The sequence below is a fragment of the Callorhinus ursinus genome, unplaced genomic scaffold (assembly GCF_003265705.2).
Source record: "Callorhinus ursinus isolate GAN/ISIS: 27379988/994484 unplaced genomic scaffold, GSC_fseal_2.0 scaffold9, whole genome shotgun sequence".
Lineage (NCBI taxonomy): Eukaryota > Metazoa > Chordata > Mammalia > Carnivora > Otariidae > Callorhinus > Callorhinus ursinus.
In genome coordinates this window covers 21,015,403-21,082,922 of record NW_027397071.1, presented here as the reverse complement: position 1 = coordinate 21,082,922, position 67,520 = coordinate 21,015,403, and the positions used below count along the sequence as shown (strand labels likewise).

The 67,520-nt window shown below is 37.7% G+C and overlaps 1 long non-coding RNA gene across 1 annotated transcript; it reads right to left on the bottom strand.

The window, feature by feature from the left end:
* Positions 1–11,807: 11,807 nt before the first annotated feature.
* LOC141373350 (uncharacterized) lies at positions 11,808–46,812 on the bottom strand. The gene is made up of 3 exons (XR_012379241.1): positions 46,754–46,812; positions 28,079–28,251; positions 11,808–11,930 (listed from the first exon to the last, which is right to left on the bottom strand). It is a non-coding gene; the product is annotated as an uncharacterized lncRNA (long non-coding RNA).
* Between the last annotated feature and the right edge of the window lie 20,708 nt (positions 46,813–67,520).

The following is a 67,520-nucleotide window of genomic DNA, read 5'->3' as shown; positions in this document are numbered from 1 at the left end:
GTTGATGTAAAAGTTGGGTATTCATCCTTTCTAATGGCTGAGTGATATTCCATTGTATATATGGACCACATCTTCTTTATCCATTCATCTGTTGAAGGGCATCTCGGCTCTTTCCACAGTTTGGCTATTGTGGACATTGCTGCTATGAACATTGGGGTGCATACGGCCCTTCTTTTCACTACCTCTGTGTCTTTGGGGTAGATACCCAGTAGTGCAATTGCTGGGTCATAGGGTAGCTCTATTTTTAAATTTTTGAGGAACCTCCACACTGTTTTCCAAAGTGGCTGTACCAACTTGCATTCCCACCAACAGTGTCAGAGGGTTCCCCTTTCTCCACAACCTCTCCAACATTTGTTGTTTCTTTCCCTGTCCATTTTTGCCATTCTAACTGGTGTAAGGTGGTATCTCAATGTGGTTTTGATTTGAATTTCCCTGATGGCTAATGATGATGAACATTTTTTCATGTGTCTGTTAGCCATTTGTATGTCTTCTTCAGAGAAGTGTGTTTTCATATCATCTGCCCACTTTTTGACTTGATTATTTGCTTTTTGGGTGTTGAGTTTGAGAAGTTCTTTATAGATCTTGGATACAAGCCCTTTATCTGTAGTGTCATTTGCAAATATCTTCTCCCGTTCTGTGGGTTGCCTCTTTGTTTTGTTGACTGTTTCCTTTGCTGTGCAGAAGCTTTTTATCTTGATAAAGTCCCAAAAGTTCATTTTGCTTTTGTTTCACTAGCTTTTGGAGATGTATCTTAAAAGAAGTTGCTGTGGGCAATGTCAAAGAGGTTACTGCCTATGTTCTCCTCTAGGATTTTGATGGATTCCTGTCTCACATTGAGGTCTTTCATCCACTTTGAGTTTATCTTTGTGAATGGTGTTAGAGAATGGTCAAGTTTCATTCTTTTGCATGTGGCTGTCCAATTTTCCCAGCACCATTTATTGAAGGGACTGTCTTTTTTCCATTGCATGTTTTTTCCTGCTTTGTCAAAGATTATTTGACCATAGAGTTGAGGGTCCATATCTGGGTTCTCTATTTTGTTCCATTGGTCTATATGTCTGTTTTTGTGCCTGTACCATGCTGTCTTGGTGATCACAGCTTTGTAATATAGCTTGAAATCAGGCAATGTGATGCCCCCAACTTTTTCTTTTTCAACATTTCCTTGGCGATTTGGGGTCTTTTCTGATTCCATACAAATTTTAGAATTGTTTGTTCCAGCACTTTGAAAAATGTCACTGGAATTTTGATTGGGATGGTATTGAAGGTATAGATTGCTCTGGGTAGCATAGACATTTTAACAATGTTTATTCTTCCGATCCATGAGCATGGAATATTTTTCCATCTTTCTGTGTCTTCTTCAATTTCTTTCATGAATGTTCTGTAGTTGCTAGAGTATAGATCCTTTACCTCTTTGGTTAGGTTTATTCCGAGGTATCTTATGGTTTTTGGTGCTATTGTAAATGGAATCGTTTCTCTCATTTCTCTTCCTACAGTTGCGTTGTTGGTGTATAAGAAAGCAACTGATTTCTGTGCATTGATTTTGTATCCTGCCACATTACTGAATTGCTCTATGAGTTCTAGTAATTTGGGGGTGGAGTCTTTTGGGTTTTCCACATAAAGTATCATGTCATCTGTGAAAAGAGAGAGTTTGACTTCTTCTTTGCCAATTTGAATACCTTTTATTTCTTTTTGTTGTCTGATTGCTATTGCTAGGACTTCTAGTACTATGTGGAACAATAGTGGTGAGAGTGGGCATCCTTGACATGTTCCTGATCTTAAGGGAAAGCCTCTCAGCTTTTCCCCATTGAGGATGATATTCACTGTGGGTTTTTCATAGATGGATTTTATGAACTTGAGGAATGTTCCCTCTCTCCCTATACTGTGAAGAGTTTTAATCAGGAAAGGATGTTGTATTTTGTCAAATGCTTTTTCTGCATCAATTGAGAGGACCATATGGCTCTTCTCACTCCTCTTATTAATGTGTTCTATCACATTGATTTGCGAATGTTGAACCACCGTTGCATCCCGGGGATAAATCCCACTTGGTCGTGGTGGATGATCCTTTTAATGTATTGTTGGATCCTATTAGCTAGGATTTTGGAATCCATATTCATCAGGAATATGGGTCTGAAATTCTCCTTTTTGATGGGGTCTTTGCCTGGTTTGTGGATCAAGGTAATGTTGGCCTCTTAGAATGAGTTTGGAAGTTTTCCTTCTGTTTCTATTTTTTGAAACAGCTTCAGTAGAATAGGTATTATTTCTTCTTTGAATGCTTGGTAGAATTCCCCAGGGAATCCATCAGGCCCTGGACTATTGTTTTTTGGGAGGTTTTTGATCACTGCTTCAATCTCGTTACTGGTTATTGGCCTATTCAGGTTGTCAATTTCTTCCTGTTTCAGTCTTGGCAGCTTATAGGTTTCCAGGAAGGCCTCCATTTCATCCAGATTGCTCAGTTTATTGGCATATAGTTGTGATAATAATTTCTAATAATTGTTTCTATTTCCTTGGTGTTAGTCGTGATCTCTCCCCTCTCTATCATAATTTTATTATTTTGGGTCCTTTCTCTTTTCTTTTGGATAAGTCTGGCCAGTAGTTTATCGATCTTATTAATTTTTTCAAAGAACAAACTTCTAGTTTCATTGATCTGATCTACTGTGTTTCTGGTTTCTAATTCATTGATTTCTGCTCAATTTTAATTATTTCTCTTCTAACGCATGGCTTAGACATCGTTTGTTGCTTTTTCTCTAGTTCTTTAAGGTATAGAGTTAGTTGGTGAATTCGGGATTTTTCTATTGTTTTGAGTGAGGCTTGGATGGCTATGTATTTCCCCCTTAGGACCACCTTTGCAGTATCCCATAGGTTTTGGACCAATGTGTTCTCATTCTCATTGATTTCATGAATTGTCTAAGTTCTTCTTTGATTTGTTGGTTGACCCAAACACTCTTGAGCAAAGTGGTCTTTAGCTTCCAAGTGTTTGCATTTCTGCCAAATTTTTTCTTGTGATGGAGTTCCAGTTTTAAAGCACTGTGGTCTGAGAATATGCAGGGAATAATCTCAATCTTTTGGTATCAGTTGAGACCTGATTTGTGACCCAGTATGTGGTCTATTCTGCAGAAAGTTCCATGTGCGCTTGAGAAGAATGAGTATTCTGTTGTTTTAGGGTAGAATGTTCTGTAAATATCTATGAGGTCCATCTGGTCCAGTGTATCATTCAAAGCTCTTGTTTCCTTGTTGATTTTCTGCTTAGATGATCTGTCCATTGCTGAGAGTGGAGTATTGAGGTCTCCTACAATTAACGTATTTTTATCAATATGACTCTTTATTTTGGTTAAAAGTTGGCTTATGTAGATGGCTGCTCCCATGTTGGGGACATAGATATTTACAATTGTTAGATCTTCTTGTTGGATAGACCCTTTAAGAATGATACAGTGTACTTCTGTGTCTCTAATTACAGACTTTAGTTTAAAATCTAATTTGTTTGATATAAGAATTGGTACCCCAGCCTTCTTTTGAGGTCCACTGGCATGGAAGATGGATCTCCATCCCTTCACTTTCAGTCTGGATGTATCTTTAGGTTCAAAATGAGTCTCTTGCAGGCAGCATATGGATGGGTCCTGTCTTTTTATCCAATCTGCAACCCTGTGCCATTTTATGGGAGCATTTAAGCCATTCATGTTGAGAGTGATTATTGAAAGATATGAATTAATTGTCATCATGTTGCCTATGAAGATGTTGTTTTTATAGACTGTCCCTGTAAATTTCTGTTGTATATGACTCTTGGGGTCTTTCTCCTTTAATAGAACCACCCTTAATATTTCTTGCAGGGCCGGCTTAGTGGTCACATATTCTTTCAGTTTCTGCTGGTCATGGAAGCTCTGCATCTCTCCGTCCATTCTAAATGAAAGCCTTGCTGGATAAAGTATTCTTGGCTGCATGTTCTTCTCATTTAGTACCCTGAATGTGTCTTGCCAGGCCCTTCTGGCTTGCCAGGTCTCTGTGGATAGGTCTGACGTAATTCTGATGTTCCTCCCTCTGTACGTAAGGAATCTCTTCCCTCTAACTGCCCTTAAGATGGTTTCCTTGGTTCTAAGATTTGCAAGTTTTACTATCACATGCCACGGTGTTGGCCTGTTTTCCTTGATCTTGGGAGGGGTCCTCTCTGCCTCTAGGACACGAATGTTTGTTTCATTCCCCAGATTAGGGAAGTTCTCAGCTATGATTTGCTCAAATACATCTTCTAGTCCTCTCTCTCTCTCTCCACCCCCTCCGGGATTCCAATTATTCTGACATTGGAATGCTTCATGGTATCACTTATTTCTCTGATTCTATTTTCATGGATTCTGAGTTTTTCCTGGCCTCCTCTTTTCCCTTTTTATCTATTATATTGTCTTCCAGGTCACTTATTCATTCTTCTGCCTCACTTACCCTAGCTTTTAGATTATCTAGATTGGATTGGATCTCATTGATAACATTTTTAAGTTTTGCCAATTCAGCTTTCTTTTCTGCCCTTAGAGACTCTATGTTGCCATTAATTGATTTCTCCATTCTAGCCATTGTCTTCACAATTGCTAGCCTGAATTCCATCTCCGACATCTTGGTTATATCTGCATCCATTTGTAAATCTGCAGCATAAGTCATAATCTCTGAGTCTTTTCTATTTTGGGGGCTCCTCCTCCTAATCATTCTGTTGATGGGAGTTTGAGGGAATGTATAGAGTCCAAATTATTGACCAGAACCCACGCAAGATGCACCTGTTTTCTTGGGACCTTAGGGTTGCTGGCCTCTTGTTTTCCCAGTCTGTCTTCTCGGGGAGGGGCCTGCCGCGCGGTTACTCAGGCAACCCTGTTTGGGCAGAGTTGCCCTGCCCCCCTGTGGCGGGGGATGGGCTCAGCGGGAATCAGTTTTGGGGGCTTTTGTTCTCTGGCAGCTTTCCGCGTCTCTTCCACGAGTCAGAGCAGAAGAGACCGTTTCCAACCCTCTGCCTCAGAGCAGAGAGACCGCAGTCTGTTCTTCAGTGAGCTCTCCAGGCCACACTGTCTCCGTTTCTGTCTGTGCTGCTATAAACTGCAGCAGCCTGGGTTGTGCGCCCCTCCGCAGCGCCCCCAGTCCTGCCTCCAGGTCCGGGCACGTCTCTGTCCTTTGTGCTTCTAAAACTGCCAGCCGCTCCCAGTTCGCTCGCCGCTCCGGGTTTCCACCCCAGGGGCTGCCCTAAAGTCCTTTCCCTGCCGCTGCCGGTCTGCGAGTCTGTGCCTGGTCCCCAGTGCAGGAGACTGTCGCTCACCGGTGGTGTAGGATCCCCACGGCCAGGCACCCTCCCACTGCCTTTTATCCTCCGATATCTGCCTGTGGAATCACGGCTCGCCCGCTTCGTACCTCGAAACCAACTTCCTGTGATATTCTTTTTGTAGAGATCCAGATCTTCTTACATCTCAGGCTGGTTTTGTGGGTGCTCAGAGTGGTCTGGTAAATATCCAGCTCAATTCTGGGGACCAGTTGAAATAGGGTCCCCTACTCCTCCGCCATCTTTCCTAGTCCCCCTCGAATACTTCTTTAGAGAGAGAGAGAAGGGAAATCCTCTCTTTGGTAAAAAGAGATATTTTGAAGCATAGAAGAATACTTAGAAGGTATTCTAATTCATGTTCCTAGTGGCATCTGGAAGATACTGTCTTAATAAAATGAGAGAAGCCTTACTTGAAAAGGAAGGAATACCAAACACATACAGGAAAGCATACTGGAATTTGAATATATATTACAACAAACCTAGTGTATTCGATGTCAGACTGTTAAGTATCCAGAAAACACAAAAATTCCAGAATTACAGCTTAACTACTAAACTAGAAAGCTGACAGGAATGGAAGGATTAGGAAAAATTAATTGGATGTATCATATATAACAAGAGAGAAATTGAAAATATGGTAGAATTTTGTGGAGCATAAAAGCCCATGGAACTTACCTCTAGAAATATTCTCCATCAGTGGAAAAGTGGATGGAATACTAAATCATGGGAGAAGGAAATCCTAGCACATTATTTGGTCTTCAGTAATAACTGTTATGTAGCCATAATAATACAAGTGCTATTTATTGGTTTTTAACTTTTAGAAGCCATTTATAAACAAATTGTGTAAGATTTCGATAAGCTCTCAAAACATGTTACAGCTTCCAGCTTCAATATAGAAATTTGCAACACACCTGCCATGTTACTCCTGCTATAATAAATTGAGAAAATAGAAAAACCAAAAATTATCTGTTTTTTAACACTTTGGAGAACTGTGGACATAAAGAAGCCTAAAGGAACTACATCCTAAGGAAAATATATTTCTAAGTAAACAGGAATCATCTGCCACTTTCCTCTTTGGATGGTCTGCCAAGTCTGGGTATAGGCAAGCTAAAAATCAGGCCTGCCAAAGGCAGAGGCCCCTTCCTGAGGTAAGGAGAAGGAAGAGATTTAATAACATTGTGTCCTGGCTGACATATTAGATCTACAGAATCCCCAAACATGTGGTTAATTCTCTCTGCCTGCAGATTTCTTCCCCACAGGACTTTTGTTGAGTGTTTGGCTGTGGCATCATGGAAGACAAGAGTTTTGGCTGGAAAGCAAAAAGAGCTCTCACAGTTCTTAGATCTTGCAAGAGGGAAGAGATTGCAATGTATACAGAAAGATCTCACCCTGAAAATATTTGAAATAAGAGGTAAATTAAAACTAACTAAAGCTGTAACCTAGCCCCAAAGTACTTCAACTACTATTTGGATTGAAGTGATCATTTTCTTACACCAGTTGCCTAGTCTCTAAGTTCCCACCTGAGCAACAACATTTTCTTCAGTTTATAAGGTTTTAAAAAATATTATGTTGGTATACAATAAACAAATAAGAGCTATGTAAAGAAACAAGATAAAGTAAGTGTTAGTCAACAGAAAAAAACGATCATAAAAATAGACTTATATGCTGGAATTAGTAGACAGAAATACTAAAGTAGCTATCACAAATATGTTAGAAGAACACATGAACAGTGGACAAAGAGATGGAGAATTTGAACACAGAAACTGAATCTACAAAAGGGAACAAAATGGACATTTTAGAACAGGAAGATATAAAACCCGAAATTAAAAGTTAATTGGATGGTTAAACTGGGAAAATGGAGTAGGTGTGCTTTTACATATTCTTCTCACTAAGTACAATTTAAAATCCTGGACATTTATGTAGAAGGAAACAAGGAACCGTAGAAAAAACAGGGCAGAACAGCTGAGACCTCAGGACTCAAGAATAAAATACTAGTGAGTTTTTTAGGTTTTCTTTTTGTCACCAATGTCCTAGACTTAGGGCTGAAGAAGCCAACAGCCTGGAAACACCAATACTTATGTATGGACAAAAAAGCCGCAACAAAGCATGTTTTTTCTAGCCAAAGAACCAGCCTACCAAGACAGTCACCACCCTCCTCCAGTCAAAGAGCACAGAAAACACAGGGGCCCAACCCCACCCAACAAAGCTGAATGGGGGGGTGAGGCTACAATGAGGCACCCTCTGGGGGGTGGTATCAGAGCAGGGGTAAAACAGGGAGACTGGATTTTCACCTGGATCTGGCAAGAATGACGTTTCCCCCCCACCACAACCTGGGTGGTGTCAAAGGAGGCCTGTGGTTGGATCAGGATGTTCACCACAGGTAATGAGGCAACAGAGGGAGCTCAACTTTCCGCGCCTGCTTAGCACTAACAAGGAACCTCCCATCCCCAAGAGTGTCAGCCAAGGTTCAGTACAGAACGTGGACTTCAGGTCCTCTGGGGAGCAATGAGGCAGCGCCACCCCCACCTCCAACACCCACTTGGATGTTAGAGAAATCTAGGTAAAAACAGAAGGTTTTGATAAGGTCTAGAATCTCAGAACATAGTGTAAAATTGTACAGATGCCAGTCAAAAATCACTCATACCAAACACCAAACAGCTCTCAAACTGAATGAAAAAGACAAACAATGGATGCCAGCAGTGAAATAACAGGATGTTAGAATTATCTGGCAAATATTTTAAAGGAGTCATCATCAAAAAAACAAAAAAAACCCCACAAAACTTCAGTGAGCTTTTATAAACACATTTGAAACAAGTAAAAAAATTCAAAGCCTCAACAAAGAAATCCAGCAAGAAAACAGAAGATATAAAGAAGAACCAAATGGAAGATTTGAAACTGACAAATACAATAATTGAAATAAAAAGCTCAAAGGATGGGCTCAATAGTAGGTTGAAGGCGAGAGAGGGGAAAAAAGGTAGAACAATAGAATTTACCCAACTAAACAAGAGAAAAAAAATAAACTGGAAAAAAAACAACAACACAGATTCAAGGATCTGTGGGACTATAACAAAAGATCTAAACTTTGTGTCATTGGAGTACTGGGAAGAGAAGAGAAGGAGCATGAGGTTGAAAAAGTACCTGACAAAATAATGGCTGAAAACTTTGTGCTTTTGGCAAGAGACACAGACGTAAAGAATCAAAAAGCTGAGAGAACCACCAACAGGATGAATTCAAAGATACCAATGATAAGACACATCATCAGATTTTGAGAACTAAAGACAAAGAAAACATTTTGAAAGAAGCCAGAGAAAAATGACACCTTACCTATAGGGTAAAAGGAATTTGAATAATAGAGTTTTCCTCTCAGAAAAAAAAGAAGCCAGAAGAAGGTGGCATAATATTTTTCAACTGCTGAAAGAAAAGCCTATCAGCCCAGAATCTTTAGACCCACCAAACATATTCTTTAGGAATGAAAGAAAAATAAAAAATTCTCAGATGGAGGAAAACTAAGAGAATCTGTCACCAGTAGATCTATCCTAAAAGTATGGTTAAAAGAAGTTCTCAAAAGAGAAGGGAAGCAGTGAGAGAGGAACATTGCAATGTCAGGAAGAAGAAATAGCACTATAAGCAAAATATGAGTGAATACTTTAGGTTTCCTTCTCTTCTTACATTTTCTAAATTATGCTTGATGGTTAAAGCAAACAATCATAACACTGTCTGATGTGACTCTGAATGTAGAGGAAGTGTTTCAGACAACTCCATTATGAACAGAAAAGGATAAAGGAATGTAAGTTTGGATAAAGGATAAAGGGAGGTAAGTTTGCTATACTTCACTCAAACTGGTGCAGTGAAAGCACCTGTAGACTGTGATACGCTATGTAATGTAATATAGAACAAACACTAAGAAAGTTTAAAAAAGAGGTACACTCAAAAAACACTATTGGTAAAGAGGAATTCTAAAAAATATACAAGTAATCCATAGGAAGGCAGGAATTACAGACTAACATGTCTTCACTTGGGAATTTTATCAACATTTAAAAAAGAAATATTCTCACCCTTGCAAAATTCTTTGCAATAGAGGCCAACATAAACCTAATACCAACCCCAACAAAGAAATTACAAGAGGGTTGCCTGGGTGGCTCAGCCGTTAAGTGTCTGCCTTCAGCTCAGGTCATGATCCCAGGGTCCTGGGATCGAGCCCCATATCGGCCTCCCTGCTGAGCGGGAAGCCTGCTTCTCTCTCTCTCCCACTCCCCCAGCTTGTGTTCTCTCTCTCGGGGTCTCTCTGTCAAATAAATAAAATCTTAAAAAAAAAAGAAATTACAAGAAAAGTATAGAACGATATCCTTCATGAACATAGTCACAAAAATCCCAAATATATTAGCCACTCAATTTCAGTTCTACAAAAAATGGATAAATCAATCTGACCAAGAGAGATTTCTTTATGAATGTAACATAAGCTAAGCATTTTAAAATATGAATAAGTATAATTCACCAAAGATAAAAGAAAAAATATAAATGTCTCAACTGATGCAGGAAAAAGTAACATTCAAACCCACTTAAATAAAGGAGATAGTTTTTTCAATTTCAGCTTTAAAATATTTACTAAAAATCCTACAACCAATAGTATATTTAATGATAAAATATTTTTTAAAGATTTTTATTTATTTATTTATTGAGAGAGAGAGAGAGAATGGTAGAGAGAGCATGAGAGGGAAGAAGGTCAGAGGGAGAAGCAGACTCCCTGCCGAGCAGGGAGCCCGATGCGGGACTCGATCCTGGGACTCCAGGATCATGACCTAAGCCGAAGGCAGTCGCTTAACCAACTGAGCCACCCAGGCACCCTTAATGATAAAATATTGAGAGTACTCTGCCTAAGGTCATAAACACAACAGATGTTTCTGCTATCACCACTGCTACTCACTATTAGACTGGAGATCCTAGTCAAGTGTGTTAAGGCAAGAAAAAGAAGTAAAAGACACAAACATCAGAAAGGAATAAGTAGAAATGTTTTTATTTGTAGGTGATATGATATATACATAGAAAATCCAAGGAAATCTACAAATAAGGAGAATTTAGCAAGTTCACAAGTACAAGATCAATTTACAAAAATCATCTGTCCCTCTTTATGCTAGCAGTAAACAATTAGAAAATAAAATAAATAAATTCTACACTAGTATAAAAATTATTCAATTCCTGGGGCACCTGGATGGCACATCTGACTCTTGGTTTCAGCTCAGGTCGTTATCTATGGGTCCTGAGATGGAGCCTTGTGTTGGGCTCTGCGCTCAGCATGGAGTCAGCTTCAGATTCTTTCTCCCTCTCCCTCTAACCCTCCTACTCATGCTCTCTCTCTCAAATTAAATAAATCTTAAAAAAAAAAAATCAATTCCTAGGAATAAGTGTATCAAAAAGTATATATCTTTATCCTGAGTCCTAAAAAATATTATTGAGAAAACTAATCTACAGAGTCAAAGCAACCCAGTGTGCTTTACCTGTGGAAATTGAAAAGCTACTTCTAAAATTTACATGCAAAAGAACTAGAAAAAACAAAACCCAGAATGAGAGTATTACTAACTTGGACAACGTAAAGGTCAAAATATTTTTGATAGACATAATAAAAATGAAGTGTATAAGAAGAGGAAGAAGAAAATTCTACTTTTGGAATCATACCAAGTGCGTGTAAACACTGACCAAGACTGAACAGATAAACTTTTTTAATTATGTTGTTTGAGGGTAAAGATATGACCAGTGGAGATACTAATAATAATGACAAAAACTATATAGGTTGGTCATAAATTAGGGAAGGAGGAAGTAGTATATATGAACTATTTTCTCATCTGTTATAAGGGTAAATCAACAGACATGTCTACAACTAGAAAAAAAAGGCAGGGAGGGGAATAAGAAAGAAAATCTCAAATAATAAAAGTTAAGAAGGATTGTTCTAGGTACCAGGACTAAAAGTGAGGAGAGGTGAGATGGGAGATTGCTGTTTTTTGTTATACCATTTAAATCCTTTGTCTATCTTCCTATGATAAAACTTTCATAAAAATACAAATTGATAAATTAAAAAGCAAATTACTTAACTTCAAAATACGATATTCTAGTGGAGAGTATGCATTAAGATGAACTCTATCATGAAATGAAAGTAGGTAATGGCCAATTATGTCCTCTTGGGGTGTAGAGAGCAAGGGACTTTGATACTGAGGTACTAACTGGTTCTATAGATTTTTTACATGATTTTTCCTTTTTTTTCAGAAGAATGGCTATTTTGTTTAATAAACATTATATTGTTTATTGTTTTATTACCAAAAGCACAATAGAAAATTACAGGAAAAAAAGTAAAAATTTTCTTCTAATTCTTTTTCTATTTCAGGCATGATCCTAGGCAACGACTTTATGAGCTATTGCTATAAGTTGGATGGATGAGTGGTCAGGTAGACAAATAAAGAGAAAAATATTTCAAAACAGCATCAAACATCACAACTATTTTATTTATTTATTTATTTATTTATTTATTTATTTATTTATTTGACAGAAAGAGACACAGCAAGAGAGGGAACACAAGCAGGGGGAGTGGGAGAGGGAGAAGCAGGCTTCCCGTGGAGCAGGGAGTCTGATGCGGGGCTCGATTCCAGGACCCTGGGATCATGACCTGAGACAAAGGCAGATGCTTAACCACTGAGCCACCCAGGTGCCCCAAACAGTACTACTATTTTAAACAAAATAATTACATTGTTATGTACTTGATTATAACAAAGAAAACTTTCATAAGAAATAAAAGAAAGGATTGCTGAACTTCAAAAATAATTTCTTTGCTTCAAAAGACAGTATTTCATAATAGAGTTCTTTAATACTAATACTGCTCCCAGCTTCTCTCCACCTCTCAAATTTTTATTAGTCATATTTTATAATACTTAATACCTATTAAAATTGCATATTATGTTTTTATTATTAAGTTTATGTTTACTTTTATAATCATAATTATTATAGACAATAATATTGATTTTATTCAAATGATTCCTGTTCCAATTCTTTTATGGTGGCTTCTGCATTCTGAGGTGTTAATTTTAACTCTTGAGGTCTGAGTAGCTGTCATAAGAAGTGTTCATCAGCTCTCTATGGAGAATACAGGAGTTCTGATTTTGTTTTTCATTGTAGAAGAAATATAGAAGCATGTTTGAGAATATTTTTGGTTGCCATTTCACTTATATATTGTCTGGGTCTAATATTTTGGGCCACACACTCTCTCAGAACCTTGTAGAAATGGCTCCCTTTTTTCCTGATATTGAATGTCAGACTTTGAAGAAGTCTGAAGTCAGCCTAAACTCTTTTCTGCTTGAATTTAATGTGCCATTTTAAACCAGAATTACCGAAGACTGCCTCCTTTTAGGATTTCAATGACAATCAGAATTTGTCTCATGGATGGTTCTTTGTATAAGGCTTGTCTTTGCAAAGCAGGTCATTTCTGCTGTATTTCCATCAGAGTTTCTCTCCACCCTCCACACGTCCATTTACTTTATTCTCTTTCATCAAAACTAGACCACTCATATGTACAAACTTTTTGGAAGATTGTCCTTTATACTACTAATCACAAAAAAGGCAGGGGCAGAAGTATACTGATCCTTCCTGTAGAAATAAATGTTAGCAAAGAATTGTGCAAAGAGAGCACAATAGTACATTACTTTTAGCAAACACCACACATTTAGAAATAAATACATAAATCAGTGGCTGCTTTCATCTATAGCAGCCTCTTAAAAGCACAACCTGTGAGGCATTGTGTCCAGGATACACGGGGGCTTGTCCAATTTTGAGATATACTGTTGCCCTCTGACTATCATCTAGCAGTCAGGGAAATTTCAATAGTGAATTAAGGCTAATCTGTTCAGATTTCTTAAGGAGAAAAAATACAAGTCTTTCACAATGTACCGAATGGTTTATTTAACCATTTGTTTAAACCATTGAAATTAATGGGGCTGGTCTTTTGTTTAAGAAAACTTCTTTAATGTTTATGATTTAACATCCTATCCTACATTGACCAGGCATTTGCTGACATAAATTTAGTGCAAAATTGCCAGTTATTTTAATTTATGAATTGCTAGTACTAGCAGAATGTGTAGCACAGCTGTTACTCAATATTAGAAGGACATTTTTAACATAATTTTTCTACATGATTAAAGACTATTGTAGAAGCAGAAGCTTAAAGCTCTGTTCCACAAGCGATTTTGTATCCTCATTGTTACACTATGATATTTGAAAAAGGGGATCTGAAGGTGTAAGATGTGTATTGGTCGCTAATGTCCTTTTTTAAAAGCAATATTGCATTCTGAAACGCTAGGAATATTGTTTACCTTTTTCTTTTTGGAAGATCTGTTGCAGATTCAGTGCAACAACAAAAACATATTACACACTCTGTTCCAGAACTAGACTGTACACTGGTATCACAAATAACTGTCACCTTGGAACTCATTTGTACGGAAGAGGAAAGCAGTTGATTTTTAAGGGATTTCATAAAATTACAGAAAATATTTAGACATGAAAGGTGAATCTACTACAAGCCCTTATTTTACAAAATGGGAATATTTTTCTCCATACTATGGAAAGCCTAATAAAAGTTTGTAACATAGGGCAAAAGCAATGATTCACGGAGTCCTTTCTTCAATAAATGGAAAACAAAGATTAATTGGGCTTGCAACAGTACAGTAACCTTGCTCTTTATCCAAGTTTCTTTTTACTTTACACCTAAGTTTCTACGTCTGTGGCTTATAATGGCATTTATCAGAAGCTTCATGCAACTGATGTTTTAGCAAGTAATCCTAATGCTGTTCCCTGTAGGACAGGCTGAGAATAGCAACCACTGATTTTATGTAATGTATTATATCAGAAAGCTTGTCATCAACTCTTACAGGTTCATTAAGAGGCCAGATTTGAGCTTGGTTTCTTCATTTATTGAGTTTTTTTTAAAGAACGTCTACCCCAGTAATGAGTTAAGGAAATGATTTCCCACTGTTCAGTTGTTTTATGTTTGTTTTGTTTAAAAGAGAAAGAGTATATACTTTCTAGGATTCTGAAAGGACTAAAATATAAGAGTTTCCTCCAAGGCCTCAATTCTGTTCATTGTAGTTTGAATGGGGAAAAAAAGGGCCCTGGCTCTGCCTTTGGAAAATGTATATATATAGTTTCTACACGAAGTTGTCCTGTTGCCAGATAAGCATAAGTAGACCAGTTTCATTTGAACTGCAAACTGCAAGCTTTATAAGGAGTGGGAAGAGAATCCCTACTTTGCAACACAATCAAGTGATGGTTAAAGATGATAAGCGTTTGGCAAAACACCAAATTTGACAAGATCTCAGAACCATGTTTTCCACAATCTCTTTCACATGTTTCCAGGATAAAGAAATCATTTTGTTCATATGCATCATTGTCCATAAAGTCTCTGGACCCCATTTCTAGGCTAGCACAAATTCTTCTAAATTTTTTTTTCTAAAGGAGATATGAGCTGTTTATTTTAATCCCCTTCCCCCTACCTTTCAAGGTTGCACTCCCAAGATAATAGTCTCAAACTATAATATTAACTTGGAGAATATAGGAGGAGGTAGCAATGTACATTCATCCATTCATTCTTTGTTCTTTCAACAAATATTTATTGAATGCCTACTACTGACCAAGTACATTCAATACAAATGAATTAGAACATGTTCCTTGCACTCAAGTAGTTCATAGTCCCGCCTCAATGGTATACATGCAATTAACTCAAGAAACAGGCACCAAGAAAATGCTTTTCCAAGTACTCTTTATCTTGACTCTGTATGCTCTTTACACTATATAAAGACCCTTTTACGGTATGGTGACACCTTTTGACTAAGAAGACGATATGAGTAGTTGCTCAGTCTTTCAAGTCCTCTAAGATAATGGACAGTTAGTTTACAGTTGTGATATGTTCTGAATAAAGAATGAGGATGTACTTCTAGAAGTTAATTCAGCTTCCAGGATTGTCTAACTGGCTCACATGGTAATGAGGCTTACACAGCAAGAGGCGTCTATGACAATGAGGTTCACGGCAAAAGATCCCACGCAAATCCTCAATTCCAAACTTGTCTTAAGAGTCAAGAACCAAGTTACCTTGGTCAGTGCTTCAGGTACTGTGCTCTGGCAGAAACTCAGAAAACGGATTCAGCAACTTAATTAAGCCCTCACAGGAAAGCAAGTCCAAACTAGGCAATTTCTGGATGGCGAGATTTCCTTCCCTGTTGGATTCTAACTCACCTCAATGTCTCAGACTACTTCAGTAGCAGGAAGATGAAAATTTGGTACTTTAGACTCCCATTTAAGTGTTTGAGGCAGACAGCAAAGTGAGGTAGCTATTTTTTAAAAATCAGTCCCAGAATACACAAGAGAGAAATCGTCCTTTCTCAAAAGTCTAAAAAGAAGTCTGCTAACACTGAGTTTTTGAGAGAGAAAGAAACAAAATCAATGAGGAGAAAAAATTCCAAGATTACTGTTTGAGTGAAGTGTTCTGATTAACACTAAAAATGTAATCCACTATACAGTAACATTTCAGACTACAGGGTGATTTCACCAGAGAGGTTTCTAAAGCACAGAGTGAGTAAGGCAATCAATTTTTTTTAATTCTCTAAATATGAAAAGAAATTTTAATCTGGAAGTTTATTATCTCTCTCGAATTTCACAACACAACAGCAGCACACTTGTGCCTCAGATGGCTGAGATGCAGTTACAATGTCAGGGAAATTTCCTCATCTCCCCAGACTCCGCATGCGCCCTTCGACATCATTAACTCAAACCAGCCCACATTTGCATGTAGCTCCTTAATTTAGCAATTCCAGTGCTGGTCTTGGTTTTGTTTTGCTGTCAAGTATTCTACTATGGTGTCTTCTTCACTGAAGTATTTCCACATTACATTGCCAGGACAAAGCAGGAACTCACTTCAGGACTTGAAACTATTTTCTATTCTACAGTGGTTAATTTTTCATTTATGTAGCACCTTACTGAAGAGTAGTCAACACAGTTAACAATACATTGTGCAACAATAAATATTTTACTGGATACATAATCTCCACAATTTAGAAGTTTTATTTTCTATGTGGATCTGTATAAATCTAGAATTGTTAACATTTTGTGAACGCACATTTTTAATAATACGTTCTATAATCACTATCAAACAAATGACCTGCACTTTAATAGGTACTCCAGACATTAGCTGCCATTTCTGCTAAACTCAGTAAACTCTAATAAAGGTATTTTATGGGCAGAAGGTTTACTTCTTTTAAGAAGATATATTACACAGATTTCATCAGCACATAAAAATGTTATCCTGGGAACACTGGATGATTCATCTATTTTTAAATTATAGCACATTCCTGTCACTGTCACATGAGATCATTCTAATTTTTTAAAAAATATATAATAGTTTGGATTGGGTCATGTTTCACCCTTTATTCCATTTGAATTAATGATGTTATTTACTTGGAACTTGATTGTGTACTTGCCTCACATTCTATGAGGTAGTTCATAAGAGGCAGCCAACATAATAAAGAAGGAAAATGTTATTTACTCCCTTTCTCAATTCTCAGGAGCTTGGTGTAAATTCTACCCAATAAACCGTGTTTCGTTTGTTTCTGTATTCCTTTAAGCCTCAATATACAGAAGCAGGCAGCAGGAGTGTTCGGAGTCACAGTCTTTGTAGGATTTTACTCCTGAGCACCTGCAGTGCTTGCCCTTGATCTGAGAAACAAATGTATTCTCAGCTCTGGAACTCCTTGATCCAAGAAACAAAACTGTCTCCTGCCATGGAGCTTCAGGAGTTCAGCTTTTGCCTCCCTATATCCAGGAGGCCACCAATATCACATAGCAAGAACTCAAGTGAATTGGGCACAATAAATGTTTTCTCTGAGCAGCTACATGCATTAAATGAGAAGTAGGTACCAAACAAAAATCCCCCTATTTCTAGAAATAATTTGGTGTCCATCAGGTAAATCTAAACCTAGACCTGAGCGTAGTCCAAGGCCAGAGGGCCCACATTTTTCGTGGGATTGGCCATATAATCCAAAGGATCAGAAGGAAGACAACTATGAGCAGCAGAGCAGCAAGGGAAGAGCTCCCTATCGTACTTCTGTCATCAAAGGAAACTATGGAGTTGAGTAACAAGGCCAGCACGTCAGGCACCTCAGGCCATAGTTATTTAAAATGTCAATAAGCTTGTGGATCTGTAATTGTTAGGACTCATGGGTTTGAAGAAGAAGGCATTCCAGTGCCCTCTGGCTTTGCCTCAGTTCTAGGGCCCTAACAACATTTTAAGCCAGCATTTCAAGTACCTATGAGCTATATGCAGGTGGCTGTACTCCAGAGGCTGCAAATGACCGATGTGAGGTTTCAAATCAGCTTCTTATAATGGGGGAAAGCCATGAGAATCGGCAAACCTGAACTGTGCAGGGGCAATCCTAGGCAACCCACTGGAACAATCTGGGTCTCAATTTCTCCATTTTATACAATCCAGATGCAACCAGAAATATCCTGACCTTTAAGATTCAGATGAAATATGGTCAAATTGGGTTTGCTACAGTCTGAATGTTTGTGTCCCCCAAAGTTCATATGCTGAAATCCTAATGCTAAAGGGGAGGATACTGGGAAATGTGGCCTTTTGGAAGTGATTAGGGAATGAAGGTAGAGCCCTCATGAATGGAGTTAGTGCCATTATAAAGAGGTCCCAGAGATTCAGCTCTTCCCTTCCACCATGAGAAGATGAGACAAGAGGTCTGCAACCCAGAAGAGAGCCCTCATGAGACCATGCTGCCACCCTGACCTTGGACTTCCCAATCTCCAGAACTGTGAGAAATAAATTTCTACTGCTTATAAGCTACCCAGCCTATGGTACTTTGTCATAGAGCCACATGGACTATGACAGGGCTGTACTAAGCTATTGGCTATCATTCTTTCTTGATATTTTGGGGAGGATAGAGTAGCTTACATTGTCCTTCAAATCCTGTTTACCTGGTTGTCTGTAATTATCCACCACTCATCTGAGCTGTCACTGTTCTATATTGAACCAGACATGAAATGCAGCCCGTTTGTCTTTTTATCACAAAATAACCATAATTACAGTCCAAAACCAAACAAACTTAAACAATTACTCACCCACCCCCAAAGAAGACCAACAAATAAATGCAAAAAAAAAAAAAAAAGATCTTGTTGGGTAGAACAGAATGTAGTGAATACATTGAGAGATAAAAGAGGACTTAGGTTTCAACAACACACCACTTAAGATTGATTATTGGGTCTTCCTGTTCTTACGAAATCCCTCAGCAGCCATTTATGCCAATCTGAGCTCCAGATCTTGGCCATGTTGCACTCTCTTTCCTCAATCCAACTTGTCCCTGCCTGCTCAAGAGGATAATTAAAAACAAACCTGCAGATTTATATATAACCTAAGCTCAGTGTCCTGCAGGATATCCAAAAATTTTATATTTCCTTCCTAACAATGGTCCATATGTTCTAGGTCTCACTATTTCTCCTGCCTCAAGTGGGAAGAAAGTGATGTATGTATTTATTTCTACAATGACTTGATTTTAAATGCTCTTCCATTCTTGTCCTGTCATATGTAATATAAGAATCTGATACTGAATTATTTTTAAGGTTCCTACCTATGTTAGGAATCAATGAAATATCTCAACATTGTATAGATATGATGAGAATGGGCCGAATATGCTCATGATGGACAGACACTGATAGCTCTACGGTAGGCCAACAGAAGAATGGCTGAGGGACGATGGAGATTTGAAGTGAGTATGTCGCTCTGTTGTGGGCAGGGAGAAGGTGAAGAGGCCCTTTGTATGCTGGTATTTAAGGTTTAGGAATAGAGTACGTGGTTGGTGGGACTCATCCTATGTATTTCTCCACTGATCAGCAAAACATGTTCAGTTATAAAGACTAAATTAGGTGTTGCAATGCACAGAGGTGCCACTGAGTGTTAACCCAAGAGGACCTTCACACTCTCACTATTTTGCTGAATTTGTAATGATTCATAAGAGTATGATAATCACTTTTATAGGTCTAGGGCTAAAAATACTCAGGATAGAATAACCAATTCATGAGAACACTGAAGTATAACCCCAAATACCAATTTGTGAATTTACAATGGAAATCTTTCTGTCTTTAGATGCCGCATGGGTCTTTGATCCGAACTATAGTGTGTTGATTTTAAAGTCTCATTCTCAGAAGCAACATTATTTTTCTTATTTGCAATTGCTTCAGGGCCACCTTAATATAGCCTACAATCTATAAAAGAAAAAAAATTGAGGATCAGAGAGATGTGATAGGGTCAGATTTGAATTAGGTGTGTTGACAGCAAATTCAGCTCCCTTTTCACTATGCCAAACTGCAAACGTTTTTTTTTTTTAACTGCACAAGTTTAAACACATCAAATAAATATAAAAATTCTTGCACTGTAACATTCTATGAAGAATATGTTCTTGAAATTATTTTGTTCTCCCTGTTGTGAAATAGAAGCTAAATGCCTAAAAATAGTTTTAAATATAGTAAAATTGAAATACCACTCTTACATTTTTCTTTAGAATATACTTTTTAAAGTAACTAACTTTGACATTGTAATGCTTGCACTTTGAAATTATGTTAGCATTTGGTTACATATTCAGTTCAACATCAATGAAACCATTGGAACTGAGTGTTGTAAATAAGAATGATAGTTGAAGACAACCTGATATATGACAGGTCATTCCATAAAAACTTTAAAAATTTAGGATTTGACCATGAAAAGCACCAACTATGATTATCAAGGACAGCAAGGATTTATTTTAAGTCATCAGGTCTGCCTTCCCAATTTTGCCTAATTTTTTTTTATAATAAACTGCTAAGTTTATTTTCTCCTTTGTTTTAAATATTTCAAGAGACAGCACTTCCTCAAATTTGGTCATAGGAGACACTTCCACAGACTTATAATAGATTTCACTCTCAGAATTTTTTTTTCATGAAGTTTAGTCTGAATTTCCTTTCTTTTCTTTCTTTCTTATTTTCTTTCTTTCTTTCTTTCTTTCTTTCTTTCTTTCTTATGTTCTTTCTTTCTTCTTTCAACTTACTACTTATAGTCATCATCTTGCAGTTTGCTAAATAATTTCTCTGCTGCTTTGGTGTTTACATCATTGGGTATCAGAAAGCCGTTGGTTGCTTCACAAACTGATGCATATTTAATTCTATTAATCCCTCCTTATGAATCACCTCAGATCCCCAACATTTTCTTGTGCATCTTGTTAGCACTTTCCAAAATGTCTGTATCATTCTGATAATAGGGCACCTAGAATGAAACACTATTTCCCTGTGTCTTAGGCTGGATATAGAGAAAATCATTTATTTGGGGCCTCAAATGATATCCTTTTACTGTATGTAAAATTGATATGTTCCTGGTAAATTGTGTACAAACCCAATGATTGTACATTAATGTATTTTAAATTCAGCTGCTCTTTGAATTGCTTTTTTTTTTTTTGTAGAGCCAAACAAAATTTGCTTTTTCTCTGTGTAGAGGTGAGAGGATGGAAGATCCTCCTTATCTAAATATTTGGGAAACCAGATGTGGTCAAGATCACCAGAAAACATTCATGATTCATCACAATATCTAATATTTGTAGAGTTTGCAAAGCATTTACACTTTTTCTCATTTTCCTTTCTCAACCCTACATGAGATATGTAATACTATTTCCTTTTATGAACAAGAAAACAAAATTTTAGAGTTTCATGGGTTTGCTTTGGATGATACAGGGGCAATGGCAGAACCAGATCTTACCAAGGTCCTTTGCTTTCAAATTTAGTAATTTTTAAAATAGAAAGCCTGGTGTATAAGATTTGGGAGCAGAATTTGGGGTAACACAGAACTGTGTGGAGTCTTGGTTCTTCCACTGACTCTGACTACCACGAGAAAACTGAATAACCTTCATGAACTTTCTTTATGAATTTTCTCATTTGAAAATGGATTGGATATTCTATTCTTCCAAGAGAGAATATGTTAGATAAGCTAACCAATGAAAATTTTAACCAGATGTGGTCAAAATCCTCTCTTATTTCCATTGCCCACTGCAATGAATATATAAATTTAGATTTTCTAAAACTTAGTCATGACTGTCTTTTAAGGTCTTGCCATGGAACGTGAAACCTCCCAGAGCCCCCTAAGATGAGATCTATGGAAATACTGGTTAGGGGATGTCTCCTCAATACAACTCAAGGAACCAAATTAATAGCACTTCCTATATTTTCCTCGGGATATGTTGGCCCATACGGGAGTGCTCTGAATTCATAACAGTATAGATTAGTGACATTTAGTCTTATTAACAAGAATATTTTACAGAAAATGCTGAACTTTATCTGAGCCTTGTAATTCTAGAAAACAGCTACGGTGAAAGAAATCTCCCCTCCTTCTGTGTTTTGGGAAACAGTTTACTGCCAAGAACCACTCTTTCACATATGACTTAGATACCTGTTATGGATAATCCCTTTGTTTCCCTAGCATGAGTCAGACACAGACCCTCCAAATTTCCATTCTTTGCCTCAGAAATGACTGTCTAAACTTTTGGTCCCCACGAAACCATCGGAATAAAATGATTATTAACCTGATCTGACCAAACTTCTATAGTCTAACTTCTCTTCTCCACATTGGACCTTGAACTTTGACTCATCCTCAGCTTGAGTCAGCATCAGAATAAAGAACAGCTTCTTTTAATGACTCCTCCCCAAACTGCCCACAAAGAGCAATATTCCCTGATCAACTGTCCAATTCAGGTTTTTTCTAGCCCTGTTTACTCCTCCCTGTGAAATAAAAGCCCTTTTCTGCCTGACTCTAAAGATACTTGCCAGATCTTGTGGTCTGAACATTCTTGCTATTGCAATAGTCTTTCAAATAGCCTACCCTTACATAAGTCCGGATTTGTCTATATTTGATAATATATTAAATAAAACAGATAAAATTTTGTAAGATTTCTGTCAGACTTGGTGAGCTTTATTTAATTATACACTTAATATACATTTTATCAACTTATGTTAAGAAATATTTATTCCAGTTACAGTGAATTCTCCCTATCAAGAAATGAACTTATTAAAACTTATAATAAAAAACTTTCATGTCAGCTTAAAATGTGCAAGAGGGTACACAGTGTTTCAAAAATTATTGTAGGAGTTACATGAGGAAAATAATTTGAGGACTTCTGCTCTAACAAATGGAATCTAGAGAAGAAAATAATTGAGAAGATATGGTTATATTTCACATTTGCTTCCTGAAACCCACAGATTTATTACTTCTCCTTCTCAGAAATGAAAAGAACATTTGTAGTCACATTTTTTCAATAGATGTTTTAAAGAAGGTTATTCGAATTTCCCCTCTGTGTGAGTGGGTAGTGCGTGCCTGTGTAGGGGGGCAAATCTTGCAAGCTGGCAGTTGGGGTTCTGGGAGCTAAGACTGGGCAGTGGGCAGGACAGTACTATAGCTTCAGAACACAGAGGAAAGTAGAACTCAAAGCAGACCTGCACTAAAGTGGTCTAGGGAAGACTCAAGCAGCCTAAAGAGAACAGGATGTGCAATCTCATGACAGAGAATGTAAAACAGAGATATTGACAGAGCCAGGAGGAAGGGTTTGGTCACAGACAGTGGCCACTTGTTGGTAGGAATCTTGTCCAAGGGTCTTGCCCAAGGACAGAGAGGGGTTTGAACTGACTAGGATATGCCTGAGACCAAACATTAGAGTGAAATATTTAGAAACTGACTTTATGTATTAGCTCATACATAACAATGACTCTTCTTGCTTATCCATGCCCTGCAGCTTCATTTTACCAGATACAAATTTTAAAAGCTTGCTACTACTACTTTCGAGTGTTTTTCAGCTTTGCTTCCCAATTAATCTCTCCAATAAATATTTTGCAGCATATTAGCTTGAACATTTAGTTAATGTTGATTACCTTCTCACCTCTCTAAATTTTACTTTTGCTAAAACACTGGTATCCTTAGGAGGTCTTTCTCGTATCATCCAGAGTCAGATGTTAGTGAAAGACTACCTATAGAAGTATGCGGAAGGTAAGGGAACAAATAAAGAATGCCAGGTGCAAGAAATTAGCAGCGTCAGGGAGCCATTACCATCCCTAAACATGAGAGGATCAGGGATGGGGAGAGCATGGCCAACATCCAGTGAGAGGGAAGAAGACATAAAGGAGGGGCTGTGAGACTGGAGCACAGGATTCAGAAGCTGTGAGAGGCATAGGATCTACCAGAGATACAGCCACCAAATATGTGGGGGCAGTAACAAGGAGACACTATGGCTTCTCTCACCTGCTTTTTGACTTCCTGCTGGTGCCTCCCACAGGCCCCACAAACTAGAAGCCAATAGGCAAGGGAGCCGTGGGGAAGCAATCCATAAGGCCCTGACCTCCTAGTCACAGAGAGAGAGCAGTGAAGAGTGGAGAATGTCTGGGGAGGGAGACAAAGGCAGCCTAACCATCATAGTACTTTTTAAAGTTGGATGCCTCATGTATTTTACTAACTTACTTTTTTTTGTTGTATTTAAGTATGATGGGAAATGGGAACAATTCTCATTTAAAAATCCCTCTCTCACTGAATGTAATTTGAACGTTCTCCTCATCTTCTCTTTTATGCAGCAAGCTTGTGTGTATATCAATTTTTATTAATTTGGTGAGACATAATGCTGAATATAAATAATAATTATGACAAAATATCAAAATTTTTATTAAAATAAACATAGAAATTGATTTGGTAGAGCTATTCATCCACTAATCTTTTAGCTTTATTAAATAATCGAAAAGTCTGGCATTGATTTGTTCTTTAAAAATTTTATTTATTACTTCTGATTGAATTAACTTATTGATATTTCAATTTTTAAAAAAAATGATAAATTCCGGAATTGATTTTGTTTACTCCCATGAAATTAAGCACTGGCTTTTTCTGTTTTCTATCTCTCCTTTCAAATCTGTATTCTACAATCTTTTCAAAAACATTTTTTATTGTTCAAGATGATCATAGTTAACTAAATTTTTATAGATATTTAGATTTGTAAGCATGTCTTTTATTAACATACTTTAAAAAATATTTTTTCATATTCATTATCTTCAAATAATGTTGATCCACTGCAGATAAACTTGAAACATGAATTTAGTATCTCATTGTGTATTTATTCAACAACTATCAACTGAGCATCCATGCTATAAAAGATATTAATGTCTGATACTTACTGGGTATTTAACATGTACTAGCGAATTAAAGGGATTATTTCACTTGACTCTCACAATAACTTTCTGAAGCAGGTTTCATTATTGTCATGTAGTTATGACAAAGACTGCACACCTGAAAGACCTATAATATTTGCCATCTGGCCCTTTACAGAATAGTTTGCTGACCCCTGGCATAGATGTCTACACAACTAACTAGAATGAAGGCAGTATTTGTTAAGCATTATTTAACCAAAAAAGTGCATTTGGAATGCACTGAGCAAGTGCATTAATTGTAGTTTGAAAATATGAGGAATGGGAAGTTTTTATGAAAATGGTATTATTATGTCTTGATCCTTGAAAAGTAAGTAGACTACTAACCCAGTGCTCTAGAGAGAAGACCAGATACCGTGAATTTCCTTCCCTATCTTAAGAAGATTAAGGCAGCTCTATTTTCCTTTTCTCCCTATCATCACCCTCCCAGATCAATAGTCCCGAAGTATTTCCAGCCCTCTCTCTTCCAAGACCAAGAAATTCTACCAATACACTGTCTCATTTTCCTCACCAAAGTGTTCCAGAGATGGGCAGGCAAATAGGGCTCTTCTCCCTCTACTGAAGATCCCAGTATTACCAACATGAAACAACCCTTCTGCTCCCACGGTTATGTTTTTGTCCAATTCTACATCACTGATTATACTTCTAGTACATACACATCTTCTGTTTCTGACTATGCTGCAGACTGGTGCCCTGCTGGGAGCTGAGTCTCAAAATGATCTTGCCCATTCTTGTGAGAATTAGTTATAGTCCAGTTGTTTTTGGTTAACTGGAAAGTCCTGTTAAAACTCAGATTGTTTCTCTCTCTCTCTAACTCAGATTGTTTCTTAAGGAGTATATCTCTTTGGAAAATTTTCAAATATTTATGAACATACAAGGCAAGATAAAGTGAGCAGAGGGTACACTCAGAAAAGTCATTACCAGAGTTACGCCTATGTAGTAATATGAAAGCCTAAGAGAGTCAGATGTCAGAGTAAGAAGGCAATAAAGTGGGAAACCACAGAGACGGGAAAAGGGATGGGTCTCTGTAATCCTCCTAAAATCTTACTTGGAGTGCTTGCTTGCTCAGAGTGTATACTTAATTATGCAACCGTGACCTCTTCCTTTTGTTTTACTACCTGTGTATTTCCAGTTCATCGGATGTTACTGAATATACAACATAGCCCTAATTTCCTAAAAGGAGCTATTACTTGCACTTTAAACCAAGCTATGTGAAACTGAAAATGAAATACTTTATTGAGAAGGAATGAGAATTAACAGGAACTAGAAGGTGAAGGAGAAAGCTGAATTGTCAGCAGGAGGGGAACTTTGGCTCTAAGTCCAATCAAATTCTACTTCTCTGGAAACAAACAGAGGGTTGGCACAGAAGCAGTTTCAATTAGGGAAAAGCATAGAAGAGTGTGGTATGAACTTGGATTCCTGCCGTAACACAAAAGATTTGGGGAATCAGAGCACATTTTCTTGACTTACATATATTCATCCATAAATGGAGTAAACCTAAGTAACTGATTGGCACTACAAAAAGGTAAATACAATTGTAATTCTCAAATTTATTATTTGTTAGTTCTTGCTATATGCTTAGTTTTAATTCTTAGCCATTAATTATATACAAATCAAGGAAAAATGATTTTTATTATAGCCATAAGAGTTTAAATCAAAGAAGAATAAAAGAGAAAGGACCACATGCCTGATATGTGGGGCTGAGAATATAAGAACCAATCCTAGACCTTGAAATGAAGGACCCAACCTTTCTCTCCTCTGACTTCCACTGTAACCTCTAAAAAAGCAGTGGATAGTGAAAAAGTTAGCTTCCTTCATTTGTCCTTCTAGCCCATATCCTTTTTTCTCTACTACCATCTAAGTTAATTCTGAACAATCTGGGAAAATAGAGAAAGCAGAAGCCTTGATCATCCTCAAATGTGGGAGCCCTAATTTGTGTTTCCATTTATAACTGCTATGTTTTGCTGAAATTTTTTATAAAGTTATGCTTACAGCAAATGCTTCCCTATAATTTGATTCACTATACTCATGGAGACTCTTAGTTGTCTATCAAATTTTATACCCTCCATCTTCTATGGCAGTAGACTTGTAGCTGGGCACTTGTTTGCCCAAGGAGGGACTGCATTTCCTAGCCCCACCCTTGCCTGCAGGGGTGGCTAGGGAACTAAACTTCTGCTAGTGGAATGTGAACACAATTGATATAAAAATGTTCTTTACCTCACTTCTCTCTCTGGCCCTAGGCTTCAACTCTTTGCCTTTCCAGCTAGTTACAATGGTGATGACTAGAGAAACATGGCCACCATGCATTGAAGTTGGCAAAGATGCTGTCAGCCTGAGTTCAGGAATGACTGCTTAGCCACCTTCTCACATGGAACATTCACCTCGGTCTCTTAGGTGAGAGAGAAATGCCACCTCTTTCTAGGTCTTGGGGCAGCAGCTTAACCCTTTACCCAAACTTAGGCTATATCCATTCACATTTAATGAAGAAAAATTAAAACTCTTTTTTATAATACATATTTTCATATACATGATATATTTTAATATATGTAAATATATTTTAAAATATATTTTTTTCTCTTAACTGAAAAATGCTGTCAATTATTACTGAGTGGAACAGAAACCTTCAGTACAGTAAAACTTAGCAGAAACTTAGTTTCTTTCTCAGGCTTTCCAAAGCCTAAATCCTACACTTAGCTTTTAATGATTTTCAAGTATCTTTTCCAAATTTAATCCAAGTTTAACGTAGACTCAAAACTTCTACAACATCTCCCTCCCTAGGCCTTCTGTGTGAGGATCCATAGGAATAACCATAACTTCCTATGGCTGCAGTTCCTACCTGACCCACATACAGTCCTCAAAAGTCCCCAGTCACTGTCCCTAGAAGTCTCCAACCATTATTCATCTTGTCAAAGAACGCTGCCTCTCTTCCCCTTATTATTAAATTCTTAACAGTAGAAACAGATTGCTTTCTTACAAAAGTTAAAAAAATTTTTTACAAAAGTGTTTCATTTTCATAGTTGAAGTGGATTATAGTAATAACAAAGACTGCGACTTTTATCAGCAGCATCGGTATACTAAATAACCACAGAAAACCATTCCCTTTATTTATTTGTCTTCCATGATAAACTACCTGAAGTCAAGGACTAGGTCTGTCTTGTTCATCATTTATTCCCAGGTACCTAGCATAGATACTGGCCATTATAGATACTCACTAAATGTTTATTAAATGAATAAATAAATGCTGACTTTTTTTTCCTCAACAGCAAGACTCAGTAGCCATTTTTATTAATGTTTAGTCCTTGAGAAGGTGTTCAGTACATATTTCTTTGTCCTGGCATTAGATAACAGGCATATGACCATAGATGTGATATGAATAGAGGGTGTGCTTTGGACTGTTGATACATGAATGCTCATGATTGATTACTACTTCCAAAGGTTGCTACCTGAGACAGTGAGAACCACAGGTGAGAATCCAATCAACACTTCTGAATTTTTTTAGGTATTACTTATGGTACTTACATTTCTTTAGTGTCTGTTACCTGCCCAATTGCAGTCAACTCAATCTGCAGGCTTAGCACAGATGGTTAACATATCTAAAGAAAGTTCAAATAGGATCAGCATCTCTTCAAAGTTGTTGGTTTCTCTCCCTCTCCGAACACTGCCAAAATGTGGCCCAGTGATTGACACGAACACTGTGTTACATAGGGAAATCGGTTAGTGATGAAACTGGTAGTAAACTCTATTTTAACTGGCATCAGAATAAAAGTGGCTCCAATGAATTCAGCTCCTTTAAAAATAAAATAAAAACTCTTGTCTTGAGTTGTTTCTGCCTAGTTATGATCTGTGGTTTGCATTTTGCTTTTTCTCTCTACCCTTCCCTTGGCTCTCAGAAAGAGAGTGAAGTTAAAGTTCTATAACATGAAAATAAAAATAAAATAGAGTTGTGATAGAAGACTCACCCATAATGCAAGGACCAGGCTAGGGTACGGGGGACTGGCAAGACAAGACCACACTGACAATGCCAGTCCCTGATGTGGGCTGGTGGGATTGGATTTATTCACTCTTTCCCTGCAGCTACACTGATGCCTGCCATCAACCAGATACACAATTTTATTTGTAGTGTGTGATTCATCTTCCCTCACCACCTTGGGTCTCTCTGCTACAACACCACGTCTAAGGCAAAGGACAGTGAACTAAGAAAGCTCTATCATATCAAACCCAATTAAGAGAGAAATTTGATGGAGGAGCAAATGGGACTAGTTGGAAATCAAAAGTTATAGATCCTTAAGTTTGTGCTGAAATATTTTTATCAAGAGGGAGCAAGTACTGGGGTCTCCCCTAGCTCATTTCTAGAAGGCAAATATCAGAGTGGCTCCGCAGTCTTGTAGTTCGAAAACTCTTTAACCTTCTCCTTCCCAAATTCATACTGCCATCAATTTGCCCTAACACTGGGGATATCACTTCCTACCTAGAGGGGATTATCCACAAAGGCTTTAAAATAGTGTAGGTCACATGGCAAATCATCAGTAAATGTTAGCTATTATCATTAGTACTGTTATTAATTTTAGCCAGGTATTCACCAACATGTACCGAGAGGAACCAGTTTTGGGCTGGGATCCAAATACCAACTGTGACGATTATCAAACACAAAATGTTGTGATAGCCTGTGTACAAGACATCCTTTAAAAGGAATTAAGCCTTTCTTTTATGTCTGTTGTCTTATCTCCAGCAGACAGTCTAATTTCACTGTGGCCAACTTGGGAGAAAATTATAATTGAAAATACAAGAACTGCATGTTTCCATTTAATAATAAAAAAGTGTATGCTCTCAAAAAGTTGGTTTGGTGGTATTCAGATACATTTGGGGATTTTATCTTTTATCTACATTTTCTTAGAATCTGTCTTCATAAAATCAGATGATTCAGAAACTGTACAGAAGAAAAAAAAGAGAGAAAGAAAAATAACTGTAAGGGTGTACAAGTAGACATTCAACTCATTAGCAAGTAATATCCAGAAAAGACAGTTACCATATGGACTGCTGTTACTGAAAAACTTCTTGCTTCCATCAAGAGGCTCAGGGATAGTTGTTAGAATGAAACCTCAGTCTTATTACTTCTCTCCTGAGCAAGCTTTTTTCCCCCTGGCTGACAAAGGCTGCTGCCTTTAAGGCTTCATTTTCTTTGTGAGCCTTTTTGAATGTTAATGTCTTTGCGACTCATTAACCTGGGGTAGTTGTTTTGCACTCTGAGCACCAAGACATCTCATCAGGATGAACTGGGGCAAGGCAGCCTCCAGAAACGCACCTGGGTCTCTGGGCAGTCATCTGCAGGTGATTGCCTCCAGGTGTTTGCCAGTGGGAACCCATTGAAAGTCAATGCAATTTAGAGCAATTTCTCTGGCAGTGGAAATTAACCTGCAGGAATCTGCCCGCAACAGGTGTATTTTAGGGCATTCATACCAGCGTCCTGCACTGAGAAGACAGGACCTTGACTACCAGGTGTAGTGCAGGAGGCTGGATAATTGGAGGAGGCAGGAAATCAGTGCAAAGACGGCCAAATTGCCGGTCCGTATGGGTTGGTGTAATTATTGGTTAACCCTGTCCTGCCTGTTAACTAAAAACTATTTGTATGCTTGAGGAGCCAGGAAATCGTCACTGAAGGGAAAAGAATTATCACTCACTGCTCAAACAGGCTCAATTTTTTGATAACTGAGGTTTTCTGCAAACTGTCTTTAGTTAGTCTCCGGTACTCGGAATATATGATTGTTAGGAACCCACAGGTACTCAGGAAGGCACAAGAAGTGAATTGTGAGTGTGTGAAAGCCTCCTTCCTCAGAGACAAAGATAATTTTACTACTGTGTTTGGCCCTTTCCACTTCTTTTGAAAAGACCTATAAGGAATATGCGGATGCAGGAAATGCCATTCACGCTCTTTACCTTTTCTCCTTCTGGATTTGCATCTCTACCTGTATCTTCCCCCTTATGATCTTATATTTTGACTCCTTGGTATAATTCTCTTTTCCTAGGTCTGTTAATGCCTATTGTCCTTCCACAGAACTTAACTGTCTTAAATAGCGATGCAATTAAGCAAAGCCAAAATTCTGAACTAGTTAAATTTCTAACCACAGCGTGAATGTTCACCCAAATCTTAATATTGATGTAATAACCATGTCACACACCATTGGAATTCATGTGATAAAGGTTTTTAGTTTTCTGATACAACACTTATGCCATTTTTAAGAATGAAGTAGAAATGTACATTTATAATTGCCAAAGTAATGTGCTGCCATAATTAGCGATGATTGTGAAAGTAACTGACTTTACTCCAAAAACAATTATTTGGCATTTTCAAAGAATCAAATAGAGAAACTGATGGTTCTTATGAATACTAATAAAGTGTTAGATAACTCTAGGAGAAACATATCCTTTTTCAATAAAAATTAAAATAATAAAAGGCAGAATTATTGAAATTAATTTTAATTTTTGTAAACTGTTTGACATAATAATATTTACAACATTATACAAAATTGTACTTAGGTACTGTTTTTAGTATTTAGCTAACTAATTCTATTTATGCCAAGATGTCCTTCAAGAAAAATTCCTATTTGGAATTTTTCATGATTTTTGAGGATAAATTGAAAGTAGATGTCAACTTCACCACCTCAAAATTTTCATGAGGAGGAAAATTTCCCAAATCATTTCAACAATAGCCAGAATAAATATTTGATCCAAACAAAATAAATAAAATTACATGATGGTAATAAGAAATTACTCCACACATTTTGTTCTTACTAATCAAACTTCGAAGCAAAAGACATTGTGAGAAAACTTAAAGAGAGTTACTTGTAATTTTGGGTCTTTGGAGGTTGAATATGGTCTTTGGATTTTGTCAAATTGAATGTTCCTGTCCAGTGTTTCTCAAAGTGTTGTCCCTTAATCAGCAGGTCAGCATCATCTGTGAGTATGAGGCCCACAGTGGGTTTAATTATTAGGGACCTTCCAATGATCCAGGGTTGTAGCAAAGTATGAGAATCACTGTTCTAGACTGCTAACCCTTTTCAGTAGCTGAAAAAGGATTTTTGTAAGTCACCCAAGCTATACATCTGAGGCACACAGTTTCTTCTAGAAAATAAATTACTGAAAAACATGTTTCTGAATTTCTTTCTGCTGAAAGCAAAAAGGTTGTTAGTATTACCAAATGTACTCATTCAAATCAAGTATATTTTAACATCACAAATATAAAGTGTAGTGATGGTGAATACAATCTAGCAGCTGATAGTTCTTAAAATTACTGTTCTTGCACAGTAACTTCAAACTTTTAAAATTTGACTATCAGAAGTTTTAATAATAAAATTGCAGTCATAATAAAAATTTTGGTATAATTATAAACTTTTTCTTCCTTCCATGAGTTATCTTCATGATGGTGACATTTGCCTTTAGTTGATTATTGGTCTTAACAACTGACCATTCTCCATTGGACCAAAGGTGTATTTGGTTTACTTGTAGTGTGAAATTATAGTTCCCTCAGAAATCTAATCGGGAAGATATCTTTTTGGGTTTTTTTATTCATTTATATAGACCCCTTTGTTTCTCTATCTTGCCTCTTGTTTCCTTCATCACACATCTTACAATTTAAAAGTATTTTATTTATTCATTTGCTTAATGGATTGTTTCTTTCTCTTACTTGACTATCAACCACATAAAGCAGAGACATGTTTGATGTTTTATCCCTAATGTCTACAACAGTACCAGGTTCAAAGTCAGCATTCAGTATTTGTTGAAAAAAATGAATGCATACACATATGCATTAGTATATTCAATAAGAATGTACTGAATGCTTGATATATGAACCACATGTCAAAATACATGGTAAATGCCCAAGAAATGCTCCGTAGTCATAATTAGTTTCTAGTTCTTCAACATGAAAAATAAGGAAGGGGTTAAACTAGCTCTAAAATTTATAGATTGAAGATTCGCACATGTAGTTCTCCAGGCATGCATTTAATATATGATTATTATGACTGAAGATGACACAAACAAAAGGAAAGATATTCTATGCTCATGGGTTAGAAGAACTAATACTGTTAAAATTTTCATACTACCCCTACCCATAGCAATCTACAGATTTAATGCAATCCCTATTGAAATACCAACAATAGTTTTCACAGAACTAGAACAAATAATCCTAAAATGTACATAAACCACAAAAGACTCCAAATAGCCAAAGCAATCTTGAGAAAGAAGGAGGTATTACATACCAGATTTCAAGATACACTACAGGGTTTTAGAAATCAAAACAGTATGTTTTGTACGAATATAGATACATAGGTCAATGGAACAGAATAGAAACAGAATAAATAAATCCAGAAATAAATAAAACTATGCTTTTATGGTCAATTAATCTATGACAGGGGCACCTGGTTGATTTGGTAGGGGAGGGATGAGACTCTTGATCTCAGGGTCATGAGTTTGAGCCCCACTCTGAGTCTAGAGATTACTTAAAAATAAAAATTTTTAAAAAAAATCTACAACAAAGGAGGCAAGCAGATAAAATGGGAAAAACATGTCTCCTCAACAAATGGTGTTGAGAAATTGAACAGCTACATGCAAAAAAATGAAACTGAACTACTATCTTTTACCCCATACACAAAAATAAGCTCAAAATGGATTAAAGACCTAAATGTGAGACCTGAAACCATAAAATCTCTAGAAGAGTTTTATAGACAGTAATTTCTTTGACACTGGCTGTAAAAACATTTTTTCTAGATATGTCACCTCTGGCAAGGGAAACAAAAGCAAAATTAAACAACTGAGATTACATCAAAAGAAAAAGCTTTTGCATGGTGAAGGAAAGCATCAACAAAATGAAAAGGCAACCTAGCAAATGGGAGAAGATATCTGCAAATAATATACCCAATAAGGGGTTAATATCCAAACTATATAAAGAACTTATACAACTCAACACCAAAAAACCTCAAATAATCCAATTAAAAATGGGCAAAGGACCTGAATAAACACTTGCAAAGAAGACACAGATGGCAAACACACACACACACACACACACCCTCAACATCACTTATCATCAGGAAAACGCAGATTAACACCACAATTAGATATCACTTTACACTGTCAGAATGGCTAAAACCAAAAACACAAGAAATTACAAGCATTGGGGAGGATGTGGAGAAAAAGGAAATTTTGTGCACTGTTGATGGGACTATGAATTAGTACAGCCACTGTGGAAAACAGTATAGAGGGTCCTCAAAAAATTAAAAATAGAATTACTATATGATCCAGTAATTCCACTACTGGGTATTTACCCAAGGAATACAAAAACACTAATTCAAAAAGAAATAGGCACTCCTGTGATTATTGCAGCATTATTTACAACGGCCAAGATAGGGAAGCAACCCAAGTGTTTATCAGTAGATGAATGGATAAAGAAGAGTGATATATCTCATATATATATATATATATATATATATATATATCTCACATATATATATATATATATATATGATGGAATGTTAGTCATAAAAGAGAATGAAATCTTGCCATTTACAACAGTATGGATGGATCGAGAGGGCATAATGCTAAGAGAAATAAGTCAATCAGAGAAAGACAAATATATGATTTCACTCATATGTAGAATTTAAGAAACAAAACAAGCAAACAAAGAAAAAAAGAGACAAACTGAAAAACAGACTGCAATATAGAGAACAAACTGGTGGTTACTAGAAGGGAGGTGGGTGGTGGATGGGTATAATAAAGGGGAATAAGAATACACTTATTTTACGAACACTGAAAGATGTATAGAATTGTTGAATCATTATATCGTACATCTGAAATTAATATTACACTATGTTAATTATACTTCGACAAAAAAAATATGATTGTTCTAATTCTTATTCGAACTGTCATCTCTTTCATTATCTTGAAGTGATATACACTCTTTCACCCTCAGAAAAACTCTGTTTATATCCCTTCTGAGCAAGTATATAATATAGCTGATGAGCCTATGCCAAGCTTTCCTTTCTCCTTTGCCTTTAATCTTATTGGTGAGTCTCTTTTGAGATCGAGGAAAAGTCTGATTAAATCTGTCAGCCTTGTCTTTCAGAAACACCCATGTAAATCTAAAAGCTTGCTAAGCATCAGGAAAAGACTGGACCCCCCCCCCTTGGAATGTTCTCCTTCATAATTTGCTCAGAGGGCACGAGGAGGCAAGGCTCTAGTCTGGTCATGCTCATTAGCTATGAGATTTTAGTCAATATGATTTAGACTCAGGAATTGAAGATTCTTAGATATCATATCCCCAGTGTCTTCATCTGACTTTCTTAGGGCCCAGTTTTTCTGAAGGGTTTACTGTAGGTTTACTTTCTTTTACTCATTTCAAACTTTTTTGAACCTCTATGAAAGACATCATAATTTAGTACAGTGGTTAAGAGCGTGTGCTCTGGTGTCAGACTGCATGGATTCAAATCTTGACTCTGCCTTTATTAATAATGTAAATTGAGCAATTTATTTCCTATACTTTAGGCCTGTTAACTGGGCTTAACAAAAGCCCCTGTGGTTGACATGAGGATTAAAAAGTTGGATCATCAAAAGTACATAAAATCATGTCTGGAACATAGTAAGAGATCAGTAAATGTGAGCTATCACGGCAGAGAGCTCCAATAAGACAACTAATAATTATACTTCAGGTAACAGTGCTACACACAAGGTCTCAAAAGAGCCCAAGGGAAGGGCACCAGATTTTACCTTATAAAGATCAACAATTTTTTCTAAAAGGAGCAGCTACTTAGCTTTTTCTTGAAGGACACACTGGTGTAATCCTGGCATGAGGGAGGGAAGGTAATGACTGACAGAGGGACTGATTGCAATAAAGAAGGCCTGCAGGTTTTGCAGGTCATTCTGCCTTTAGTGCAACTGCCCTAAATCTGTTTTAGTGTGACTCTCTGTGCTGTAATCCCCAGCTGCTACAGAGGACTTCATAATCCTTTACTATCAGTGGGATTTCTTAAATATTAATGAGAAAAGTATTTAAAAATGGTAATGATGTAATATATCTTTTAGAACAAATAGGAATTCAGGAGTTAGACAACTCTGGGTTCAAATTATGACTCCACATTAATGAATTTGAGCTGGTTATCTAACCTTCCAGGGCCTTTCTCCTCGATAAAATTAGACACAATCATACCTACCTCATGAGTTAAGTAGGATCACCTGCGAGCAAGTGCATGGCACACAGTGGCAGCTCCTTAATCATTGCCTTTATTCCTCTCTACTGAAAGCTTTCAAAAGCAAGATTATTTGAAATGTGAAGGAGTTACAAAGATTGCTTATCAATTAAATCATTTATCTCATCTTGGTAATAACTATTTGCAAATATAGTTCCCAGAGGCCTTTTTGTGGTATTTTAATCACAGAGGTTAGAATTTAACAGTAAAGAACATAAAGGAGGAGGAAGGGGCGCCTGGGTGGCAGAGTTGGTTAGGGATTGGACTCTTGGTTTTCGCTCAGGTCATGATCTCAGGGTCGCAGGATCGAGCCCCACACTGGGTTCTGGGCTCAGCACAGAGTCTGCTTGAGATTCTCTCTCCCTCTCCCTTCGCCCCTCCCACCCACACTCTCTCACTCTCTCTCTCAAATAAATAAATCTTTAATTTTTTTTTTTTTAAAGGAGAAGGAAGAGGGGAAGGGAGAGGAGGAGTCAGAAATATTCTAAATCAACCCATCTTGTTCAACATCTTCTTAGGTAATAACTTTTCCTGACATTACATTATAACGATAATATCATAAACAATTTTCAGTTTTTGAGGCTTTTCCAAATCTACATTGACCCCAGTCAAAATAGATCCTTTTCCATTTTGATCACCTCTTCCTTATTTTCAGAAACCTCAAAAGCCAAGCATCTGCCAGAAGAAGCCCAGAGTGCTTGGGCAAATATGCACTTCCATTAAAAGGAAAAGACAACATAAACTAAGAGAAGCTGCAAAACACATTACATTTAGTCCAGCAGCCCCACCCTATTTTTCTGGCGCCCTGATGCACAGTGCCTCCCAGGTCCTTCCATATTTCTCTGGGACATTGAAGCAGGGCATAATTTTCTGTGTCCCTTCAAGTACAGAATTATTCCCATTACAATGAATTTAATTGCTGAAATAGAAGTGGTAGACAGCCCAGCTGTAATCTGCTATCTTGCTAAAGGAAGCCAGTTTCAGGAATATCTCTCAATGGCTTAGGCATTATATTTCATTCCTCTCCTCCTATCCAGTCCATAGCCAGTCTTCCTCCCCAGCTATGCCAAGAGACATTTGTATCACAAGATAGCAGGCTCAGCTGCAGGAATTTGCTACAATACCTTCATTTTTATCATAGCAGTGATTTTACAGCCCCTCTTCTTTTCCTAGAAGTGCATGTACATTCTCAGTGTTGTGCTTAGTTAAAAATAATTGTGGAATGAGCTCAAAGCAAAGAAAGTAGAAGGTGTGATTTGCATGCACAAAATTCTTCTTAGAAGCATCAAAACTTGTGGAGGAAGACTGCACTCGCTCTATCAAGTGTTTCTCGTCATGCCAGTTCAATAAACTAGAAAATGCAGTCATCTTACTTTCAAAAATAATAATGAGAGCGACAATGATATATTTTTTAAAAAACAAAACAAAACAAAAGCCCCGGCTCAATTCTCTCTTTGGCTACGTTTGTCAGTTTTCTAACTAGCCTCAGTGGCAGACAATTAGCACAAAGCACTTTCTATTCGGATGAGATATCACTGTGGTGGAAAACACGAGGAAACGTGAAAAGCGTTAAGACAGTGTTGGGCGAGTAGGGTGAATTGCTGCAGAGAGAGCAGCCCAGGCAGCTTGTTATTATGAAATGTCCCTGGATGCGATAGAACAGTCAAACAAAGGGTATTCCTTTTCTTTCTTAATTAACAACTTGAAGATAAATAATTTTCCTCTTAAGCTCAAATCAGGATCAAGCAAAAACTGCTGTGTCCTTTGACATCCCAAAGCTGCTGCATGAAGCATCTCAGACAGCCATTTTTTTAACCTCCTTCTGATTTATTAACTTAAGATAAATGGCTTTGCTATCATAACCTGTCAGTGCCATGCAATGAAAAGGAAATCAGTGGTGGTAACCATGTGTGGAGCTGCTCGGCATTGCCAGCCTTAGACACCGGGGTCCAACTTTCTGTAACTCCACCTCCCATTACAGCAAACAGCCCACCAGCACGTTCCTCATTCATTAACTTTCTAAAGACATCTGTCTTTGCAGAATCTCTGAGGCAGCCGAACATGATGTAGGAAATAAAGAATCCTGCCCACCTCATGCACAAAGAGAGAGGGGGGAAAAGCAGTGCTTGATGGAAGCAGTAGTACTGTGTATGGCAGCTTCAGCAGACTAGCTGGCAAAGATGCCCCTCATGAAGATTCAAGGAAAAGGGTTTCTCTCTCTGTTTTTCAGTTCTTTGAATTCGGCTCATTTCCCTTGAGTAGGAGTCACCTCTGGAGGCAGACAATGAGGCACGATTTATTAGTAATAGCAATAATAAAGAAGAAGGAAATCCCCCTCCTAAGATAACACTCTATGTCTAGCTTCATCCTCTTCTGTCAATAAGCTTGTAACGTATTTACATATAATGACTCATCAACACACCTGCCAGTCTCCTTTTGGATTTAGCAAAAAAAACCCCTCAGAATCCAGCATGGTACTTAGACAAAAATAGATGATTTTGTTGGGATTTTCATTCAGAAGGTAGATCATTCTATAAGCCCTTAGATGTCATTTGCAATATTTATAACAACATTTATAGTAATACAATCTCAATGTATGTGGAGATTTTTTTCACTTACCATAGAATTTGGTCTTTTTCTTGTCTGTCATAACTGGATATCATGAAATGTTATCTATAAAAGTGGACTGCTAGACTGTAAGCAAATTTTTTTCTTTTATCACCTGCAGTTTCTGAGGTCTTCCCAGCAGGAGGTTAGCCAGAGGCTTTGAGCTTCCCCAAGGTAGTATGTAAAGGGGAAACATGTTCCCTTTTAAGAAAGGTATTCCTTCTTCAGAGATATGGCTGCCATCTACAGTCAATAGCTTCATAGCAAGGGTTTCATAGTCTATGCTCACCTCTGGTGATTTCTCAAATTTGTTAGCAAAATGACCCAGGAGGTGAACTTAGAAACAACCCACTCTGGCTTGTCTGACCTCTCCAATAGTCTATCAACACGATTGACCCTTTCTCAGTAATTTTTTTTTTTCTTTTTTTTAGAGAGAGAGAATGGTGGGGGGAGAGGGCAGAGAGAGAGAAAGAGACAGAGTCTTAAGCGGGCTCCTAGCCCAGGGCAGAACCCAACACGGGGCTCGATCCCACAACCCTGAGATCATGACCTGAGCCAAAATCAAAAGTCGGACACTTAACTGACTGTGCCACCCAAGCGCCCCGACCTTATCTCAGTCTTACTGATGCTATTCTTCACACCAAAAAGATGCTGATCGCCATATGTAGCATTTGTTCTGAAGCAGTAAAAGCAGGAAGGACCCAGTTTTACATGAAGCACTGGTTTTCAGAGATGTCATAATTTTTACTAATGTTGATTGCAATGATGTTTCCTAGATTTGTAATGAGATTTCAATGCTGAAAAAATCTCTGTCTTGGGCCCCTACTTGAGTCATTAGCATAATGTCCATCTGATGCCTCCATGGTTGACAAGGGCAGTGAAGAAGACATTAGAAACCCTGTCAATAGTCACTTGCTTTTTTCTCCAGTCTGTTCCTTTTAGTAGCATAATTAATGACAAGTTACTTGACTCATCTGAGGTCTATATTCCTCTTCTGTTAAACATAGGAAGTGTTTGTGTGGATTGAATGAAGCAGTGTGTGCAAAAATATTTCAAATGCTACACAATGCCTTATAAATGACAGGCATTATAAACGTTTATTTGAGAAAATGAATTAAGGCATTCCTTAGAATTCAGCCAACCACAATACTGATTAATATGCTAAGAATAGCGTAATGATAAGCCTCAAGTTAGGAGTACTGCCTCTAGGGTCCCTCTCCCTGGGTTCAAATTGTGGCTCCTTCGGTTCAAATAGGTGACAACGGACAATTTCCTTAGCATCTCTGTGGGTCAGTCTTCTCAGCTATAAGGTGATGCTAATTAAAGCATCTGTCTTAAAGGGCAATTTAGAGGACTTAATAGTTGATATATCTGAAGTGGTTAGAATATTTTCTGGCATAGAGTAAGTGCTCATTGAAAGTTAGCTATTAACCTCATCATTGTCATCATCTGAGGTGATATTTGAAGTATGAATACGAATGATGAAGTTATTTACGGGAGAGCATTGATTTCACCCTGGGGTTTATTCCTCTATGCTTTCTGGAACAGAGTAGCTGCATGTGTTATTACATTACTACTATGTTTATTAACTATTATTATCCCGACATGAGACACTTGAGGCTTAGACAAGAATGTTGTTAATTGCAACAGAATTCCAGAATATCTTTCTTCTAATAATGTAAATCTCTTTCTCTTCAAAACTAGCTTAAATATGAGCCTCTATAACCCTGTGTTCCCTAGTCAAATTCTGTAATTCAGCAAGACAAGTCTACAAAGAATTTAGGAATATGGAATCTCCACCTCTGACCGTGAAATCTATGGTTAAAACAATGTACCTTGTTTTGGCATTATAGTCTGGATAATGTTCAGTAAATATTATTCCTGAATAATTACTATCCCCCCAGTTTTCTTTCAATAGATATAACTACCCAATTTGGGAATAAGTTAGGACTTCTCCTTAGCCCAAGCTGAATTTAAGCTGACCAAAATCATGAGCATCTTTTCTTCACTTCTTGGCTTTCTTCAAATCAAGGCATACTTTGGGGAAGCTATCTGACATATGTTTACACTCCTCCTGGTACAATAAGATACAAAACCAAACTGACTTTAAAATCTTGCTTTTTGAGACTATATAAAGCTCTAAGACATGTTCATGATGTGGCATGAGATGGGAAAAAATCAAGTAAAATAATATTGTAATACTGTAAAAATCATTTTAATCGAAAAAGTACTTATGATAGACATTAAAATGATAGCGGTGATCAACTGAGTTCCAAGGTCTGAAGCATTTTTATTCTTTTCCTTACACATGACAATAATTTCAAAATTTCCCTTAAAAGATATGAATTACTATTATTATCTGGAACAGAAAACACACAAATGACAACAACCATAATAAAATATTTTTCCAGTTTAGCTGAAAAAAGTAAGGAAAAAAAATGAAAACTCCACAGGTGAAAAATGGGTTCTGAAGAGGTTAAGATTTTCAAAGGAATGTTCCTGGGAAAAGTGCCATTTGGGATTTGGAGGAGCTTTCGGGTATTACTTGAATCAGGAAGAGGAAAACATTTAAAAGGAGAAATGGAGACTTGGAGAAGAGACTAAAGTTACAAGGGTGTAAAAATACCCAGAGACAGACTTGGCTCACCTCAATCTCCCATCTTTTCCTCTTATTACATTCTCTAACCATGCATAATACTACCATGCTTTGCAAAACAACAAGATTCTTCACTGCGCAGGCTATAAGACCTGTTTCTCTTTGCCTTTAACCTCTAGGACTGGGCCCTGGTTCTGGGTTCCACCTTGCCAGGCCTACCTTAGCCCTTCCTTTGTATATACAGAGGGCCACCCGAGATCACTAGCTCTTCAAAGGCAGAAAAATCTTTATCTTTCTCACTCCCTGATGGGTTCTCCCAGGTATCCTGAGTATTGGAGAGTTTCAGTTAATAGAAATTCTAAGCCACAGTTGGTGGACCATACCTCTGGAAGCAAAGGTGTAATAAGAACAATGCGAAAGAGAGGGAAGGAGAGCAATGCCATTTCATTAATCCTTCATTAACCGGATTGGTTGATTCCCCACCAGGTACAAAGCACTGCAGTCGGTGGTGTAGGGAATATAAGAGGGATAAGGGCAGTTTTGTTTGGGTAAGACAAAGTAAGTGCCCAGAGGATCAATCTTCTCATAGATAACAACTATAAACTCTGAACAAAAATTGCAAAAAAGAACTATGCGAAGGCACTGGAGACTGAACAAAAGTAACAGATTTTGGGGAGGGAGCCAAAACTAAAAATGACACCACATAGGGTACTTTTTCCCATTTCCGCAGTTTTCACCCAAGTGTGGTCTATGGTGGGTGCACATGCTGAAGTTCCGATAGAAACTGGCCATCTTTCTGACCTGAAGAGCACAGAGTCTAGGGCAACTCGTGCTGCTGGCAATTGAGAGTGTATCCTTAAAAGGAGAGCGCCGATTCTGTGTATAAAACCTGCCACAGCCCCTGACTGTGGCCCCTGCCAGGGCCCCTGGGCCCTGCATGCACAGAGTAGACCGCAGACAGCCCAGGTAGGGGAAAATTCAAAAGGGCTTCAATTTGAGCTCCTAGCCATATTAGGCAAGACGAAATCAGCAGGTAGAGGAACCGGGCTGTGGCTTTTCCCTTCACATCTCTGTGTAGGCAGAGATGGAGTATGTTCCTTCTCCAAGAAAGGGGATGCATTCTAAGAGACACAATCCCGGGGACTGAGCTGCAGCAGGCCATCTTAAGGGAGAAGGAATACCTCATTTCTCACTTGAATGTCTGCTTATGTAATGGATTTTCTAATCACACTTCTGTGTGTATTTGAGCAAGGGAGAAGTTGGAGAGAAAAGACCAGCAACATGAGGGGGCAGTGTGGGAAGGCTGTACTCTCTGTGTTTGGCATGAACACACAGATGAGTTGGGTGAATAAATTTCCTGAGGATCAATAGTCAGGCTTGAGCTATTTTGCTGGTACCATGCCCACATATGCTACTGACAGGGAAGAGACTAAAGTACACATCGAGTGGTCAAGACTAAGGAGGATGCCAAGAAGAGGTCATGTGGGAGCACATCTTATGCCCCTACAAGGAGCCAGCACTAAATGTCTGTCATGTACCAGGCATCGTCAGCCAATGAAAGTCTCGCATGGGGCACCTGGGTGGCTCAGTCAGTTAAACGTCTGACTCTTGATTTCGGCTCAGGTCATGATCTCAAGGTCCTGGGATTGAGCCCCAGTTCAGGCTCCATGTGCAGAGGGGAGTCTGCTCCTCTCCTCTTCCTCTGCCCGCCACACCCCACCCTCTGCCAGCACGATTGTGTACATGCACACTCTCTCTAAAATAAATAAACAAATCTTTAAAAATAAATAAAATAAATTCTCAGAGCAGCATCAGTTAAGAAAAAAGTCTTTTTAACCCCGTTCTTCATCCCAACCTTAGCTTCACCTACCTGAGGATTGAAGGCCTTAGGACAGACAAGCAGCAGGAGTATGAGAATAGCCTGTGCTCTGCTCCCTGTTACAAACCCTTGAGCTAGGAGTGAGGCCTGAGCTCTGATGAGAGGAAGAGCTTTTGTGAAGACAAGCAAGTGTGTTCAGTAATTTAAATTATCCTGCAAGCTATCTCGAGGTTGCCAGATAATAATGAGCTAACAGGTACTGGGGTTTCCCCTCTCCCCTCCCCAAGGAAAAGTTGCCTTCCAACTCAACTTCTCATGGGACCACAGTCTCCAGATGCAGAGAGCTGGCATTTTCCCCAACATTCCCCTAAACACCTGCCACCAAAGCTAAGCTTGGTGCCTGAGCCCCAGATGTTTATGCACCCCTGTAAAGCCATGTGTACAATTGTCCTATTAGAAGAGAGAACAACAGAGGGTCTCTCTCTTCCTGGAGTAGTCCCACAGTGAATCTAGCAATGCCCTGTCTCAAACATGCCTCTTTTTCAGTAGGATGCTAAAATAAAAAATGGGGATATGCCCATCTGCTGAAACTTATCTCTGAGTTTCTACCCGAACCAAGACATGGCAAAGGGAGACACAACATAGTACAACAAGTAGTTGGAGACAAAATAAAAGCATCCTACAGGTTACTCCAGTGGATGGGGTCGGCTTGGATGGAGAGCTTGGGTGCCTGACTGGGTGCCTATGAAGTTGCCATGGATGGTTTTAGGATTTAAGAAGTCCCAATCAAAGAGATTAAGAAACCTTGAAAATACACATCCACAGGCGAGGGGCTGAAACTTCCATGTAAATGAGTTTTAGTAAAAACAACAGATAACCTTAGGATTATTTTTGTTTCAACGTGCAGGGTGGTTGTGATGGGAATCGGAGAACAGAGGAGTCAGGGCAAGGGAGAATGACAGCCACGGTAAAAAGACCTTGAAGATGTGAATTTGGGCAATGTGACACTGACGGAGAAGACAAGCAGGAGAGGGCTACAAAGACCAAATGCAGCTGGCAGATTTCACACAGCTCTGCTCAGTTTATCTCCATCCCCAGCCTGTCCCCCATCCCGGGACAAAAAGAAGCTGTGGACAAAATCTGTTTTACCCTCCATATCCTCAATACTCTCTTTTTAAATGGCTACAGTGATCTCAGCAAAAGAATTTACTTAACCATATTAGTAACATCTTAAATGATGCAATTTTAATCTTGTCAGTGAAATAGCTGCAATTAAAACAAATTATGTTTTTCCATTCATAGCTTCATTCAGATAGCATATCTGATAGATTCTTTTAAAGTGTTAAGTTTTATCAGCCTTGTCTTATTTCAAAATTAATTCATGTTTATAGCATAGTATTTAGAAAATTCGAGTGCAGGGCAAGTCCACACGTTTGTGTAGTTCCCCATGGTGGCTCCAGTATCCAGTTTGGTGCAGCACAAAACCCATGATTTCCATACTAATCGATAACTACCTTTACTTTTTGAGACCTAGTTTTCCAGTCACATGTGTGTAAGTATACACAAATAAGTGCATGTATGTGTGTGTAAAATGTGTGTTTACATTGTTTTACAAAGCACAAAGTCAGATGACTTATAGGACGCCTGTGGGAAATGCCGTATGAGGATGAGACAAAACTTTGGGACCACTGCTCTTACTAGTCCCAACATTTGACCTTTCCACAGCAGCTGAATAAGTGACTTCTGCAAAACACTTATTTAAATCTCCCCTCCTTTTTGGAGTATCCTGTTCTTTTGCTTTTATTTCTGTGTGTGAATTAGAGAGAAACATCTCTTTATGTATAAATAAGATTAAAAAGTAGTTGTAACTACATTTCAATATGTGCCCTGAATTTTTCCACCTGTAAAAAGTAAGAAAAAAATCAAAATGCCTCCTTCTCTTACTAGACCGTTCCTAAATGGTCTGTAGGCTTTCCTGTAGGCTGTAGATGAGGCCTCTCTAGCATCAGTCTCCCAACACAGACTGAGAAAACACCACCTGGGGTCAGGAATATTCAGGCAGTTGAAGATTTCCACTTTCAAGGACAGCAGATAATCCCTCTAAGTGTCCGGGGAAATAATGAATACACTGTCCAAATACATTTGGATACACCAGTTAAAAAAGACACTTGAGTTCCACTTAGCAACATGCATAAAATCCCAAATGCAGAATTTTAAGAGAAAAGGCAAGTTGCAGAACTAGAGAGGTGCAGTATAATACCACGTATATAAAGCTTAAAAACAAAAATGTGAACTATACCTTTTATGAATACATTCATTTGTAGTAAAAATTAAAAATATGCATCAGAATGATACAAATTCAGGGAGATGCATTAGCTTAGGGAGAAAAGGAATGACATCACAAGGGGCACAAGACTATTTGAATTCAATATGTGATGCCTTGGTCCATAAGCGGAGTCCATATACTCAAAATCATTTTTGGTGCCTGGACTATTACATAATTTAAAAAAATAGATGATATAATTGACATCTGCAGATACTTGAACATCTGGCATGCTCATGATGGAAAGTATCCCATGACTTGTGAGCAAAGCTATTATAAAGGTAATTTTTAGGTTATTCTTTGGGAAAACCTAAGAGGGCTATGTAAAAAGTGAACAGAGTCTCCTATTTGGCTAAAGAGTGAAATGGAGCTAAGGCTTTCGGGAGTAGCAAACCACAGTGGAAACAGAGCTTATTTGTTTTTGTTTTAAGAATAAACATTTCTTTTTCCTGTAAAATTCCTAGGATGTATCCTGATAGAGCTTTACATTATTTTACATTAGCATTACTTTCATTATTCTTCCTTCACTGTGTTTCCCTGGAAGCCCTCAACCCTCCTTAAGTTCAGCTTCTCAGACTGGATTTCCTGCTTCTTCTCTTTCACACTGCCATCTGGCACTGCCCCGCCTCGTTGGAAATGCTACTCAGATTCCCTTCCCAGCTGCACTACTGTCCCCTTCTGTGTCAGCTGGAAAGACTCACTGGTACCCCTGTGAGATTCGGAGTTCCGAATCTGTCTGGAGATATTCAAAAACAGGTAGATGGTTGGGGAGCTAGAGAAGGGAGTCTAGCAAAATCTGGCACAGTGGAACAGACAACCTCTGTGTATGTATTTCTATACTCACCCAGTCCAGAAAAGCTTTGGTGTTTACTTTGTGCAAAGCACCTTACTTGTTCAGTTTCTATAGTTCTAGGCTATGTCTTTGCAAATGTGTCCCTGTTTTCACAAAAATGGAGATCAGGACACAAAGGGAGAAGAAACTTATTTAAGTAAACAACAGGCAGGCAGGCTGGCTGTGGTTTGCAGATCCATCACTTTCAGTCTCGTTGCCAAGAGCACTAGAAGAGTAGCAGGAACATTTTGGAGATAATGGTTAAATTCACAGACTCACAGATGTCTCACCATGGAAGAGACCCTAGAGGTCATCTAATTCAAATACTTCATTTTACAGATGAGGAAACAAAAGGGAGGTCCAGCGGCTAACTGATTGCAGAATATATTCTCAGATAGAGTATTTCCTTTCCAACCCTGAAGGTTATGTTCCTGAAAATCCCCATGGGAAGGAGAAATTATGTTTGAGGAACTTACGACCTTGAGAGGAAAACAGTTTGGGGAGTAAGATACTGAGTGAATCTGAGAAAGTTATATAATTGTTTTACATTTACTAACATGAAATAACACAGATGCCATTGATATTCACTTTATTTTATGCTAAACAAATTTGTAATGATGCGTCCCTTAAAACTGACTTTTATTTACTTTTCAGAATTCTTTATTACCAACTCTATATTTCCTTTTTGCAAATAATAGTTACAATGGATAATTTTCTGTGTCAGGTCCCATGGTCTTTACCTTCCTGTGCCTTTGCTGTGGTCATTCTTATGGTCTCTCTTACCTTGACTCCACAACAGCCCCATTTCTTCCTGATTCTTCTCCCCCTCTTTTAGCTGTTCCTTCTCTGTTGCACTTTAACCGTAGCTACACACCAAAATGATCAACTGGACTTTCACCTCCTCTCACTGTTTGGTTCCCTATCACTATTTGATAACTAGGGCCTGTCGAATAAACCTTCTGAATCCCTTTCTGATCTGTGTTTTCCCCTCTACTCCTGCTGCTACTGCCTTGACTCAGGATATGATCCTCTCTCACCTGGACCACTGCAGTAATCTCCTGACTGATCGTCGCTAGTTTTGCCTCTCTCAAATGCATGATCCGCAATGTAGTCTGAGTAACATTTTTCTTAGGACTGCCTACAGCTTTCAGTGGTGCCACACTGCCTACAGAACACCGTCCAAACTCTTGCATCCTTTGCTCCAGCTCTCTTAACGTATTGAATCTATTTAACGTTGCCTAACGCACTAGGATTGTTATCTTTTTTTTTTTTTTTGGGTGACTTTGTCAACAGATGGTTCTTCATCAGATGCCCTTGACTCTGCCCCACTTCTCCTCCCATGCACCACCACCAGACTGGTGAACACCTCTTTTTCTTCAAAGACTCTGCTCAACCATCACCTTTCCTTGAAGGTACCACACCCTACTCTTTCTGCCTACTTCATTGAGAAGAATAGGGGCTTTCTACCCAGAAATCTGAAAGCTTCTATCCACAATTCCTGTTGTCTCCTTCCCTCTTTACAACCAAATGTGTCCTCTTTCAATCAGAGGCCCGTCCCTCCTTTGCGCTTGGGATTCCATTCCTCTCAACTTCTCAGGAACTTAAAGGCTTCTGTCACACCTTCTCTGTGAATTATTCTCTCTGAATTATTCCCACCAGCATATAACATCATCTAGTGTAACCGTCCTAAAAATAAAATTAAAAGTTCTGTATCAATCCGTATCCCCTTCTAGCTACCATCTCATTCTTCTATTTCACAATGAAACAGTTATATATACACAGTGCCTTCACTTTTTTCACTTCACGCCCACTTTGTAACTCACTTGAAACTAGTATTCATCCTCACAACCCAACGGTCACTAATAGCCTCCATATTATGAAACCCACATTTTTACCTCAGAACTTTCAACAACATTCAATAATTGACCCATTCTTCTCTCAAAGTTCTGCCTGTTCTCAGCTTACATGATTCCATATTTTCCCGTTTTTTCCCTGCTTCTCTACCCATTCCTTCTAAGTCCTCTTTGCATCTAGTCTATCATATCTCTAAAACTGATTTTTTTTTTTTTAGTACTCTGATCTAAACCCCAAGATGTTATCCATCTTCATGACTTAAAATACTATTTTCAGGCCAACAACGCTTACATTTGTATCTCTAGTTCTAACCTTTCCTCTGACCTCTTGACTGATAGAGCTACCTGTGTAACACACTTTCATGGTTGCTTCATGGTCAATTCACATAAATATATCCAAGACCCAGTTTTTATTTGCCTCTGAAAACCTCCTTCCACCTTCCCTGTCTTTGGCACCATCAACTACCTGGTTGTTCAGACATGAAACCTGGGAGTCACTCATAATTCCTCCCTGTCTCTCTTCCTCTACATCTAATTGATCACTAAGTCCCATCATCTCTGTCTTTTAAATGTATTTCAAGGTCAACTTCACTGTCACAACTTTACTGTCCAAGTTATCATGTTCTTAAACTTCGCTGCTGCAAAGCCTCCAAATTTATCTCCATGCACACAGAACATAGCCATGCCCATCCCTAATTGATTCTCTACCTAACCACAGGAAGTCTTTCTTGAAACACAGATCTCAGCATGACACTCCTGACATAAAAATCTCACTTTGCACTTTGTCTTAAGTCCAGGCTTACTGATGTGGCTATGAGCCTTGCTGGTCAACCTCCTATACAGATCCCCAAGCTAAGCCTACACAAAAGTTTTTCCCTCATCTTCCACACTTTAGACTCGCTGACTCCTGATATTTTCTCAAGCAGGTTGGTTTCTTTCTCATCTCAGTCCTTCACACAGTGTTTCCTTTGCTTAGAACTCCACTCTCCCTGATGTTCTCACAAAGGACTTAATATGTCCCTTAGGTCTTGGCTTAATGTCATCTTTTCAGAGAAATCTTCCCTGGTGACTTAACTTTGTCAATTTCCCATTCATTCTTTATCTCTGTGTTGTTTGTTTCTGTAATTTATAATTATGTATTTATCTACTCATTTTGTTGCTATTTTTTTCTTGCTATTTCTTCCACTTGACTCTGTAGAAGGCTCTGCATAATTGACCAGAATATATCCAGTGCCTGTCAGAGTGCTTGTCACCTAGTAGCACTAAATAATTATTTGTTGAATAACTTAATGATTTTTGCAGTCATATAAGTGTTTTTTTGATTGACTGAAAATAGATTGCCTGAGGTGACATGTAGGATCAAAGACTGAGGCATAGAAGATAGCACCACTTTGGGATAAAATTTCACTTCAAAGTCAGCAATACTTCAACAGTTACCAGCATTCCTGGGACTATTATGCCATTATCTACTCTAGCCTACTTTGGCATATTAGCATCTCTACTTACTGACCTTTTGCATAAGAATAGAATAGAAAGTGGCTTGAAACCATGAATGCCTGAAGTTTGACATTTAAAAATTCATTCTCAGAAGAAATAATATCCTGATTATCTTTGATTGTGCTAAAAGATTCTAACATTGTATTTCATTTTGAATACTCTATTAGGGTTCTCCAAACAAACAGAACACTATACTATATATATATATATATATATATATATATATATATATATATACACACACACACACACACACGCACATATATATATACAGTCTATATATAAAATATATATACACACACTATATTACATTTATTCTTTATATATCTTCATTATATATACATATATAATATATATATTTTAAGATTTTATTTATTTTGAGAGAGAGTGTGAGTGGGGGGTGGGCAGAGAGAGACAGAGGGAAAGAGAGAATCTCAAGCAGACTCTGCACAAAGCACAGAGCCTGAGATCATGACCTGAGCTGAAATCAAGAGTCAGACGTTCAACTGACTGAGCCACCCAGGCACCCCATTTTATATATATAATTTTTGTCTTCTTCCATTTCAAGAGCTTTCTTAAATTATATATATATATATATATATATATATATATATTTATTTATTTATTTATATTTGGTCTTCTTTTGGGGAAATTTACTAATGCACAAATTGGATTTCCTTTGTCTTCTATACTCCCCATTTTTTTCTCTGTGATTATTTTTTAATTTCTTTCCTCATTCCTGTTTCCCTTTGTTTTTCTGTTTTCTACCCTAGTCTCTTAGTCTCTGCAATGTCTATTCGCTCATGCTAATAGCCTTCATTTCTGAAGTAATTTTATTTTCTTCATTTCTTTCTTGAAATCTACCAGTACCTGCTTTACCTTCTCCTATTTTTGACACCTGTAGTATAAGCAACACTTCCTTGATATATTTCTGTTTTGTGGTTTTCTTTTATAACAGTAATTGTTTCAGGATAGTTGTGAGTTATAATTTTCATCTGCTTTGTGGATAATTTTCTTCCTATTGAGATTTCATTTGCAGAAAAGTTTTGCTAACTTTTAAAAACATTTTTCCTTGTGTCTTTGTATATGTGCTGTGCTTATTCCTTATTTAATACTTATATTGAATGAGTTGGATTCTTCTGGATTTGGTAAGAGCTAGAGTTTCTTAGAGAAAGAAGTGACAGTGTATCCCTCAAGCCTTTAGAGGTCAAAGACACCTTTGGTTGCTACAGAGATAGATATTTTCTTTAAAATATGGTTCAATTCTTCTAGAACCACATTTAATTCAGGAGGATTTATTCAGCCAATCCTACATTTGCCTGGTTCCTTCACCAGCTGAGGCTCTTCCCTTACCCATATGGGTACAAGCCTTGCTTTCCAAAATTATCCACTTTTTTGAAGGTACTTTTACTGATTTACTTATTATATGTTTGTTTGTTTTTGCTATAGCATTCCCAGACTTATCTTTGGGCCCCCTGGGCACTTTCCTCACCTCTCAATCTGCCTCTTCCACCATTTGGTTCCTGTTAAATGTCAGCCTACTTCTTCCTGCTCGGGATAGCGTTCTCTCCTTTACATAATGTATGCTTTCTGAGGATTTATGAGATCTGTATCCACTCGGCCTCTCAGCCTACACTAGTCTGTCTCGGTGTTCTACAGGGCAGTCTGATAGTTCCCTTGGTCTCAATTACTTTGAATGTGTATGTATATATATATATATATACACATACACGCACACATACATGTATATATATACACATACACATACATTTTTTTCTGTTTCCTAGTTTCTATGAAAACAGAATTTGTGACCATTTTTGTATGTTCCCTTATGGCTTATTTGTTTTCCAGGAGGAAACATGGAAATATTCAGAACTAAACTACTGCCGCTTTCCTGTACAAAAACCGTATGAAAACATTCTGTTGCCATCAGTCCTGCCCCTAACCTTTTCAGTTTCAGTAGCAAAAGTACATATGTAGGCCAATATACCATATGTCAAAATCTTTAAGGGTTATAAATCAAGCTAGTAAAACTATTACTATTCTATTCCCCCTCCTTAACAAATACATCTTCATAATGACCCGGATGGCCAGATTCAACTCTACTCTAGTTCTACTCTAGTCCTCCTCTTGCTGCCCACTTCACTTCTCTTACCACCTTAAGCTGTGTCTCACCTCGTAAGGTCCTCATGAGTACCTGTGTGGACATCTCAGCCTTGACTGTCCAAGTTCTCTCCATATCATCTGTAGTCAGCTGTCCCTTGGGTACCGTGCAGACCTGAAGGTGTACCCAACTAACAATGTAACCCTCACTTGGAATGTCCAGGGAAGATGTGAAGGCTTTGGAGGTGGACTCCAGGCAGAAAATTCTGCCCCCGGTTCCTTGGAGCATGTTCTACAAGTGGGTTGGAGCACTTTCCCCCGGCCCTGTGATTTCCTTACCCAGGTGAAAAAAGCATTAGCCAAATGAGACCAGAAGAAGGCTGTTAAAAGTGAGGGTACCATGTATTTTTCCAGTGTTGTGTGAATTTCTACAATTAATATTTATTTTGTCATAAAATGTTTCTTTTTTAAAAAAGGGGGAGTTCTAAATGAATCAAAGTTGTTTTTCATTTTAAAAAATATTTTCTCACTTTACTATGAGAAATTTAAAAGCTAAGTAGGTGAAAAGTCAGATTACTGATAATTTCCTTCTTTTTCCTTTCCTACAGCTATGGATTTTCTACTTAAATATGTATTATTTTCATAATTTGAAAAGAAAGTTATTAAAAATGAAAAAAGACTTTGAAAATAAATAGTGAAACCCCTAAAAGGGAGTCTAATACTAATATTTACAGGCAAAACAAAACAAAACAAAAAAATGAATCCCCCTTTTTTTCTAGTGTGTGAGAGCATATTTTCCAAATGCTTTTCTGCCAACACGCATGCACACACACACACAAACACACACTTCCGTCCGTTAAGTGTGTTAAAATGCCCCTTACCAAGACAGCTGATTTGCCCTTGGATCGTAAGCTAAGATGCACCTGGGTGGCGTCTGTAGCTATTGCCCTTATGCGGTGTCTCCTCTGACGTTCAGGTGCACGATCAGCAGACAGAACCACCTCCCCAGCTCCTCCCCACAGGCCTTCTTTCACCTGCCAGGGAATCTGCGTGACCATTTCTGTTTGTGTGCATATAATAACTTTCTGCAGTGGGTTCCAGACAGGAAACAATGGGTATGAAGTTATCAATGTCAAAGGAACACTAGGTCCAGGAGTCCCCAGAATCAGTCCAAAGTGGGGTTTTCCAGTATTTGATTTATGGCCTTTGCTCACTTTGGGTCCCAGGTTTCTCATTTTGGAAAGCTTTTAGAACTTTTCCTCAGAACATTTCCCCTCTCCACCCTTACGACTCCTAACTATTTAAAATTGATAGTATTATTAAACTTTTGTTTTGTTAATTCCCAATATTTATATGGAATACAAACAAGATTTGATTTCTTCTGTCTATAATAACAAAACTGTGATTAGAGTAATATTTCAACTTTTTATTTTTTTTGGCTTGGAACTAGGGGTAGGACACCAATTTAATTCATCTCAAGTTCACTATTTTCCAATCCCTAATTTACAACTTGTTCTTCATGTATAGGACTCCTTTTCTTAAGTCAAGCCTTTCTGGGGACTCACATGGCAAAAGGCTTAGACAAAAATATTTATGGTTTTATTTATTTATTTATTAAGATTTTATTTATTTATTTGACAGAGAGAGACACAGCGAGAGAGGGAACACAAGCAGGGGGAGTGGGAGAGGGAGAAGCAGACTTCCCGCCGGGCAGGGAGCCCGAGGCGGGGCTCGATCCCAGGACCCTGGGATCATGACCTGAGACGAAGGCAGATGCTTAACGACTGAGCCACACAGGCACCCCAAGAATATCTATGGTTTTAAATAATTCTTGTAGGTCCTGAATGGAGTTTTGATGAAGACGTCATTTCTCCCTTCTGACAAGTGCAACTTCATTTTTGACACTATGTCCTTATGATCTGTAGCTTCATTTCCCTATAATAAGACAACATCATTACCCTCATGGCCAGATACTTTCTATTCATCCCACAGGTATGTCTTCTACTCTGCTAAGTGCCTGGCAAAGCATCTGAAAGTTTGTTTTGCATGTTGGTTTTTCTAATGTGTATTCTCTTGGCTTTGTTTTCTTTTCCTAAGAAAAGTTCCTTTAGAAAATGGATCTTCAACTTTTGTATTTTTATGTGTGTTTTTTTTTACTTTTTCTTTTATATAGTTTTTAAATGTACCTTACATAAAAATTAGGAAGACTATTTAAGCCAAAAAAAAAGAAAGAAGAAAAGAAAAATTCATCTGTAATTCTACTATCCCAGAAAATCATTGTTACTATCCTCATTTTAGTGCACAATGAGAAATGGAGGGTTTTTTTCTCCTTTCCAAATCCACTGCTATACATAATGGAAGCCTCTCCAAGGATAACCCTATTCATGAGCAATTATTCTAAAGTGTTTCATTTCTAAATATAGAATCTAGATTCTAAGAATTTACTAAATGCAAGGATGACATCATATAAACAGATATCCAAACCTCTTATGCCATATTCGTGAAAGTGCTCATTTCTGTGTTTGAAGATGTATGGCTCTTATCTTTTTATACCATGTTTTGCCTGAATTTTATTTCTCCTTTCTACATGATCCAGCCAGCCATACTGCCTGTGTAAATACAACTCAGGCTTCTTTCTTTTTGATACTCAGAAATCCATCTTCAACATTTTTGATCAGTGTGCAGTGCATTAAATACTACAGCAGATGGTGCTTTTTGATGATGTGTTTCTACATGAAGCAACATTTTGTCCTGTATGCTGCATTATCAAAAAATCAAACATGTAATTATGCAAATATGTATGCCTTTATAATAATCAAGTTTTATTGTAAATGGTTGATGCACATCAATTTGATCCTGTAGTGCTGTTTTAAGTGCGGTTTAAGTGGCTTTTCAGTGTACCCAGAGGCAACACAAATGCATCTCTGGAATATTAATAAAATCCTGAATCTTTGAGACCCCAACTGGAATCTCATTGCTTGTACTGATTGAAACAAAATGCTAATCCTTTCCTTTAAAAAAATCCCCTTTGTTATTTAAAACACTGATATTAGTATGATATGAAGGGCCATTTTATTTTAAATTGTATTTTAATGTAGTTGTTAAAATAATGCCTAATCATACTATATTCAGTCTTCACAATGTAAATTTGATGAGACACGAATCCAATCATTTTGCAACAATGAATGCAGTCATGTATTTTAACCAGTCCGGTTTTTCTAATTCCATAAATTTCTATTGCCAGTGGCTGTTTACCGGTTTCACTTTTGGATGCATTAGCTAGCTGTCTTTTGTGGGGACATGTACTGTGAATATTCATTGCAGAAACAATTGACTTCTTAAAAAAAAAGAAGGGGAATTCTTTAAGTTGAATTCCTATGAGCATTTTCAAGCAGGATTATAACACAGACAGTGGAATTTATTACTGAACAGAATCCGGGTTTTATACATTAGATTGTTTCATCGGTACATAATAGTGCCCGCCCGACTCTCCCCAAATACAAACACTCTCGCACATTCTGTTGTGGTTAAACTAACCAGATGGACTGTGGGTACTGATAATCTATGACTGTAAATTATTTTTGCTTGTTTTTTCCTCTTGGAGAGAAATAAAAGGATGAGAAAAGCAGAATACAAAAGGAAGAGCCTTTAAAAGGAATGTAGCTTTTAAAGGGAAGAAAATAACCACATAATGTCCTTTTTCTATTTCCAGTTCTCCTTCTCTTTATATTTGCTTTTTTTATTGGGTTTACTATAATTATGGGTTACATTTTCAATGGCCGCCACTCCCTGGCAAAATGAAATATGCACTTCTTCCCTTTGGTCTCATGCCTAGCTCCCCCTGCACTATCCTTCGTCTTACCATAGAGCATGGCTTTCTTCCAAGTATGTGGGTTCATTTGATGTTTTCTGTCTTTTTCACCTATTGTTCATACCCTGCCATTAAATCTCTGGTTATTTTTATTTGCCTTTTGTACAACTTTCTGATTCATAGTCCTTAATGCACCATGGTCTAGATTCACTCTGTCTTCCTTATTTTGATCCCTTTGGGGGTTATTGGTTTGCTGTGCAATCTGCTGTGTGCATTTCTTTGTCAAAATTACGTCATTTCATCTCTTTCAAATTTTTTATCTCCATTTACCCGGTTCTCTGACTCACCAAAATCAAGATAGTTAGATACGCTGATAGGTAGATTTGAGGAACAGGGATGGAAGGCATGCTGGACTGGAGACTTGTAATGCTTAGATGTCTATCTATAACCACATGTTGAAATAAAACATCAAGGATTCATATCTGAATATTTAAAATAATTTCAATGCACTATCACTTTCCAAGAATCTTTAAGCTTAAAACTTCCCTATAATTTAATTATTCTCATAAATATCAATTATCCATGTCCATTTTGCTTCCTCCAGGCCACATTAGTTCTATTCTTGATGGCTGAAACTGTGCTGTTTGGGTAAGTCATTAAAGTGCTATGGATTTTGTTACTTGTTACTGCAGTGGGAGTTTCAATATAGAAATGACATGGTACACGGACTATTTAAATTGCAAACACACACACACACATACACACACACTTACATTAATGTAGTGGCCATTTATAAAGGTCAAGGCAAGCTCTGGACTGTTTTCATATTCCAATTTATGTGATTTCCTTCTCTGTTCATAATCAGAGCCCTAGTGATGACTCCTGAATCAAGAGGAACTGAGCCTGCATTTATGTTTGAGTGCCTATTATATCCAGATTTTACTAATCACCATGGTGCGAGTGTGTTAGGGCTGACCTGAAGATCTTAGAAAAACTCATATCCCTAAACTATGTGTGACTAAAAAGTTATTTCATTCAGACTTTATAACCTTATAAGTAACTTTTATATATACATAAGAACAAGAACCAATTAGTTTCTTGGTTTTATTCCCCAATAACCAGTTTTGTTTTTGCAAGCTGAGATTCATATGTGATCTGAAGTGTATGTTGATGTTTCAATCAGCTTCTTAATCTTTATTAGGAAAATCAATAGTGTCCCAGGCCTTTTGGTGGCTTTTTAAATATGCAAATGTAACATAATACTTTTTTTCAGCTTTTGAATTTAACTTTGGATGACATGACATTTCAAGCTCAGTTTAGAGATAGAAACACGACAGTAACATACACAACCACAGCACTGATTTTAATAGACTAACAAGAAATGTAGTCACATATTCTGCTTAAGTTTCCCCAGCAGAAATTGCTTCTGCATCAGAGCCTATTACAAACGCAATTCACTAAGGTCTTATGGGTGACAAAGCTTTAATTAGCATCACATTGTTTTCTAATGTGATTTTGCACTTGTAAAAACAGGAGTAGGAATCAAAATATACTTTTATAAATGCCAATTTTAATTGCATTACTGATGGTTTGCAGGTCTTTAAACACCCCACGCAGCTTCTCACATAATACCTCTCTATTTGAAGGATTAAGTGCAAAACACAAAGAAAAGATGGCATATATTGTCTAATAAAACACTTCTAAATCAGAAGAGGAAATACAGTCGTTTATGGTATACAACATTTCATCTGACATCAGCACCTTCCTAAATCTATGCCCCCACAGCAATCAGTGCCCATAAAATAGGTAATGCTTAGTGATGGTCTGCTGTGTTATTCCATAGCAGGGAAATTAGGGCAGCAGTGCACAATGGGTGTGTCTGCTTGAGAACATACCTCAAGACCCGCTAATTTCTTGCTAGGCCCTCCTGTAGAAGGCACCTGCGTTGTTTTTTCTTTTTTTTTTTTTTATTTTCATTTAACTTTCTTGTCATCTTTATTTTACTCTCGTATTTGTTTCTATATGTGATCCATTTAAGGAAAAGACCATCTTCTTTTGCTGAGAGAATTTTCTAGGAGATAAGTAGGTTTGATTCTTGAATTAAAGATTTGCTTTTGAAATCATGCTCTTTCATCATTTCATCATGTCTCTGTTCTGAGTGCTTAATAGACTTGTGCCCACTCACCTGCGCCATACACTTTCCACAGGTAGGCAACAACTTTTCCTCACCTTTCAAATAGAGGTGGATCCAAAGACACAGTGGGGTGAAACAATTTATCAAAGGTTAGGCAACATTTTAGTTGGAGAAATATACCAAAGTGTGTGTTTCTATTTCCTAGCTTGCAGCTATAATCACCAGACCACACAAAAATAATAACTGGACATCATATGAAGGGTTTTTGTTTAAAAAAATCCTAACTTTTGTTCGGTTTTTATTTTACTTTTGTGGATAAATACTGCTTCTAAGTTTTGGTTATTTGGACAGGGGTTAGAATTGAAATGATCTTAACTGAAAGTGAGTTTTAATTTTGAAATGTTGCCTCTGTGCCACAAATGAAATGATTTGGGAAACAGATTCTTATTCTATAGCAGCTCTGCAGAGTCAACTGTGTAGCTATTTTTACATAGTCACAAATTATATTGGTGTCCACTTTAGCTATTTGCTTAAATCGGTGGGAAGAGAAGACATTTTATATTGCACTATAAATGTAATTATGTTATTCGTTTGAGTTTTAAAGCCTTATAGTTCTTTATATTGTTACTGTTTTTTTCACTAATTTTTTATTTTAAAAATTTTCAAATTAACAGAAAGAATGCAAGAACAGTAAATGAGTTCCATTGTTTTTGAATTTTTGATTTTCTGAGAGGAGAAAACCTACTGGTAGATCAATATAAATTTTTAAGTTTTTTTCATTTCTCTTTAATTGCTTCTTAATTTCTTATTGATCCACTAACTAAAGGATTATTGTTTGATTCACTGAGTGAGCTGGCAAGATTGTCTGGGTGAAATTAAATCAGTTGACCCAGGCTCTTTTGTGGGAAATTGGGTTGTGCAATTGTAATAGTTCTATGCACTCAATAAGGCTAAGTGAGAAAGGATAGCCCAGGTAGGAACCTCCGTAATATGCCTTCTATTTTAATTCATTAGGCAGAGGACCTTGCAAGAGAAACCCACATGGGAATAGCTTTAGGCCACTCCCAAAGCTCAATTGTGGCTCAACTGTCATGAACTTTTATTTCTTTTATTTCTTCTTAGATTATGGTACGAAAATAACACAATAGAAAGGCCAGTCATTAAACTGTTCCATATTCCTTGTCCAACTCTAATCCATACTTTTCAATATCAATTTTTGGTTTATTCTCAGCTCTCTCCTTTCTGCCCCTCTATTGCTTTCAACTTTAGCCCATCCCTATACTCGCTAATTCCTGTTGTTTCTCTCACTTGTATCTCATTCAACTAATGCAGAAACATCTGCCTTTTTTTCTGCCTGTCTAAAGAGCTTGAGCACTGTTGAATATCAGCACAAGTCCTGTGGCCTCTGGAAAGCCCATCCTGATGTTGCTACCCTGTATGTGACATTCCCTTCTATAATTCTTTTGTTGCTTGTATGCTATCTGGTGTATCTGAACATCTTACAAAGCCCGATTATCTATTTCATATACATCTGTCTGGTATGCATTAGATTGGTAAACAGCTCCCTGTCAGTAGGTCTTCCTCTTTTGTATCTTTTTTTGGGTCACCTTCCCCCCCCACACTTTGCATAGAAATAGATCTTATCACACAGGTATGTGGGGAAGTGAGGCATGGCTTGAGATCTCAGGTAGAAGGCAGGCAAGTAGATTAGAGAGGACCAGATCCGAACAAGGAAGGGATTCCAGCACAGGGTACGGGGTCAAGGACTCAGCCTAAAAGTACAACGTGAAGAAAGTCAGGATCTGAAGAGTCACATGGCTGATATTTAAGCATCAAGAATGCGTAAGTACTAAGAAGTGTCTGCACCCTCTATGATTATAAATCCATAGGGATCAGCCTCCTGACTGATCTCAGGGTATGGGCAGATCTATATAGCTGCTTGGAATCAGGTGGAAACATCTGCAGTACAGAGGGGAATGAGGGAGCAGGAACGTAACAATTTCTAACAGGTACATAAATAGTGCTTAATAAATGCTGGTTTCATTAATTAAAGTCCATTCAAAAGAGCACTAAGGTAGCGTCTCTGCCCCTGGATGCTAGTTTAAGCTATGACAAGTATATAATATTCAAATTAAAATCTACTAAAATATATTTCCCTGAAGTCTACCAATCTAAAGTTTTTTTCCTATTTGCCAAGTTTTCACATATTGTATACTAAGGACCACTGACCAACTACCTTCAGGGACAGGAATAAAAATTGTATATGCAGCTTCTTTCAATGGATTATCCTAGATTTTTTAATCGCCAAATTTCTCTTCTCAACAAACAGCTTTCGCTATCTTTTGTTGATGAGTCTTAAGAATATTCTGGTAGCCACAGCCAATTTATAGTCATGAGAGAGAAGTGTCTTTTAATTATTTGAACAAGCTACGGTCCTATAAATGTGTACTGGCTCCTCTATGTCTCCCTTTCCAATGTTATTGAGTGGTCTTCCTGAGATCTGTATGGCAATATTGCAAACACCTCACACATGTTGCCTGCACATGAGAACTTTCAGTCATTGTTAGATTCTAAGACCTCTGTCTCTGACATAAAGACAAGTTCTGGCACTCATTTTTATCTCCATTTCTCACCCAGAAGAATAATGGTAGATATAAGTAGAGGAAAGAATATTAGCTTGGTTGCTCAGAGTCCTTGGTTCTAATTCTCCCTCTACTGCCAACTCTCCCTTTGGTCTTGAACACTTTCCTTCTTCTGTAACCTCTGAACCTCTGGGCCTCAGTTCTCTCATCTGTAACAGAAGGAGTCGACTAAGGCTCCATGTATTCAATTTTATGTTTCCTTCCCTGGAGAGAATGCAAAATTTTAAGTGTTGTAAATTTTATTTATTTATTTATTTTAAAAAGATTTATTTATTTGAGATAGAGTGAGAGTGAGTGAGCAAGCAACTGAGAGAGCACAGGGGAGTGGGCAGAGGTAGAGAGAGAAGCAGATTCTCCACCGAGCAGGGAGCCCAACGCAGGGCTGATCCCAGGATCCTGGGATCGTGACCCGAGCCGAAGGCAGATGCTTAACCGACTGAGCCACCCAGGCGCCCCGTAAAATTTACTTAAATACATGGATTCATGAGGACAAATTAAAGTGCAGACAGAATGTATACAAAGGTACTTTATATGTCTTTGTCACTTGCTGGCAGTTTTGATATCGAGTAGGAAATTTTTCTCATATAGTTTAGTGGTTGCCTGCTGGTTGGATTAGTCCTTGCTATAGAGCATTCATTATTGCCTATTTAATCCTCTACTGTCTGAGGTTATGCTTAAGAGGTCTTAATTTTTATTCTCATAACTTAATGACAATGATACTAAGTCAACATTTTGGAGCACTTACTATGTGTCAAACAGCATTCTAAGTGCTTTATATCTATTTCTTCATTTAATCCTGAGAACATGAGTGCTATTATATCTCTATCTCCAGACTAGAGTACAAAGGCACATACAGCTAAAAATGTTGCTTGAGATTACCTAGAGAGAAGTTAGAGATTTTCAATTGGAAATAGGCAGCACAGGTCCAGAATCTATGTTCTTTAATGGTTACACTGTTTTGCCTCTTCTCCTTCAAAGTACTTGAAGAGAAAGCACAACCTCAGCTAATGTTTTCAGAGTAGGTGAAACTTTCCACATATGCTGTACGATCACAAGTTACTTGCAGGGTAGCTGTTAGCACTACAAAACAGTTGGTTAAATTTTCATACTTTACAATGCATACTAGCCAACAGGGACCGAATAAAAATGCTGATGCTCTGAGAATGCCACCCCATTTGGAATTCGAGGGAATGAATCATAACAATCAACAGGGACACAGAACATCCCCACATCAAAGAGGTGAAGTTAGTCACAAGTGACAATCCAGTGTTAAATAATTAAATTGTTTTAGTTGTTAACTGTAAGTGAATGTTGTTTTTAATTGCACTTTAATAATGCCATGCCCTTTATAACCAAAATTAATGTTTTCTGTCACTCTGTTTTTGAAGTATGTGCCAGTTTAATTAAACTATTAATGGTACAGATTTTAAGTACCGTATATTCTTCATTAAACTGTATCGTGTTCAACAAGCATAAACAGGAGAATGGAGTTGGTGAGGAGCAGACTCACGTTGTGCCTGAGAAATCACTCATCATCAGATAAGATCATGCAGTGTGCTTATTTAGGTGCTTACTCCCATGGTAAACAAATCCACTTCCAGGTTATAATAGTCACTGCTCTCGTTTAAAAATAATGGTGATTGTGCCTTTTAAAAACATGGGTGTATTGAGCTTTTGTGAGGCAGACAACCGAAATGCAGGACCTGAAGAACTATGGTGAGAACAGCTTCAGTTCACTTGGGATCTTGGGCCCCTGTCTGCCATCTAACTCTGACAAATCAGGGGAGAAAGACAGCAAGAGGGGTAAGCTTCCTCTCCTTTACCCCCTCTGGATTGCCTACTTATAGCCAAGTCTCCTGCAAAACACATGAAACCAACCTAAAATAAAGCAGCCATTTGTTTTTATTGCCAGAAATGACAATTGATAAAGTAAACACTGTGCACACCCCAAGCATCTCCTGTATTCAATACAAGAGAATCGATTTTGAGTCTGGCTTAAAGATCAGGAAGGACTAGAGCAGGATAATTTCTTGTCTCTTCAGCCCATTGATGACATATGCAAATAGGAAGGGGACTCTAATTGGCAAACGCTTAAAGAAGCAGGACAGTAGCGAAATTACACTTCTCTAGCAAGAGGAATGGTGGGGCAACATCTGCTGCTTATAGTTGAAGATGTAACATGTTATAATAGAGACAAGTGTGTCTTTCCTTTGTGTGGCAGATCAATCAATAGCTTTTCATGTGATCTTGTTCACTATTATGTTAGTAATGAAACCCTCGTGTGATGTGACAACTGTGGAATAACATTTGGTCACAAAGCTGGTGTTAACAAGCACAACTGGCACTCTGGTAATTAGACTGATTTCTGGTCTCTTCTTTCACAAATTGTCGATAAGTGCAGTAAACAGGCCGTTGATTCTTTTCTGAACAGCTATATTAAGTTTCATATTCTTGGAAATTCATCTAGGTTTGTTTGTGGGGGTGAAGCAATAGAAGAGAAAGAAGATTACATGACAATCTTTCTTTCTTGGCCAGCCTGTGCATATGTAAATGCATACATGTGTATATGCATCTATCTATCCGCTATAGATAGATGCATATCTATCTCTACTATAGAATTTTGTCAGTAAAATATAAAGCATATACTAACAGGCTTAGTTTTAATTAACTGGCAGTTGGCTGAGAACAAGAGCCAGATAAATGGGGACTTGGTGCAAATCTTTGGGTTTAAGATTCACTAAAAGAAGCAGAGAGATAGACCTTAAATGGAAGACAAAACATATAAAAGCCTAACCATTTCTTTTACACATTTGTACAAGAAGAACTCTATTTGGAACTATAATTAATTTACAAGCTTAGCCCTGGGAAGGAGCTTAAATATATGAATCTAATATCTTCCTTATTATCCATTCTGACAATTATTTTTGGCCTTAAAGTTTTCTCCTGCTTTATGGATTTTCTGCAGAGGGGCAGTAGAAGCTCTTAAATATAGAGCAACATGAAAATCTGATCCATCTATAGACAATCAATGGGCTTTTCTCTGAGGACTCCCCCATTGTTAACAAAAGGTGCTAATTGCATTTAAATGTGAGTGGCATTGAATGCTGGGTGGAAAAGTTTATCCAGATGGGACCCCTGCTTCATGGAAGCTCTGATCTGAGCCGGCAACTCTAAGAAGGCCTGACACACTTTCCGCCCGTAAAAAGACAACTTTAAGTAAATCACCATTATATGATCACGGGAAACATTTGGAAGCCAAAATGAAATGCGGGTAGAATCAAGTCCTTCATGAAGATTCTGTTTTAAGCCCCTCTGTGTTTCAGTCCATCCCTGTCCCAGACATTTGTTTGCTGCCTGGTACACAGATGCTTAGAGATAAAAATACATTTGGTCATGTCAAGCTTTTCTTTTTTTTTTTTTTTTCCTCCTGGACTTGGAATTTCATTGCCTGACAGGTTTTTAGATATTTTTCGTTGTTGTTAAGTTCTAGTGGATGTTGAAGTATTTCAATCAACTCCCTCCACAGAGATGATTCTTGCTTTAGTCCTCATGTAGCTTTTCCCTAGTTTCCCAACTTTTAATATAGTAGCTGAGAGGCTGGAATGCCATCTCTGGTAATAAATATGACCAGTTAAGAAGCCTTCATGGGAGTCAAACCCAAGCCCACTGTGTCACCAAGTGACTGGGTAAGAAGCCTTCATGGGAGTCAAACCCAAGCCCACTAAGTATTCTCATACACTTATTACCTCATACGGTGATTCCCCAAAGTTTTATGCAAAACATTTCTGCAAACTTTTACTGAGTGGTTAGTTACCTGACAATGAGGATACAGACATGACAAGACATGGACCCTGGAATCCCTTCACAATGTGTATGTATATCAAATCATCATGTATACACTTTCAATATCTTACAGTTTTGACACTTATACCTCGGTAAATGGAAAAAAAAAAAGACAGCCTCTGTCATCACTGTGCTCACAGTCTTAACAGAAGCTTTTCTTTAAGTCATTTTCAGAGGTTTGGCTTCATTCAGAAAGCAATGATGGGATATTGAAGGAATTAAGCCAGAAGAAATATATAGGTATGAAGAATAGTATGGTGGGGAATCCTCAATATTTGGCACCCAGTTGATTTATTAACTAAACCAATATTTAAAATTCTTTCCATGCTCCCAGGTTTTTTAAAAGTAGTGGGGATAGCAAAAAGAAAGAAGATGAGGTGTTGTCCAAAGCCATGTAGCTGGTGTGGTCTAGGTCAGGCAGAAAGGCACACAAAGACTTTGCCACAGAGCAACAGAAGCTCTGAGGGAAGAAGGGCCAGAGTACAAATAAGTATAGAAGATGTACTTGCTGCTTATCCCTTAAATGTTAGTGTTCCGGGGTACCCTGAGTCCATGCTCCAGTAATTTGACTTAAATACAGCCCTACATGAAATATTACTCAACCTTCCCAGTGATATTTTGAGGCAGTTGTTATTGTCCAGTGGATGAAAAAAATTGAAATGCAGAGGAGGTCATTTATTTGCCCCAATATAGCTAGTAAGGGATGGATATAAAACAAGGACAAAAGTCAGTCAAAATCAAAGCCCAAATATGCTTTCTACAACACCAAAATTTTCAGGGATTCATAAGGTATGTTGTAACACATGGGCCACCTACTTGGGATTCTCAGGACACAAGTTACTCGCCACCCTCTACATTTCATTTATGTAAGTCATGGAAGGTTAAACCTCAACTGGTAGAGTCTGAGCACTAGGGAAGGTCAGAACTTTGAATTTCTACTCAAGGCAGCCTGGAAATTAGCACAAATTTATAGATATTAAATTATGAGTTAATACAACCAAATCTAAAGAGCCAGCAGTATATCCCCACATAAAGCTTAGACCTAGCTTTCAGACAACTGCAAATCCCTAACTCTTGAAAGGCAAATGAAACAAAAGACACCAATATGCTTGCTGTTTGACTGTGGAATCTAGAGATCATTTATAAATCTGCCAACTATTATAAATCTGACTGTAAAGAGCCTGTGTTGAAGAGTTGGAACTTTACCTTGAAATATATGGGTGTCTTTTGTCTACATCATTCATGGCCCTTTATCCATAGCTGTCCCTCCCATACTCTCCAACTAGTCATTAATAGCTACAATAAGAATCTATCTCATGCTAGGCAGTGTACATTTTCTGATTTATTCCTGATAATTACCCAATGAATTTATTAAAAAGGAAAGTTGAACCTCAGAAACATTGCTCTGGGTTATGCCTCTCTATGGGTTAGAGCCAGAATTCAACCCCAGCCCCTTCTAGTTCTTCTCATACTACTGACCCTCTTAAAATATGAAAAAGTAGCAAGGGACAACAGATTTTGTCTCAGGATATTAGCTAGAAATGCTCTGCATGTCCTCTCAGCTGCCATTTGAAGCTCATCCCCACTGTTCCCTAATCTCTGGCTTTGGACATCTGCTCTTGGTCCTTGAATTTGGTGACCACATAGATTTCCCCTGTATATGTCCCACTTGTATCTGTTTTCTACACACTCTCTGATACTGTCATTTACTCTCTGCAAGACTATCTTTATCAGACTCAAATCAACGGAGCTGGGGTGTTCACATCTTCATGAACACTTCTTGAAAAGGGAGAAAAATTTAGATGCCATATAAAGATGTTAATAAGGTACTGATGAGATTGAAGATGAATTTTTAAAAGAATATTCTTTGCAGCATGGAGAATGAATTGTAGGGAGGCAAAAGTGGACACAAAGAGACCAATTAATGGCTATCACAATAATACAGACAAAGAAATGGTCTTAGCTTGCATCAAGGTAGTTCCAGTAAACAGTAACGATTAAGAACACAGACTCTGGAGTCAGACTCCCCAGGTCTGATTCCCAGCTTTGCCATTCTCTATGTGGCCTTGGGAAGTTACCTAACTTCTTCATGACTCTGTTCTGTCACTTGAAAAATGAGGTTAGCAATAATAATAGTACCTGCCTCCTAAGGTTATGAATGTTAAATGAATTAACATAAATAGAAGTGGCTAGCACATAGTAAGTGCTGTAGAGATGTTAGCTATTATTAGGGCAGTGAAAATGGAGTGAAGAGAAACAAGATGTAAGGAGGTAAAGTATATCTCATTTAGTTGATTTGCTGTAGGAAAAGAACTATTCCTAGCTTTCCAGCATGAAGCAATGCTTTCTGAAGTTTTGGTCCCCAAAAGTGCAATTTTGTAAGGAGGATAATTGGAATGGAAAGAGCCCTGGGTTTGAGCATGTTGGAAGCATGTGTTTGCCTACTGGGTTAGCTAAACACACTCACCAATTAACGTACCCATGTTAATACAAGCCCAAGGCCTTAGAGATTTCTCCCTCATAGTAGAAACCATGAATGTTAGATCTATGGGTTCCTTTTATTTACTGTATCATTTTCATCTTCCAACCGAGGAGGCTGAAATTCAGAAAAATGACTTGCCAAATTCAAGCTGCTAGAAAGAGATGGCCTGAACCTTCCCCTGATTATAGGGCCTGCATTGCTTCACTGTGGCCCACTGTCCTACAAGCCATAGACTGGTACACAGGTGTCAGACTAAGGGCCTAGAGATAGCAAATGAAGGGAAAGCATCAGGTTAGGGCTGCAAGATGATGAATGATGATGAATATAGTTCAGAGGGTGCATTTTAATGGGGTAATGCATAGAAGATTAATTTGGTACTATGGCACTTGAGGCATTTGATAATTTATTCTTACTTTCATGCAATATAATTAAGTTTATGAGATAAGGCTTATTAGAACTATCCTATCTTCAGAATGGTTTGTGTCATCTGCTCTTTGGGAGTTTTGGTTGTTGTTTTTTAACTACATGGCATTTAAAGTTAAACATTAAGACGACTGCTTCTCCACAAGTATGTAATGGAGATTTAGTAAAGTCATAGTCGACCATATTCAGAGAAAATAAACTATTTGTTTTAAAAATCAATAAAACTAAGATATATAAAAGATACAAAACATCATAAACATAAGGCAAATTCTAAGTCCATACTAGATAGCAAGCATGATTCCTTTTTAAGTTTTAAAAATTGTTTTATTAAATAACCACAATCTTCTAGATAATCATTGTTTATATCCCTTTCAAGATGTTTTTATCTTGAAACATCTAACTGCCGTATTATAAAAATAGATGTCATTCATTTATTTATTCATAGAATACCCTCTGTGTTCTAGGCACTAATCTGGACATTGGGATACAACAGTGAACAAAATCAAGTCCCTGCTCTCATGAAGTTTTGGTTCTAGTGAGGACAAATAACTGAATAAATGACTACTATGATGATACCATATTTTTATATGTATTAGAATAAAGTTCCATAGCAACCACTCTCCTCTCTCTGCAACATGTAACTTAAATCATGTTTTTCTCTTATAAGAGCCCAATGTGCCTGATTGGTGAGCACCTTAATTCCTGGGTACATTAAGGGATATTCCTTCCAGGTATCTGCCCCTATGGTACCATCATAGGCTG